We start from the raw sequence: 72,089 nt of genomic DNA on the forward strand, positions 1-72,089 counted from the left end.
AAAAATAAAAGTTCCAACACACAAAATTTGAATAATATTGAAAAGAAATATATCGATTTTAATGAACTATATTTTATTTAGTGAGAGATTAAACTTGTAACAATAGAAAATAACATTACTTTTTTTATTAAATTAAGTAAAATCATATAGAAATAAATGTTATTAAATTCAATTATTAAACTTTTTAATAGGAATTCATTATTAAACTTTCTTTTATATTTCCTTGTCTAATTAGATAAACTAAATTATTTCTTTTCTTTATATATTTCCTTGCCTAATTCGGTTTCCTTTTATTAAAAAAACTCTTAATAAATAGGTGATTTGTGTTAGAATTTTAAAGAGATAAAAACATTAATTATTAATTAAACTTTTTAATAGGAGTTCAATTATTAAACTTTTTAATATGAATTCATTATTAAACTTTTTATATATTTCCTTGTCTAATTAGAGAAACTAAATTATCTATTTTATAAATATATTTTCTTGTTTAATTAGGTTTCCTTTTATTAAAAAACTTCTAATAATTTTTTTTTTAATTATGAAAATTGAAATTTCTTTAACTTTGTGCCTCACTGTATATAATGTTTTGAAACTATGTTTTAAAAAGAAAAAGTAAAGAAAAAAATTAACAATCCAACCTTCTCAATACAACAAATTAAGAATAATAAATTTTGAACCATCCAAAATAAACTTACAAAGAGTAAACTAAAAATAAAAACTAAAGAAAAAAGAAGAATGATACTTCTGAAAAATAAAAAGTAAAGAAAAAAAATAACAATAATGACTCCAAATAATAATAAATTAAGAATGAACCAAAAATATTAAAATGAAGAAAAAAAAATCACAATCCAAAGTAAACTTACCAAATTAACCACTTCTAAACATTAATTAGAAAGAGAAAATAAAAATAAAACAAATCAACTATACTTCTAAACATCAATCAGAAAGCGAAAAATAAAAATAAAACAAAAGAAAAAGTAAATAAATAAACGAGAAGTTAATAGTATTTGTTAATAGTGTAATAAATAAATGAGAAATAATTTGAATTTTGTTAGGTATTTTCTTATATTTTGTGTTAGAGTTTTATAGAGACTCTTTTAATAATATGATAGATTTTTTTTAGAAATAGGTAACATTTTTAAATATTTTGTGTTAAAGTTTTATAGATACTGTTTTAATAATGTTATATATTTTTTTAGAAACAAATTGATAAATAGGTAATTTAATTTTTATTAGGTAATTTGAAAGTGGTGATTTGAATTTTATTAAGTAATTTGTAATTCAAATTTTATTAGGTAATTTGAAAGTGGTGATTGAATTTGAGTTGAATTTTATTAGGTAATTTTAATTTGAATTAAATTATTTTTATATTAATTAATAAATATTTTTTTTAGAAACAAATAAATAAATAGGTAATTTGTGTTAGACCTTTATAAATACTTTTTTTTATAAAATTTTTTTTTATATCAATTAATAAATATATTTTTATATTTTGTGTTAGAGTTTTATAAAAATTCTTTTAATAGTAGTGGTAACTTTTTGTCTTTTTATTTCAATTATATTTAATGATAATAAAAAAATTTAAGAGTTTAATATATTATTACAAATAAAAATATTTATTGAATTAAATTAAAGACTACAAAACAGCCTTCAGATGCCCCATAGCTCGAATGGAGGAAGGTAAACCCAATTCTCGAACTTATCCTTGTGAACTCTCAATCTCAATGGACGACTACAATTAAAAAGTGAATATACTATTTCCTGTTCATCACGGAGCAATAGAACGTAGGAGTGTATATATATAACTAGTTTTTTGGTCAATTGGTACCTGAAGTACCAATAGTTTATTGATTCTACAAAGAAAGCACGTTTTTGTTGTCAAATGATAAACAAAAAGGAGACAAGTGGCAGTCACATTTTTTTATTATTATAAAAAATTAATTTTTTGTGTTACATCAAGACCGGCCAAATCAAGTACAGTTTAAGATAAGAATTCAAAACTCATTCGAAATTCTGTTAGAGATAAAAAAGAAAGAGGTCCATTCCAATCAAAAGCTCACAGCGCGCAAAACTCAAGCCTCGGATACCAAAAAAAGCCAATCTTCGACAAATCTTGCCACCTGGCAGAATAAGAGAAAGTCATTAATGACGTAATCGAGTCATGAAGTAAGCCCTGACGTCAGCCCTAGATCCCATTATATCTCTCTACATATATAGACGTGTGTATATCTGTTTTAACTTAAATTTAACCCAGGGCGAATTCAAGCATACAGACTATACGGTAGAAGCAGGAAAATGGCTGGAGTGCAAAAGGTTGAGATCCCAAGGGTGAAATTGGGTAGTCAGGGACTTGAGGTAAATACCCCCTTTTTTTATTCTTTTTTTTTTTATTTCAATAAAAAACAACTTCATTTTGTGTGATTTTGTGTTTTTGGGTTTTGTTAATTGTTTTTTTTAATTATTATTTTATTTTTATAAATATGTTCACGGTATGGATCCACCAATTATTATATTTCTGAAATGATAATGTTAAAGTATGATCTCTGTCAGTATTGTTTTGGTAAAGTAGTTGATTTGGGAGTCTTACTATTATTTTATATTAGTATTTATCAATCCATCATTATTTTCATTTTGATGGGTTGATCAAACGGAAAGGAAAGAAAAATCTAGGAGGCTATGAGGTTTTTCTCTGTTTCCGAAGTTTAGGTTCTATCTAGCTCGGAAATGATGATTTGGAGCAAAAAAAAAAAAAAAAAAAAAAAAAACCTATTAGAGATCAGTCAAATCCAAATATAAATGGAGAAAAAGATAAAAAGAAAACTCAAACCATGAAAGAATTTGATTTCTCTTCTAAATGGCAAATTTGGGTTTTTAATTTTTTCAAATTTAGGAAAAAAAAAAACATTAAATTGTTTTGGCTTTATTATATTAAAAATCAACAAAAAAAAAAAAACGGATACTTGTCTACTCACATGGGAGTCAATATAAGAGCGGAAAATTAGGATTTTTTTAATACATATTTTAAGTTTCAAAATTTACAAGATTAATGAGTACATGATTTCATTGACTTTGCAAAACAATGGCAGAAATATTGAAATGTTTCTGCTACCAATATACACAGGTAAGTAGGAGAAATTATTATATGGTGCCAATCACTAGTTGGTAAAAAGTTGAATAAAGTTTGCACATTTGCTTGTGTGTCAACTAGTGATTGGGCCAGGAGTAATAATCTCTCGCGATGCTTCAAACCATAATGCTGGTGGCTGGATTGGTGGTGCGGAATGGTAGTTCTTGTGGTGGATGAGGTTAAGGGTACTGGGTGGGATTTATGGTGATGGATGTAGGTAGCATCAGTCGTGTTGGGTGGAGAGGGGGAGGGGACACAAGAGGGACTGATCTAGAGGTGTAAAGTTATTTTTATTCAATTCTCTGAAAACAATTCACTATGCTACTTACCAATTTTTTTCATTTTCAGTATCTGAAAACATAAAGAACCAAACATAAGTGTACTGTTTGCTCTTTTTTTAAAAAAAAAAAAAAAAAAAAAAAACTCTTAAAATGATTGTATGAGAGTAAAAGATCCATTTTGCTCATTTAGCAGAAACACTTTCATTGAGTCCTCAGTTTCGACCAAACCACCTTTATGTTTTTCTCTTTCACGTTTTTGGAAAGCTTCACTGTGTGGGTGTGATGCTCATTTATTTATAGGGTATAGTTTTTCTATTATATTAGGTATTATTATATTCAGTTGTCAATTGATCCTAAATTTTTTCTCCTATTTGCAGGTCTCAAGATTGGGGCTTGGATGTATGGGGCTTACTGGAGTGCTCAATGCTCCATTGCCTGAAGAGCATGGCATTTCCATGATCAAGGATGCATTTAACTTGGGAATCACATTCTTTGATTCATCCGATGTTTATGGCGTCGACAATGCTAATGAAAAGTTGATTGGAAAGGTATTGTATTATGTATAACAACCTATGAATACTTAAATTTAATAAAATTCATCTATGCCCGTTTGGGTTGAACTTGACAGCTTAAAACCTTTTCTTGGCAACAACATTATCATATATATATATATATATATGAAAGAAAATGAAACGCTTTTTTTATTTATTTTTATTTATTTTATCTTGTATTGGGGAATGAATGGTCTTTCATATATTAATCTGAATATTGCAGGCACTAAAGCAATTACCTCGAGAAAAGATCCAAATAGCCACAAAATTTGGAGTTGTTAAGGTTGAAGCTGATAATGTTATCATAAAAGGTAATCCGGAATATGTCCGCTCTTGTTGTGAAGGTAGTCTGAAGCGCCTAGGTGTGGACTACATAGATCTCTACTATCAACACCGGGTAGACCAGTCGGTACCTATTGAGGACACTGTAAGCTTTCTAGCCAGGTTTTTTATTTTCATTTTCCGTCAACAGACATAAAAATTCTTGATGTCTTTTTCTTGTTCTTTTAATAATGTTACCATAATTTAAGCATTTTGAAGTCATGAATTTTTTTTTTTTTTTGAATCGCAGATGGAAGAACTCAAGAAATTGGTTCAAGAGGGTAAAATAAAGTACATAGGACTATCCCTGACACGATAAGGAGGGCACATAAAGTTCATCCCATCACTGCCATACAAACGGAGTATTCCCTTTGGACTCGTGATATTGAGGATGAATTAATTCCGCTTTGCAGGTTAATTTTTTCATATTCCATACAAAATTAATTCCTATGAAAAATTTCGATCATGTTAACTTACATTTGTTGCAAAAATAAATAAAAAACTGAATTTATGTTACATGCATGTAGGGAACTTGGAATTGGGATTGTTCCATTCAGCCCTCTTGGTCATGGATTTTTTGGCGGGAAGGGAATTAAGGAGACTATCAATGAAAATAGTCTTCTGGTATGAAACTATACTCATGATTTTTTATTTTTGTGTGCATGTTATTTTAATTCCATTAAATCTTTTTTGATACTTTACAATTCTAATTTGTAATTCGCTAATTTGAAAGGGATTTGGTGAATGAATGAATGATCAAATTTCCTTACTTTTTATCAGAAAAATCATCCAAGGTTCGAAGAACAGAACCTTAAGCGGAACAAGATCATTTATGAAAGAATTGAAGGGCTGGCTAAGAAGCATGGATGCACAGTTTCTCAAGTCGCACTTGCTTGGGTTCTTCATCAGGGGAATGATGTAGTACCTATCCCTGGTGAGTAATTAGTGTCCGTCAACATATTGCTCCATTGTCATTCGAATATTGTGTATAAAGTTTGTTAGAATTACAAAAGTGATTGGTCGGGAGGTGGGTGCATCCATATATCCTAATAATTATAAGCTATGTTTGGGAGCACCAAATTGACACTTTACGATTAGAATTAGAATAACTTCGAACTAAATTTCCTTTGATTTCACTTTCAGTGCTCGGTTTTGGTGCTCCCAATCACAAGAATAGAATTGTAGACTATAGTTTGCACCCTTGGTTATCTTACATACAAGAGAGCATGGTTATCTAAAAAAACTTTCCATTATGTAGCTGAGAATTGTGTTCAAGATGCTCATGATTTGTGGCGACAAAAATAAATAAATAAATAAATAATGATTGTCTAAGAATATTTTTTGTTGGTTATCTTGCATACAAGAGAGCATGGTTATCTAAAAAAAAAACTTTCCTTTAGGTAGCTGAGAATTGTTCAAGATGCTCATGATTTGTGTTGACAAAAAAAATTATTAAATAAATAAATACTGATTGTCTAAGAATATTTTTTGTAGTTGATAACTGTTCAACTAGAACCATTTTATATAGTTGAGTTGTCATATCAGGCTTTTAGATGTCCTAGGTTCAACCCTTGGGGCCCCTGTGCTTACAAGAGGCTCTTGATTTGTGGTGTAGTTGAGTTGTCATATAAGGATTTATCTTTCACTAACTAATGATCTCTTGTTCATCGTTCAGCAAAAAAAACTTTCTCCGGTACCATTGGATATGATTTAAGCGTAAACAAGATTAAAAAAAATATCATTTCTCACAGTTATCATGTTTGGGTGTTGATAAATTTCTTGCTCATCGGTAGCAAGACATGTTGATACTGGGTAGCAAGAGATCATTTATGATCTTTTACTATAACGGTTATGATACGACAAGGAGCTCTTTTTATTGGATAACCATATCTTCGAGCTCGGAGGTTTTAATTTCTTAATGATAGTAACGGAAGGCTACCGTGCTGGTTGATAAAGTACTGAAAATTTTAAGAGCTCAATTCTAAGAGTTGAATTGAGTTATCTTGTTTCTTGAAATATATATAATGTCCTCTCCTTGTGTATTTTACAGGAACAACGAAGATCAAGAATCTAGAGGCAAATATCGGTGCCTTGAAAGTGAAGCTCACAAAAGAAGAATTAAAAGAGATATCTGATGCAGTGCCAGCCAATGAGGTGGCAGGGAACAAAATACATGGCCCTCTCTATCGTGTGTCATGGATGTTTGCCAACACCCCACCCAAAGGGCACAAGTAGATACCAAATAGTAGTTGATATATACAAAAATATATATATATATATGTGCATGTGTTCTCTATGCTGTGCGTGCATTTGTTTATGGAACTCTATGCAGTGAAAAATTATATAATAAAGTGATCATGTGAAGCCAAATTTGATTTGCCAGTTTTCTATTTATCTGGTGTGTCAGAGCCAGTTCAGTGGAGCATTGTGTATACGAAAACTTTTGTTTGTGCTTGTGTAAAGTAATACTTGTTTGGTACGACAAGGATGACTATATTTCAAGCTAGCATTAAGTCAAACATCTCTCTCTCTCTCTCTCTCTCTCTCTCTCTCTCGTTCTCGTTTTTAGTGTGTTTTCGCTATCGCTAAAATTTTCCTTATGTATGATTTAATTTTGCCTTTTTTTGATTCCCTTTCACTCCCACTATTATTTTATGTGACCTAGAACACAGGTGTAAATATATTTATTACTGAAAATGATATAATGAATTATTATATTTAACCACCCAACTCTAAAACCGACTTAGGTGTAAAATTGACTTTTACTAAACTCATGTTATTCCATTTTTTTAATTGCCGTGTTAAATGGTAGTCATTTATAAATAGTATGGTTTCAATGCTAGTATATATTAAATATATAATTTATATACTAAGCATTATTTTATAAATATAATAAAATAAAACAATAATAAAGAACTTGATTATGTACGCTTCTGTATTGAACGAATTTTTCTAACATTTGTCTTCCGTTACTCCACACCAATGGAGCAGTGAACCAACGCTACGAATCTCTCTATTGACCTTACTAGATTAGACTAAACTTTTAAATTCAGAACGGACTACAATGGCTAAGAATGCTTAAGACTTACTAAAGGTTATGTGTTGCAAGTGGGATTTGAGTCATATCGGATCCGGATAATAAAATAAAATAATAATAAAGAACTTATTTATGGACTAACTCTAATATAAAATACAATATCCTTAACATAAATAGCATCCCGCAATTATTCTCTTTAATAAAATAGAATAATCACTCTAAGAAACAAGCCCAAGCCCTAACGGGCGGGGTGGGGCCGGGGGTGGTGGTGGGTTATCCATACTTGCCTAGGTCCTTCCCTCTAAAAAAAAAAAAAATACTTGAGTGACTCAAAAGCCCAAACCCAAATACTCCGTATCAAACTAGGAGTATATTAACTCTATATTTTTTCATCCTCCTTCCAATGTGGGACACACATTTCCCAAACATTTCCATTTCATATCTTTACTTGGAGCTAATATCTTTAATCATCCGGAAATGAAATCGAGAAAATAATTATACCGTGTTCATTTATTCTTGGAGAGGAATGCGTTCAACTATAGACCCGTCAAAAATGATTAATGGGTCCCCTTTTAGTTTTGGTTCAAAGTTGGCCTATATTAAGCTTCATTTCCAATAGTTTTTCCATGATTAAATAGCATTATAAAATTTATTTTTTCAATAAATAGACTATTTATATATATTTGTTATCTCTTTTATACAAGGTTTTCAATTTTTAGCTTCAGCTAAAAGTTATACTTCACCGAAAGACTAAAGAGCCTTTTTTTGTTTTTATTTTGTTACCAGTGCATCTAAAAGAGAATTTCAATTTAAAAGTGTTTTTAGTTTCTCCGAAAGTAACCTGGTGTCGTTTGATATATCTTTTACTCATACTTTTAAGTAAAAGAAAACGATAAGTATAAGCTATCACTTCTATTTGGTTTATTTGTTGGCGTTTGAAAATTGTATTTTTGAAGATCTTTTAATGTCAGATGAATTTTTTTTGTTTATTTGGCAAAGATTTGTTGAAACTCTTCTATTATGTTGGAATGCTCATTCCAACTATTCCTTTATTTGGTATGCAATTTAAAGTGGAATGGCCATTCTATTGGAATGAAAAATGAATCCATTCCACAACTAAACCTATGGAATGATCATTCCATTCCCAACTAAATTTTTTAAAAAAATCAACTCCCAAAAAACTCTCATATTCCAAGTCTAAAAACCACTACTTTCCACCACAACCACCTCCACCTTTCACCACTACTACCACCTTCCACGTACCACTACCACCGCCACTGACTTTCATTACTGCCCATCACTTTCTACCACCACCACCGACACCGCCTTTCACCACCGCCACCGCCTTCCTTTACCGCTACCGCCACCACCTTCCACCACCACCGCTACCGCCTTCAACCACCACCACCTTCTACCACCACTACCGTCATCAACTTTCGCCACCGCCACCCGCCACCGCCTTTCACCACCACTGCCCCCGCCACCATCTTTCACCACCACGACGACCACTGCCATCACTTTCCATTACCACCATCGTCACCACCTTCTACCACCACCACAGTCACCTCCATTGGCTTACACCACCACCACCTACACCACTATCTCATTACACCACCACCACCACACTACTGTCACCACCTTCCACCAACACCACTGTCGCCTTCCACCACCACCATTGCCTCTGCCTTCTATCATTGCCACCACCACCTACAACACTACTGCTTTCCACCTACACCACCATCCACCACCACCACCGCCACCATTTATTTTTAAAAAATTATAGAAGAATGTTTTTTTGTTACTTTAATTTATTTGTTACCAAGAAGGATATTTTTGAGAACTCAATTTGAAATTTATTCCATTCTAAATTCAAATTGGTCCAACCAAATACTAAAATGGTTATTATCATTCTATTCCTACACATTTCATATTTACAACCAAACAATAAAATGAGAATGGTTGTTCCATTTCATTCTCACTTGCACTCCATTCCATTCCTACACACCAAATACAACATTACTGAAATAACTATTTTACCCAAGAGTGTTTTTGGGGATTGTTTGGCAATATAAAGTAGTTAACTTGTTTTTTATACAACCATTCAACATAATTAAATTTAATTCAACATGTCATATATAAAAAATATATATTATGGTTAAAAAAGAGTCATCAATTTCATCTCATCATTAATAATACAACAAAACAAAATATTTATTTAAAAATATAATCTTTAGTAATTCTATCCCAACTAACTCCCATCTCAGTAATATCATCACTTGTTTGGAAATATCGGATTAGCCAATTTTCTTTAGAGTGTAATCGTCATTTCACCATATGCTTGACATTCTAGGTGAACAATAGACTCCCTCCTCATGAATATCGGAAGCACTAGTAATTGCTACTTATTTATTACACCCAAAATTAGGCAAGACATGATGATACTGGGTAGCAAGAGATCATTTATGATCTTTTACTATAACGGTTATGATACGACAAGGAGCTCTTTTTATTGGATAACCATATCTTCGAGCTCGGAGGTTTTAATTTCTTAATGATAGTAACGGAAGGCTACGGTGCTGATTGATGAAGTACTGAAAATTTTAAGAGCTCAATTCTAAGAGTTGAATTGAGTTATCTTGTTTCTGGAAATATATATAATGTCCTCTCCTTGTGTATTTTTACAGGAACAACGAAGATCAAGAATCTAGAGGCAAATATTGGTGCCTTGAAAGTGAAGCTCACAAAAGGAGAATTGAAAGAGATATCTGATGCAGTGCCAGCCAATGAGGTGGCAGGGAACAAAATACATGGCCCTCTCTATCGTGTGTCATGGATGTTTGCCAACACGCCACCCAAAGGGCACAAGTAGATATCAAATAGTAGTTGATATATACAAAAATATGTGAGCTAATATATATATATATATATATATATATATGCATGTGTTCTCTATGCTGTGCGGGCATTTGTTTATGGAACTCTATGCAGTGAAAAATTATATAATAAAGTGATCATGTGAAGCCAAATTTGATTTGCCAGTTTTCTATTTATCTGGTGTGTCAGAGCCAGTTCAGTGGAGCATTGTGTATCCGAAAACTTATGTTTGTGTGCTTGTGTAAAAGTAATACTAGTTTGGTACGAGAAGGATGACTATATATTTCAAGTTAGCATTAAGTCACAGAATTTTTCTGAACATTTGTCTCTCTTACATTCCGAGAGAGCGAATTTCCGCTGTCGCTCAAAATTTTTTTTTTTGTGATTTAATTTTGTCATTTTTTAATTCTCTTTTACTTCCACTATTATTTTATGTGACCTAGAACACGCGCATAAATATATTTATTGCTGAAAATGATGTAATGAATTATTATATTTACCCACCAAACTCTACAACCGACCGAGGTGTAAAATTGACTTTTACTAAACTCATGTTATTCCATTTTTTTAATTGCCGTGTTAAATAGTAGTCATTTATAAATAGTATGGTTTCAATGCTAGTATATATTAAATATATAATTTATATACTAAGCATTATTTTATAAATATAATAAAATAAAAAAATAATAAAGAACTTGTTTATGTACGAGTCCAGTACAAAATTCAAATTCAATATCCTTCAAGACAAATATCGTCACGCTTCTGTATTGAACGGATCTTGATGATAAAATAAAATAATAATAAAGAACTTGTTTATGGACCAAGTCTAAGTATAAAATACAATATCCTTAAGATAAATAGGGTCCCGCTTTTGTGTGTTGAATGGTCTTCTCTGACAAAATAGAGGCCTAGTGCATTTCAATTATTCGCTTTAATAAAATAGAATAATCACTCTAAGAAACAAGCCCAAGCCTTAATAGGCGGGACGGGACGGGGCGGGGCCGCGGGTGGTGGTGGGTTACCCATGCTTGCCTAGGTCCTTCCCTCTAAAAAAAATAATTGAGTGACTCAGAAGCCCAAACTCAAATCCGACAGTTATATTGGGATGGGTAAAAATGAAAAGGTCAACACTTATTTTGGGACGGATAGAGAAAAGTTAGAGTATTAAACGCTGAATGATAAATATCCATTTTATAATTTTTTTCAAACATTTTCCTTACTTTGATGGGAAGTGGAATTAAGCTTACTAAAAAGGAAAACTAGTCCTCTCTCTGCCTTTATAAAAGTGCATATATCTCATCAATTATATACGCCAATGAAAACAAAATATATAATGTTTATGTGTGCAAAAGGCCAAGAAAGAGAAATCGGTTTCCATGTTTTAGCTATTGCAATTTATCACGTGTTCGTTCCGCAGAAAGGATCTTGACGTTGAACTTAATCTCTACGATATTTGCAATCATAGATCAAGGCATTTATATCTAACTATATTTATTTATGCATTATAGGTATGTGAAAATAATGAAGCTCTAAGATTTGGAATTCATGTTTATTTGTGATAAATAATTTGCATGAATAAATTATAATTTACACGTGGTATCAGAGCTTATGGTTTATAAACTCATTATTTTTCTTTAATGTTACATCAATAATATTTAAATTTATATCTCAAAAGTGAAAGTGATTTGGTTTGAGATAGGTTAGTGTAATTTATCCCCTCAACTTTTCAACAAACAAAGTTCCCTTTCTGTCTAAATGGCAAAGAAAACATTCTTAATCTTCAACTTGCATGAAAATGCATTTCACATAAGGACACCCTTGGACTTTAGTCATTGATATTTCTTTCAACTCCTTTTCCATTTTGCTAATGGAGTTCTCAGAGTATGTCCTTATCTCCCACTTAGTCAATTAAGAAAATATGGCCGGCCTTGAAGTCCAATACATTTAATAAAAATCACACCACTAGCTGTTGGGAAACGTGCAATATTTAAAAACTTTTCGAGGGATTTTTATTCATAGATCTTGATTCATCACATAGAGACAAGTTTTATGTAAAAATAAAAATATGATGTATCATTCAATTAATGGATTGAATACTTACATCAAAGGTTTGAGTAAACCTTTAAATCTATCATCTAAAGTGAATGTTCTCACTTATTGTAGATCCCTTAGTAAGATGCCTTCTCCTTGTATCTCCATCTTCTTGGTAATTATTTTGCCTTTAGGAATCACTCATGTGCCTCCATGAATGACCTTGGAAAACTAGGCTTGTGGGAGCCTCTATTAGATTAGAACATAAACCCTAATTTTCTTGAGAGAGAAAATATATTCCTTTTTCCTTCTTCCAAAAAATCACCCCTAAAATATACATAGACCATGTATATTTATAGGCAACATAAAGGTAAAGAAAAGGAAACAACTAATCCTTCTCAATCTCTAATTCACATGTCTCAAATCTAATATGATTCCAATATCAAGTTGGGCTATGAATGAGAATCCATTGGGCCTATTATTTTATTGGTTACAATGAATTAATAATTGGCCCGGTCCATGGACCCAATTCAATTAATTCATAAATTAATTTCTACTCCACTAAAAGAAATTAATTGAACTCCAATTAAATAATAAATAACCTCTAAGTCAATATTGCACTTTGACCCCTCTATGCATAATTAGTTATCGGATAAATAAAGCCATCAATCCGACTACTTAATTAATATATTTATTTTGGTACCTTTGATTATTTCTGACTCGATCACAATAAAACATTTGTTTGACAAAAATAATAATTTAAATAAATAAATATATAATAAATCATTTTGTCTAAAAACACACGAAGGCCTTCGAATTTACTTTGTGATCAATCATAATCAATACAAAATAAATATAAGTAGTAATGATGCAAATATTGAAAATATAACCCCCTAACTATTAATTACATAACTACCCAAAGTGTCGGTCTAAGGATCCCGAAGAATCCGCCGAACAAATCAAAGTAATTATTAATTAATAAAAGAGTTTATACTTTCTCATGCTTAAGAGTCAAATGCCATAACGGTGATAGGGAGCAATTGCATACGACGGCTCTCGCAAAATATCTCAACCTAACGCGGATCCAGTTCAAGTCTTAATTAATTATGAGTCCATCCATAATTACTGACTATGAACAATTTATGATTACTATTTATATATCATGGATTGATTGCCATCACATACATATATATAAATATCTCTTGTAATCAAATGGACGCTATCAATTTTATAATGAATTGAAATATAATACATTGAATTCACCAATTGTATAAAACATAAATATTTCAGAAACGTCAGGAACATATGTCACTTAATCCAAACAGGAATTTGCTATGCCAGGGCATATAAATCCCAACACTAGCTACTTCATTCCATTCCATAATTCCCACCTTCACTTGACATCGAACACCAAAAATGGAGCTTCCGTCGAACCTCCTCCCGGACGAGGTAAGCCCCGAGTGGATGAACAAGGGCAACAACGCGTGGCAGCTCACTGCTGCCATGCTCGTTAGCCTACAGAGCGTCCCGGGGCTGGTCATCCTCTACGGAAACATGGTCAAGAAGAAATGGGCCGTCAACTCTGCACTCATGGCTTTCTACGCCTTTGCAGCCGTTCTCGTCTGTTGGGTGGGATGGGGTTATAACATGGCATTCGGAAACAGGCTCGTCGCCTTCTGGGGCAAACCGGACGTTGCGTCGGACCAAAAGTTTCTTCTGGATCGGGCATTTCAAGGGTATTTTCCGACCGCGACCATGGTGCTGTTCCAGTTTATGTTTGCAGGGCTTACGTTGATTTTGGTTGTTGGAGCACTTTTGGGGAGGATGAACTTTCGTGCATGGATGTTGTTTGTGCCCTTGTGGCTTACATTTTCGTATACGATTGGAGCTTATAGTATTTGGAATCCAGATGGGTGGTTGGCCAAGCTTGGAGTGATTGATTTTGCAGGTGGTTATGTCATTCATCTTTCTTCTGGAGTTGCTGGATTCACTGCTGCTTATTGGGTAAGTAATTAACCATCAATATATATATATATATATGCATGCATGGTGTTGCCACAAAGCATGAATACAGTAGTAACTGCAAAATGATAATAATGACACATCGCCCAAAACCTAAATTCTTAATAAAGAACCGCAAACTTTCAATATTTTACTTTTCCTTGTCTATTTAGTTAAATAATTTTTAGAAAATTATAAAATACAGTTTTCTGTTCTATAAACATAAAATTGTTTTTGAGGGACAAACTATAAAAATGAGTAAGCCCTTACATTCAGCTTACTGGTAACAATAAATTTTTTATACTACTGCAAACTTTCATTGATCTGATCTTATTTGGTGTTGACTACACAAAACCTAAATTCTTAAAAATAGACCACAAACGCCCTACTTGCTTTATCACTAGAAAACATCTCTCAAAAAACTAAAAAATAATACTTCCTCTGTTCCAATCTAACTCACACAATCCTTCTCAACGTACGGGTGTCGTTCTCACGCTCCGAACACATTTCCGCTCTCATGCTCCCCGTGCTCTCCCTTAAATTTTCACTATTTATGATTTAATTCTGTCACTCTCACGCTCCCGCTCTCAAATTTGCTCTCACTCCCACTTTATGTGACTTAGGTCCCAACAAAATGTCACTTTTGAGAAACTGTCAAGTCACAGTTTCCTAAAAATGATATTTTTTTGGGACAGAGGTAGTGGTTCTCAAAAATTAAAAAACAAAAAACAATAATTTTATTTGAAAACAGATGTTTTCATAGTTGGATTTTTAAAAAACAGCTTTTGAAAAATTAAATCAAACAGAATTTTTTTACAATTTTCTAGTTTTCTATTCTCTTTAAATATAAACCAATCCAGCCCTACCCCAAACTTTTCATCTTTATTTTGTTTGGTGCTGCCATGCAAGATCATTTGCAACATTCCATATTTTCAGTAATTTGCTAAATTCCATATTCTCAGTCATAAATTTATTTATTTACTTATTTTGTAAATGCTATATGTCCATTTTCGAATCTCTATTTAATATGTTGATTCTCAAAATAAATTACTAACCAATCTCAGAAAAACATAAACAATTTATTTATGAAAATTTATATAAAATTAAATTTAAAGAACACACGCATACAGCCAAACTGATGTCCACTAGTGGTGGTAGCACATTCGTTTATGTACTCACAGAATCTTACATGTATACATATATATACTAGGAAAAGGCACGAGCGATGTACGTGTTGAATATTTTGTAGATAATACGATAGAATTTTATAGAAAATAAAACAGTCAATTTGTAGTAGATTTTATAAAAATTATTTTATTTTCATTAAATATATTATTATTTAATTATATTTTCTTTTATTAAAAAAACTCATAATAAATAGATAAATAGGTAATATGTGTTAGAATTTTATAGAAACTCTTTTATAAACTCTTTTTATATCAATTAATAAATATTTTTTTATATTAATAATTCTTGTCTAATTAGATTTCAATAAATAAATAAATAAATAATTTGTGTTAAAGTTTTATAGAAACTCTTTTAAAACCTCTTTTTATATCAATTAATAAATAATTTTTTATATTAAAAATACTTGTCTAATTAGATTTTCTTTTATTAAAAAACTCAAAATAAATAGATAAATAGGTAATTTGTATTAGAGTTTTTATATAAAATCTTAAAATGTATCTTTGTCTAATGTATTATAATTTTATTGAAAATAAAATAGGTAATTTATGGTAGATTTTTTCTAGTCTAATTAAATTTTCTTTTATTAAAAAACTTATAATAAATAAATAAATAAGTAATTTGTATTAGAGTTTAATAGAAACTCTTTTAAAAACTCGTTTTATATCAATTAATAAATATTTTTAAATTTTAATAATTCTTTTCAAATTAGATTAGTTTTTATTTTTTTTAAAAAAAACTCATAATAAAAAGTAGTTTGTTATAGAGTTTTAGAAAAATTATTTTATTTTTTTATATCAATTTATAAAAAAATAATTTTATATTAATAATTCTTATCTAATTAGATTTTCTTTTATTAAAAAATTTATAATAAATAAATAAATAGGTAATTTGTATTAGAGTTTAATATAAACTCTTTTAAAAAATTCTTTTTATATCAATTAATAAATATTTTTATTTTAATAAATTGGTAATTTGTGTTAGAGTGTTTTTTATAGAAACTGTTTTGAACCTCTTTTTATATCAATTAATAAATAATTTTTTATATTAGTAATACTTGTCTAATTAGATTTTCTTTTATTAAAGAACTCACAATAAATAGATAAATAGGTAATTTGTGTAAGACTTTTATAGAAACTCTTTATTATGTAGATTTTAGTATTTATATTTTTTTTATATAAATAAAAAAATACTGAAACTCTTTGCACATCCAATAATAGTATAGATAAAAACTCTTTTTAATAAATACTGAAACTCTTTAGCAGAGTTTCTGTATTTTACTTTGTACTTCTAGATTTCTAGAATTTTTAATTTCTGTACCCCTTTCTCCATGCCTCTATTTATAGGCTTCTTGGATTAATAGAATTATGACATGTGTCCTTTTATGATAATGACATAATCATAACAGGGCAGGTCGGTTATATTGTGATAATTATCTATAAAAAATAACTATTTTTTTTATATTAAACTAAAAATAAGAGTTTTATATGGAATGTGATTGATATTATTAGGTAACTTTGTAATTAACAAATATTTTTTATTTTAATAATTATTGTCTAATTAGATTTACTTTTATTAAAAAAAAAAAACTCATAATAAATAGATAAATAGGTAATTTGTGTTAGACTTTTATAGAAACTCTTCTAAAACCTCTTTTTATATCCATTAATAAATAATTTTTAATATTAATAATACTTATCTAATTAGATTTCCTTTTATTAAAAAACTCATAATAAATAGATAAATAGGTAATTTGTGTTAGAGTTTTATAGAAACTCTTTAAATATTTCTTTATCTAGTGTGATAGAGATTTATTGAAAATATAATAGGTAATTTGTGAAAGAGTTTTATAGAAATTATTTTATTTTATTTAAATATATCCTTGTCTAATTAGATTTAATTTTATTAAAAAAACTCATAATAAAAGCTAATTTGTAGTAGAGTTTTAGAAAAATTATTTTGTTTTATATATCAATTAATAAATATTTTTTTATATTAATAATTATTGTCTAATTAGATTTTTTTTATTAAAAAATTCATAATAATAAATAGATAAATAGGTTAGTTTAAATTTTATTATTTAAATTTTAGTTTTTTAAATATTTTTTTTATATAAATAAATAAATACTTAAATACTGAAACTCTTTGCACATCTAATAATAGTAGAGATAAAAACTCTTTTTATATCAATTAATAAATATTTTTTTATATAAATAAATATATACTGAAATTCTTTGGCAGAGTTCCTGTATTTTACTCTAAAATTTTATTAGGTAATTTTTAGAGTTTTATAGAAACTATTTTTGTATCAATTAATAATGAGTAGTCATTGTTAAAATCCTCAAAGTTTTTTTTATTTTATTTTTATTTTTAAAATCCTCAATGATTTTTTTTAATTTTTTATTCACTTGACTTTTGTGAAACAGCAAGAATTATCTATATTTCAGAACTAAAACAAAAGAATTACGCTATTTTCAGGGTCACAGACTCACGGTCATTCCAATAAGCATACTGAATGATTTGGTAGCCATTTAATGCATTAGGGAGGGACACCAAATGAGTCCTACATAAATGCCTCAAATGACTATTAGCTATTTGGTCTCTTATTTTGGTTGATTGTTTTTCACTACAACAATCATTTTCCGAAACTAAAGCATGAGAAATAGAAATACAGAAACACTTTGCATGATTTATTAGGTAATTTTTAATTAATAAATATTTTTTATTTTAGTAATTGTTGTCTAATTAAATTTACTTTTATTAAAAAAAAACTCATAATAAATAGATAAATAGGTAATTTGTACTTAAATACTGAAACTCTTTGCACATCTAATAATAATATTATATCAATTAATAAATATTTTTTTATATAAATAAATAAATACTGAAACTCTTTGGCAGAGTTTCTGTATTTTACTCTAGAATTCTGGATTTCTAGAATTCTCAATTTCTGTACCCCTTCCTCTGTCCTCCATGCCTTTATTTATAGGCTTCTTGGATTAATATGATGATGACATGTGTCCTTTTCTGATAATTACATAATCATAACTGGGCCGGACCGGTTATATTGTGATAATTATCCATAAAAAATAACTATTCTTTTTCTATTGAACTAAAAATTAGAGTTTTATATAGAATGTGATTGATTTTATTAGGTAATTTTTAGAGTTTTATAGAAACTACATTTACAAAAGCTATTTTTATATCAATTAATAAATATTTTTTTTATATAAATAAATAAATACTGAAATATTTATTTTAATAATTCTTGACTAATTAAATTTACTTTTATTAAAAAAAAAACTCATAATAAATAGATAAATAGGTAATTTGTGTTAGAGTTTTATAGAAACTCTTTTGAAATCTCTTTTTATATCAATTAACAAATAATTTTTTATATTAACAATACTTGTCTAATTAGATTTTATTTTATTAAAAAACTCATAATAAATAGATAAATAGGTAATTTGTGTTAGAGTTTTACAGAAACTCTTTAAATATATCTTTGTCTAGTGTGATGTAGTTTTACTGAAAATAAAATAGGTAATTTGTGATTGAATTTTATAGAAATTATTTTATTTTCTTTAAATATATCCTCGTCTAATTAAATTTAATTTTACTAAGAAACTCATTATAAAAGCTAATTTATGGTAGAGTTTTAGAAAAATTATTTTGTTTTATATATCAATTAATAAATATTTTTATATTCATAATTCTTGTCTAATTAGATTTTCTTTTATTAAAAAAATCATAATAATAAATAGATAAATAGGTTAATTTATGGACCATTTGGTTAAGCACAATTGATTATATAGATTGAATTTTAATTTTATTAGGTAATTTTGAGTTTTATAGAATTTATATCGTGGGATGTAATAATTAACGAGAGCTCTTTATTGTGAATTAAACTCTTTTTATATTTTTTTAATTTGAATTTTATTAGGTAATTTTGAGTTTTATAGAATTAGTACTACACTTGATCTTAGCCAAAAGACTAAGAAAGATTAGTCAAAAGGCCGACCCAAAAATATTTAGTACTACACTTGATCTTAGCCAAAAGGCCGAGAAGGTGTGATTATTATTTTTTTAACTCTATAGTTTTATAAGAGAATTAGGTATGATTATTATTTCTTTAGCTCTATAGTTTTATAAGAGGCTTTCATGTAATCCTTTTTATTTAAAACCAATGTGGGACTTTGTAATTTGAATTAAACTCTTTTTATATTTTGTTAATTTGAATTAATTTTAATTTTATTAGGTAATTTTGAGTGTTATAGAATTTATATCAATTAATAAATAAATACTGAAACACTGAAACACTGAAACACTTTACACGTTTAATAATAGTATAGATATAGATATATGTATGTATAGGTGGGACCTAGAGCAGACAAGGACAGGGAGATGTTCCCTTCTAACAACATCCTAATGATGTTAGCCGGTGTAGGGCTGTTGTGGATCGGGTGGACCGGGTTCAACGGCGGAGTTCCTTCTGCGGCTAGCATGGACGCGTCCCTAGCCGCGCTTAACACCCACCTGTGTGCGGCTACCAGCTTGCTCACCTGGCTTGTACTTGACACCTTCAGCTATGGTAAGCCCTCCGCCATTGGAGCCGTGCAGGGCATGATCACTGGCTTAGTTTGCATCATTCCCGGCGCAGGTACAGTTCACAAATCACAATCATTTTTGGCTCAATTTGTACAAACGAGCAAGAGATCATTTTTATGTATATAAATAAATAATACATATCATGGAACATATATAATAAAAAGTATACATAAACAATCATGTTACCCTTCGTATAAATTCCTATGATTTAAAATATTGTACCAAATGTACACATAAACAATCATTTGTTTTTTATAAAAGGGTAAAGTACAGTCACACTCCTTGAGGTTTAGTAAAAGAACACTTAGAGTAAACTTACTTATTTTTTGGACAAAAACACCCCCTGAAGATTTAAAAGTGAACAAAGACACCCCTTTACATGAAAATCTGACCAAATTACCCTTTGACCATTTAAGAGACTTTTTTAACTGTACAATTTAATAAATTTGACCAATGTACCCTCATGAATAATTTATGCATAAAAAAAAGTAAAAAAAAAAAAACTTTATATTGTTCACTTTTTTTTTTAGTTATTTACTTTATAAATGCCCCAACTTCTTAAAAATGTAAACGTCTAAAATAATTTTTTGATTCAATACATATATTTCAAATAAATTATATTTTGTTATTAGTTCTTTTCTTTTCTTTTTTCTTTTTAAATTAAGATGCTTAATTATTTCATCTAAAAAAATTAAACCAATCTCTTTTCCTTAAAAATAAAAAATAGGGTACTAGTATAACTTTATGCATCTTAAATTATATATTAAATATTATGCATTTCCTAACATAAAAGAAAATAAGTACCAGTATAACTTTATGCATCTTAACTTTATGCATGCTTCTGTTTCTTTTTTTCTTTTTCTTTTTTTCCCTTTGTTTTATTATTTTTTTTCCCTTTGTTTTTTTTTTATTATTATTCCCTTTTATGTTGGGAAATGCATAATCTTTGATATATAATTTAAGATGCATAAAGTTATACTGATACCATATTTTTATTTTTAAGGAAAAGAGATTGGTTTAATTTTTTTTAGATAAAAGAATTAAGTATCTTATTTTAAAAATAAAAAAGAAAAAGAAAAGAAGTAATAACAAAATATAATTTATTTGAAATATATGTATTGGATCAAAAAATCTTAGACGTCTACATTTTTAAGAAGTTGGGACATTTATAAAGTAAATAACAAAATATAATTTTTTTTTTTTTTTTTTTTTTTTTTGTTAGTTACTTTTTTTTATGCATAAATTGTTCATGAAGGTAGATTGGTCCGATTTATTAAATTGTAAAGTTAAAAAAGTCTCCTAAATGGTTAAAGGGTAATTGGTCAATTTCTCATGTAAAGGGGTATCTTTGTCCATTTTTGAACATTTAGGGGTGTCTTTATTCAAAAAACAGATAAATTTCATCTGAGTGTCCTTTTGCCAAACCTCAGGGGGTGTGGCTGTATTTTACCCTTTATAAAAACTCCAAAGTATTACAAGGCTCGGTGGAACTGAGTAGGCCTGTGAGAGGCAATGATCTGGTACGAGCTACGTGTACTCACAACTCCCACATCGCATGAGTGTGAAGTGATATATGTAAGTTCAACATTATTTTATAACACAACTCGTTTTAAAGCCGTGATAGAGATTAACTCATCAGAATTCCGTAGTTGGTGGGCTTGACCTAACCGGAAGTGTGCCGACAAGGACGTCGGGCTCCCAAGGTGGTGGAATTATGAGGCTCGGTGGGCGAAAGTAGGCCTATGAGAGGCAAGACTCTGGTATGAGTTATGTGTGCTCACAAGTCTCACATCGCCCAAATATATATAGCATGTAGTTCTGTATTATTACAATATATATATATATATATATATATATATATATGAATGATGATGTAGCTCGTTCAATGATGATGTAGCTCGTTCTCTTATAATATATATATAAGAGAACGAGCTACATCATTATTCATATTACACATCTAGAATTTTTTTTCACGGTAAATGTAAGGGAGTTTTTTTTAACACCAAAAGAATATTTGTAGATAGCACAAACTTTTTTTAAGGAAAATGATTTTTAGGCCGATGGTTCGACAAGTTTTGATTGGTCATGTGTGGGCCCACTAACTTATATTTGCATAGATAGCCTATCAAAAATAGGAGGTCAAACAATTCACTTGGACAATTCAGAGTTTGTATATGTATGTTTGTTCAAATAAGTCATTCTTAAAGTCTCCATTTTTGTTACTTTAAAAATGTGCAGGAGTGGTCCAATGCTGGGCTGCCATTCTGATGGGCATAATCTCAGGAAGTGTCCCATGGTACACAATGATGGTGCTCCACCACAAGATCAAGCTACTACGATACGTAACACCATGGCCGTCTTCCCCACCCACGCCATTGCCGGAAGCTTGGGCGGCATTCTCACCGGCTTTTTTGGCATTCTCACCGGCTTTTTTTCAGTGCCTAAGCTCAGCCGCCTCTTCTACACGGTACAAGACTGGGAAAGATTCATTGGCCTAGCATATGGCCTCCAAAGTGGCCGAACTGGTGCTGGATTTCGACAGATGAGAATTCAACTCCTGGGGATCGTTTTCATCGTCTCTCTCAACTTTGTTACCACGAGTTTGATCTGTTTGTTCATTAAGTTGATAGTCCCACTGAGATTGAACGACCAAGATCTTCAAATTGGCGATGAAGCGGTGCATGGAGAGGAAGCATATGCCCCGTGGGGTGATGGAGATAGGTTTGAGAAGTCCAGGAATAATTCAGTTTATGATGGTGATTGGGTTCCATCAGTTGTATCAAGGACAGCAAGTGAATTCCAAATGGTATGACTCGGGGTTTTGTTGAAAATAGGGTGAAATAGATGTGGGAGGGAAGTTCATGGTCTTTGGATCAAGCTTTGTAATTTTTCTTTTTTCATCTTGTTAAATTCTGGTTCTATTTGTTTTTGACTTATTGGTTTCATCAGTTGTATCAAGGACAGAAAGTGAACTCCAAATGGTATGACCGAGGGGGCCTTGCATGGGTCCTGTGGATTAGTCGGGACAAAGCGCCAGACACCCCAGTTACCAAAAACCATTGCCATTATTCAAATATTGTCACTACACTTCTATAATTTTGTCACTTTGCTTCACTTGTGAAGCTTCCCTACTCAGTACCTAAGTCAAACGTAGTGGGAACATGAAAGCAGTAAAATTTAAGTCAGACAAAGTGGGAGCCGAAGTGGAAGCGCATATGGAGCGTGAGAACGGGACCCATTAAGAAGAATTGTGTGACTTGGCTCACTACAAGCGCAACCCTATTACAACAACATGGATCCCAAAATAGACTAATCTCCAAACACTGCTTCAAAAGTAGATGCACATCTTCAATGATCCCTATTACTGCATCTTCAATAGCCTTAAAATTTATGATCGACTGGTAGTACCCTTCAACTAAGACATTTGAATAACCCCTTTTAATCAGAAGCTTCAAAGCTCTCCTGAGCATCAAAACCTTCAGCCACAATAGCACTACTGGTTCACTTTAAATACCCAGAAGCAACTTTGACTGGTATACCAGAATGATCTCACGCTCCACTCTCTGTATGCACAACACTAACAGAAACATTGAAACGAAGTTTAAACTCAGAAGTCCTGGGTGTTCGACTCTCACATAACGCAATAATTCCTAAGTTTGAATGATATATGGTTTGCGGGTGATTGCACATGTCTGAAATTTACCTTGTAATCTCGTGTACCAAAGATGCAGAGCAGAAAAGGACAAAGGATTAGCACTTACAGCTCCGATAGTCATTGCACACAACCCCTCTTGTCTCATCACTTCAATTAATTCACGATAATCCTAAAGACCCTTGCTCAAAATTAAGTGTGGATCCGAATATCTCTCATTAAAACCCCAATAATTAATGCACTTCCATAGGTTCCAACAAATGAAAGAAGCAGAGCTCAAGCACTTTATTGGACAAAACTGGCCTTCCAGATTCTAGATAAAGCTAATCGTCTCCTGTGTCACAACATCGAACATGTTCTCTAAACTCGATCCTCAAAGGACAAAGCTTCCACACATTCTGAGAAACTGGACACTGACATAAAAGATGATCAATAGACTCCTCTTTCAACCCACAAACTCTGCACATAACTCGATTCTACAATATTGCCCTTGAGCTTCAATGATGAAGATTGAAAGCCTATAACAGAAACACTGCCAGGGAAAAAACTGCACCTTCCTATATATTTTGATTCTCCGTATGTCTGTCCATATGTTCCTTGCCATTCGAATTTTATTAACCAAGGGGAGAAAATTGGTCTCGATTAAAAGTAATAACCAACCAAGGAACACATTAGAAAACAAATTCAATTTGCACTACTTTCATACTGCAGTTCACATCTCTCCAAACATGGTAGGAATGTTTATTGAATATAACTCACTATTATCCCTAAAAGCTTTGTTTCGAAAAGTAATGAACATATATCATCTTCCAACTTAACAAAATCAGTCAACCTTGAACAAATCCCACAAGGATCTCAAATCAAATTTCAGATGAAACTCAACCATGAAAGGACACAATTTTTCTTTGTTTTCTACACTATGCTTGGCTCATTTAGAGATAGCAACTAAGATTTTTGGGAAAAGTATATATATATATATATATATATATATATATATATATATATATATATATATATATATCAACTTGCTTTTCTTATATGCAGGTAACAATTCAATTAAAGGCGAGCAAAGAGCACTTGCCATGAGATGACATGACCTTTAAAAAGATGTTAAAAAAACTTCTCAAGGTGAATCAATCTATCAATGCATTAGACCACAAATAGATTTCATAAGGTACTATACTATCCAAGAGCAGATTTGTTACAAAATATATATAGTAGACATATCACTAATAGAAATATATAATAAAAGAAACACCTTTACTAACTGCAACTAGAAGATCTGACTGGCTTCCAACCAATTCATTCCTTGCCATCAGCAGCACGAAGGGATCTGAGTTGGACAGGGGCTTGGGTTCCCACAACCTTGGAAGAGCCATAAACTGACAAATCCACACCCTGAGTTTTCTCCTTTTCAATCTGGTCTTTGATCCAGAAGTAAGTAATTCTCAACCATCCTACAAAAGTAGGAAGTAGTAAATTTAATTGTGGCAGGGCTACGAACTCTGGTGATTTGCATAACTTCAACAAACAAATTTGACTTGGAATAATAACTAAAATTACATCCAAACTTATATTTTCAAGCTTCCAAACAGGGAACTATGAACTCTTTATTGATACCTTCAGTTTCATAGTTGGAGCCCAACCAAGTTTCTCTTTGATCAGTGTGTTGTCTGAGTTACGACCACGGACATCTCATTCATGCTAACATCTCATCGCTTCCACTGTTCACTGGCTCCCGGAAGTCTGACTTTGTCAATCTAGGTTTAATCCAAAATGGTAATGCAATTAAGGAAAGGAAATGAGGTATACAACCATGTGCGTGCTATCATGCGCACATCATATGAAAAATTGCTCATACACATTGACTTTTGCCTGCGCCCACAAACAGCTTTATTTCAATGAAAGAAAGGTGAGATTGACATTCATGGAATGGGCTTTGACACCTATCTTCCATCTACAGAAACATAATAACCACGAACATATTTTTCTTAAAAAAGGAAATGTATCGGAGGCTTCCCTAAAAGTTCAATATTATTGTTGCTTAAAGTAAGAAAATTGATACAGCCCCTAAAGGTGGAATGTTAAAATGTGCTTCAAATATTCTTAAATAAATTGCATGATTGGAGAGAGTTTCGAACATAACTGAAACTTCATCATATATATTTCAATTCATTTTCTGTTCTCTGTCTTCTTAATGTTAAGGAAAAGGAAATGAGAGAACATTTTAGACTACAACCTTAGTGTTCTAAGAAAATTGTGCAACACGGTCCGTAGCTTGCAATCTCAGATGTAACTTGCTAGGATACTAACACTTTTTCGTAAATCTGGAGAAGATAAATCCATGAAAAAGCACTTCTAACCAAGTACCTTGAGATAATTTTAAAAATTACAAAATAAGTTGCCTTGAGCGACCACGAGACTTTTGCTCAAGTGGTATCTCCTCGTTCTCCCACGCGAGAGATTGAAGGTTCAACTATCCACTGGTTGTGTTGAGTTGTCGAGGAAAGAAAACGGAAAATGTTGCCTTGACCTACATGAAAAGTGGAAATTGAAGCGCTTACCTCAGCACACCTTCAACACACTCATCAATGAAAGTGAAAGATCAAGTTTGAAGTCCATCTCCCCACATCTCAAACTTATCCATAGATGTATTAGCTTTTCTTCAAAAAGCATCAGGTGCCTTTTCTCTCCCACCTATACCACATAGAGCAAAGTAAAAAAAAATAGAATCTACAAAAATAAAATAAAGACAAGCATATGCATAACACCATAAGTGATCACTGAAAGCTTACCTTTCCATGTCCCGAAGGGACCATAAATGTTATGGAACATCCCAATCCGACATTCTATTCCAAAATCTTTGTTGTAATGCTTGCATAACTTTTCTGTTGCCAGTTTCTCCAAGCCATATGCATCTTGAGGCTAAACATAAAATGAAATTTATCTAATATTAATAATATATTACAAAACAAAATACAATTAGATTATATTGTCATTGACTCAAAAGAGTATCAAACCTCCCCAGGCCATGCATCAGATTCCTTCAAGCTCACATTAGTTTCCAGTTGCTTAAATTCAGAGTAGATGCAAGCACTGGAGGCATAGAACAACCTGCCTGTAGCCAGCTGCGAGTTACTAAGGCTCCGTTTGTTTAGAGGAATTTTTTTTTTTTTTTGGTTTTTACGAAGAAAGGAGATATTTAAACCTAACAAAAAAACTTATCCATCCATCCGATCGACTTGACCTCAACCTCGACCTAGACCGTTGCCAAACACCAGAAAATAAAAATAAAAAATATATATTCTAGCTGAAAAAAAAAAATATTTTTCGATGAATTCGGAGCCTAACTACTTGTAATACCCCTACTTTAAAAAGGGGATAAAATTGGAATTTAAATGTCATTTTATGTGCATTTTTATTTTATTTATTAATTTTATGAATAAATGTTTATTTGTGTGTATTAATTGATTTATTTGTTAATTATTTATTTGCGTTTATTATTTTTGTTTAATTGTCTTAGTTGAATTATTTAACATTATTTGCATTAATTGACTTAATTGGATAAGTTGATTTAATTGATTTATTATTGTTTATTTTAATTAAGGGTGTAATTCTTTATTTGTTGGTTTATTTTAATTACTTGTTTTATTTATTTTATGTGTTTTAAGTGATTCGTTGCTTCCTTATTTGATTTAATTAATGGGTTTTATTAAATTAATTATTTATTAAGTATTTAATTTTTGAACAGGGTAATTATGTAATTAAACTGGGTTACTTTGGGGGCCAACTCGGATTAAGTTTAGGGCTTTATCTCAATGTGACAAGGATTAGGGTTTTAGTATTTAGTTTATAAATACTCCATTATGCGTTAAGCTAGGGTTTTACGATATATCACATAGCATATACACGTAGAGGGTTCTGCAAAACACAGAGAGATGCAGAGTAAGGGTTGAGATAACAGAGCAAATTGTGAGTTCTCGACTGAGGTTTCAAAGCCAAACCTAGGAGAAGGGAAACACAGAAGTAATAGGAGGCTAAGCAGTATTTTCAGTGTGGCCAGAACAGAGGAAAGCAGACCAACTGTTACAAAGGCAAGTTCTATCTTCCTCTTTCCCTTTAATCCGTGTTCTGTGCACCTAGATAATCTCTAGGGTTTAATCAAGCAGAAACTGGAATTAATATGTTTATTACGTGTTATATTGTTGGTCTGTATGTGTTCAATATCTGTTACAGTGTATGCAAGTGGTGTTTCAGTTTTCTGTATTTTAAGCATATGGTTTCCATCGTAGCCTTAGTTTCTGTATTTGACTGCAACTCTTGTAGACACAATATAGGAACTCTACTGGGGTTATACAGAACTCATAGGGATGTTATCATTCTGTTTTAAATACGTGTGCAATCTGTTCCGATTCTGTTTCTGCATATAGTTTCAGTTTTGACACTAAAAGCTTGGTAAGTTCAATAGCAACCTTAAGCTTTGTAAGTGGTTTAAATTACTGTAATCAAACCTTGGAGATGTTAATAGAGTGATAATAAACCCTTAAGATCAGTTTAAGAAATAAACAGAAGGGTAGGGACTGACCAGAGAAGGAGCAGATTGACGGAAACGGAGCAGGGATGAACTGGAGGCTCTCAAGAGGGAGAGAGCCGGCTCTAGGAAGTTAAGAGCCGGCTCCCCTTCAGCAAGAGCCGGCTCCTAGGGGATTGGAGCCGGCTCCAATAGGGGAAGAGCCGGCTCCTCCATTCCAAGAGCCGGCTCCAATTGGTTTTTACGTCCAGAAAGTGGTTTTAGGGCTCTGTTTGGTGTTTGGAGCACTGTTTGGGCTTCTGAGTGATTCTAATGAATTGTAGGGACTTAACAGAGGATCTAAGTAGTTAATTTTAAGTGTTATTAAAATTAATGTTGCATGGTTTAAGCCTTTAAGACAAAGGATGAAGCAGTGTAAAAATATACAACGGTGTATGCTACTAACAGAGAAAGGAACTAAATGGTTTGATTAAATTTTAGAAATTTAATGAGACTTCACGGAGGGATTAAATAGTTAATTTTTGGGTGTTATTAAGACCCTAAATTAATTTAAGGTTAATTCTAAATTAACGGATCAAACTGTATAACACTTATGTACAAATTGTATACGGTTGGTGGATGAATGAAGTTTTAAATGCTTAAGCTTATTTTTTAGCATTCCAGTGGGATATAATATAGTTATTAAATGGTCTTAAATATATTATAGGGTCATTGATGTGTTAGATGTAATCTATGTAGGCTCTGGAAGTTATTTGTTGATTTATTAATTCATCCCCTACAAATATATGGTTAATTTGGTTGGATTTAAATTGCGGAAACATTTAAAAATCTTCTGTAATTAATTGGATATTGGTTTTGGATTTTAAATTACTGTACTATCATTCGTAGTCTGTAATTTACATGGTTTTGGTTTTAAGTTGTTGAAATACTATTCTACAATAATGTGGATGGTTGGTTTTGGACTATAAATTACATGCTTATTAATTATGCCTTGTAATTTACCTGGAATTATGTATTGGAACATAATTGCTGAATTCTTATACTTAATTCGGTCAATTATTTGGAATCATATATTGGATTATAATTGCTTAATTCTTATATTAAACTTGACCAATTATTTGGAATTATGTATTGGATTTTAATTGCTGAATTCTCACATTAAAATTCTGTCAATTATCTGGGTTTGGTTTTGCATTGTGAATTACTTGCTTATCATCTGAATGTTGTAATTTACATGGATATGGAGGATGGTATGCACCGGTATGGGACGGTGGCATACTAGGTATGGTTTAGCTCAAAATGCTAATTCCTACCTTATGGATTTTAATTGGTGAACAGTAGGACTGGTTCTATCAATTATATGGACTTTGTGGATTGTATGCACCGGTATGGGACGGTGGCATACTAGGGACAGACTGATTTAAAATACCCAGTCCTACCTATTTTGGAATAAGGGAACGGGTTGTTAAATAAATCCTCCTTATATATATATAAGTCGGTACGGTTGAATACGCCGAATGACTTATTGGATTTCTTGTGAATGGTTAGGAACGGAGTTTAGATATATATGTTTATGGTACCACGGGTTGAGCTTGAGTCTCAAACTTGTTGGTTAGGGTGCGTATATGCAGTGGACGTGTAGCTGGTTATAGTAGGTTGGGTGTACCCTGTTAGGTCTAGGTACTCATGCCCACCTTTGGGTGCGTATTCGCATGTTGCCTTCTATTCAGGTTGAGACCCCTACTGTAGTTCAGTGAATGTCCTATAGTGTGGATATATATATGTATGGACTAGATAGATATTGTGAGGTATCTATGGTGTATCTGCGTATCGGGTCACTGTATGGATTGCAGTTAGATTAGAACTTGCTAGTGGGCCTGACCCACCCTTTTATTATTTTTTTCAGGTGTTCGTCAGTTCTGGGCTGTAGAGCTTGATCGTGCTGAGCAGATACAGTTATTCACTCTACTGATGGGGTAGGATTTTATTTCATGTTAAGACTTGGGTTTTGTTCCAGTCTTTTGAGTACCATTGGATATTTTTAGGGGTCCACTAGATGGATTCCCGAGTTGTATAAATTGGAGAACGATTTCCATTCGTGGTGGATCAGTTGTATCAAAAATAGTTTTAATTATCAATGAATTTATTTATTCTGAGGTTTTCAATTATTTGATTATCATTCTAGATTCTTTTCAGCAAAATTTTATTCATTCTTGTTTTCTATATTGTATTCTGTGTTCATTAAATTGCTAATTGTTTTGATATCCTCGGGTAATCGGGCGTGGGCCTGGCCAACCCGCATCCGGAAATCCGGGGGTATCACACTACTTTAGTAAAAATATATTGTACTTATTGTAAATGCAACAATAATAAGATCATGAAATAAAGCAATTAATGCAGATAAAATTCAGACTTGAGAACTCAAATTTTAACAAAAATGTAAATTCCAAGAACAACAAAGTACCAATATAGATTAAGTCTAAGCCGACAGACCTCTTGACCCTGTTGATCCTAGCAGCCTCAAGCATGTTGAAACTAATCATTGTGTTATTATACATGATAACAGAGTGGTTGGTCTGAATGAAGCCCATCCCACCCATATCCGTGGCAAACTAACGTAACGCTTTGTTTAGAAAAGTAATGGACATATATCATCTTCCAACTTAACAAAATCAGCCAACCTTAAACAAATCCCACGAGGATCTCAGTCAAATTTCAGATGAAACTCAACCAGGAAAGGACACAATTTTCCTTTGTTTTCTACACTATGATAGCCCCATTTAGAGATAACAACTACGATTTTTGGGAAACAATTCATTAGCAACTTACTTTTCTTATATGCAGGTAACAATTCAATTAAAACCATGTAAATAAACTATCGAGTCAAGGTGCAACAATCTATCAATGCATTAAACCACATATAGATTTCATAAGGTACTACACTATCCAAGAGCAGATTTGTTCCGAAATATAGTATACATATCACTAATAGAAATATATAATAATAGAAAAACCTTCTTTGACTGCAACTAGAAGAGCTGACTGGCTTCCAACCAATTCATTCCTTGCCATCAGCAGCACGAAGGGATCCAAGTTGGACAGGGGCTTGGGTTCCCACCACCTTAGAAGAGCCATAAACTGACAAATCCATGCCCTCAGCTTTCTCCTTTTCAATCTGGTCTTTGATCCAGAAGTAAGTAATTCTCAGCCCATCCTACAAAACTAGGAAGTAGTAAATTTAAATTTTCCGTAACTATGAACTCTGGAGATTTGCATAACTTCTTCAACAAACAAATTTGACTCAGAATAGTAACTGAAATTACATCCAAATATAGATTTCAAGCTTTATCGGTACCTTCAGTTTCATAGTTGGAGCCCAACCAAGTTTCTCTTTGATCAGTGTGTTGTCTGAGTTACGACCACAGACACCTTCTGGGCCAGGAATGTGGTTGATAGGGAGGTTCTTCTTCTCAAAGCTAAGAACAATCTCAGCCATCTCATTCATGCTAACCATCTCATTGCTTCCAATGTTCACTGGCTCCCGAAAGTCTGATTTTGTCAATCTGGGTTGAATCGAAAATGGTAACGCAATTAAGGAAAGGAAATGAGGAATGTAACTATGTGCATGCCTATAACGTGCACAGCATAATAAAAATTGCTCATACACATTGGTGTGCACACACTCCTACGAACAGATTTACAACAATGAAAGAAATGAGAGATTGACAATTATGGATTAGGCTTGTTCACCTATCTTCCATCTTCAGCCACATAATAACCAAGGCTTCCCTAGAAGTTCAATATTGTTGCTGCTTAAAGTGAAATTAAATTGATACAGTACCTAAAACTGGAACGTCCAAAATGTACTCCAAATACTCCTAAATTATTGCATGATTGGAGATAGTTTTGATCATAACAGGAATATCTAAAAGTAATTCTAAATGCAAGATTCATCTTATTTCCTTCAAGGAGTAGATTAATGAAATACAAAAGTATTAAAAGAAGAAGCTGATATTGATACAATCTTCATCTAAAGAAACTTTACCAAATTATATTTCAATTCAATTTCTATTTTATGTTTCCATTTAATGTTAAGGAAAAGGAAACAAGAGAACATTTTAGATAATAAACTTAGTGATTTAAGAAAACTGTGCACTATGGTCTGTAGTTTGCAATCCATAATCTAAATTGCTAGGGTATTAACATTTATTTTTGGTAAATCTGGAGAAGATATATCCATGAACTTGAACTTCTAACCAAGTACCTAGAGAAAATTTCAAAAATTACAAAATAGGTTGCCTTGAGCTACCACAAGCCTTTAGCTCAAGTCGTATCTCCTAATCCTCCTGTTGGGAAACGTGCTAGTTTTAAAAACTTTTCGAGAGATTTTAATTCATAGATCTTGATTCATCACATAGAGACAAGTTTTATGCAAAAATAAAACATGATGTATCATTCAATTAAAAGGTTGAATACTTACATCAAGGTTTGAATAAACCTTAGATCTCTCATCTAAAGTGAATGTTCTCACTTATTGTAGATCCCTTTTGCTAGACACCTTTTCCATGGATCCCCATCTTCTTGGTAATGGTCTTACCTTTAGGAATCACTCATAAGCCTCCATGAATGACCTTGGAAAACTAGACTTGTGGGAGCCTCCATTAGATGAGAACACTAACCCTAATTTTCTAGAGAGAGAAAATTTATTCCTTTTTCCTTCTCATAAAAATCACCCCTAAAATATACATAGACCATATATATATATAGGCAACATAAAGATAAGGAAAAGGAAACTGTTAAACCTTCTCAATCTCTAATTTACATATCTCAAATCTAATATGATTCCAATATCAAGTTGGGCTATGAATGAGAATCCTTTGGGCTTATTATTTTTATTGGCTATAATGAATTAATAATTGGCCCGGTCCATTGACCCAATTAAATTAATTTCTACTCCACTAAAAGAAATTAATTGAACTCCAATTAAATAATAAATAACCTCTAAGTCAATGTTGCACTTTGACCCCTCTATGCATAATTAGTTATCGGATAAATAATGCCATCAATCCGACTACTTAATTAATATATTTATTTTGGTACCTTTGATTATTTCTAACTTGATCACAATAAAACATTTGTTTGACAAAAAATAATAATTTAAATAAATAAATATATAATAAATCATTTTGTCTAAAAACATACGAAGGCCTTCGAATTTACTTTGTGATCAACCAGAATCAATACAATATAAATACAAGTAGCAATGATGCAAATATTGAAAATATAACCCTCTAACTATTAATTACATAACTACCCAAAGTGTCGGTCTAAGGATCCCGAAGAATCCGCCGAACAAATCAAAGTAATTATTAATTAACAAAAAAGTCTATACTTTTCTCATGCTTAAGAGTCAAATGTCATGACGGTAATAGGGAGCAATTGCATACGACGGCTCTCGCAATATATCTCAACCTAAAGCGGATTCAGTCCAAGTCTTAATTAATTATGATTCCATCCATAATTACCGACTATGAACAATTTATGATTACTATTTATATTAATGTATTGATCGTCATCTCATACATATATAAATATTTCTTGTAATCAAGAGGACACTATCAATTCTATAATAAATCGAAACACAATACATTGAATTCACCAATTATATAAATTATAAATATTTCAGATATGTCAGGAATATATGTCACTTTAATCCAAATAGGAATTTGCTATGCCAGGGCATATAAATCCCAACACCTCCCATGTGGGAAAGATTGAAGGTTCAACTCTGCACTGGTTGTGTTGAGTTGTGTGTGTGTTGCCTTCACCTACAAGAAAATTGGAAATTGAAGTGCTTACCTCAGCACACCTTCAACACACTCATCAATGAAAGTGAAAGATAGAGTTTGAAGTCCATCTCCCCACGTCTCAAACTTATCCGTAGATGTAATGGCTTTTCTGCAAAAAGCAGCAGGTGCCTTTTCTCTCCCACCTATACCACATAGAGCAAAGTAACAAAGAATAGAATCTACAAAAAGAAAATAAAGATGAGCATATGCATAACACCATAAGTGATCACTGAAAGCTTACCTTTCCATGTCCCGAAGGGACCATAAATTTTATGGAATCTCCCAATCCGACATTCTATTCCAAAATCTTTGGTGTAATGCTTGCATAACTCTTCTGTTGCCAGTTTATCCAAGCCATATGCATCTTGAGGCTAAACATAAAATGAAATTTATCTAATATTAATAAAATATTACAAAACAAAATACAATTAGATTATATTATTATTGACTCAAAAGAGTATCAAACCTCTGCAGGCCATGCATCAGATTCCTTCAAGCTCACATTAGTTTCCAGTTGCTTAAATTCAGGGTAGATGCAAGCACTAGAGGCAATGAAGAACCTGCATGTAGCCATCTGCAAGTTACTAAGGCTCCATTTGTTTAGATGTAAAATATTTTTTCAAAAATACTTTTTTAATTTTTGGTGTTTGGTTGTCGTAAAATATTTACGAAGAAAAAAGATATCAAAACCTAACAAGAAAAACTTGTCCATTGCCTCGACCTAAAACTTTGCCAAATACCGAAAAATAAAAATAAAAATTATATATTTTAGCTGAAAAAGGAATATATTTTCAGAGGAAGATATTTTATGTGAAAGCAAACCAAGCCTAAATACTTGGTAAAAACATATTGTACTTATTGTAAATGCAACAATAAGAGCATGAACTAAAGCAATTAATGCAGATAAAATTCAGACTTGAGAACTCAAATTTCAATAAAAATGTACATTCCAAGAACTACAAAGTATCAATATAGATTAAGTCTAAGCCGACAGACCTCTTGACCCCATTGATCCTAGCAGCCTCAAGCATGTTGAAACTAATCATTGTGTTGTTATACATAATAATAGAGTGGTTGGACTGAATGGAGCCCATCCCACCCATATCCGCGGCAAGATTGAAGACATGGTCGACTCCTTCAGTGACCTTGAGGCAATTATCCATCACCCTGAGATCCACCGGATGAAATTCATGACAGAACATGTCTTCTGTCATGTGCTCATTCTTCTTCCAGTCAGAAGCTATAATGTAGTGGCCCTCACTCTTCAAACGGCGAGCAATGAGCGAGGCTATAAAGCCTCCTGCCCCATTAATAGAAATTCGGAGCTTCATAGATGGCCAGTAAGGTTCTCTTTCGAGGTTCTCGTAGGTGTATGCACCATTATTGGTCTCATTGGTACTTCCCATTCTACAGGAACAAGAGAAGATATTGCAATTACAGACCCATTACAATAATTGATCCATTGATTGAGCACTAACTGTTGGGAAACGTGCAAGTTTTAAAAACTTTTCGAGGGATTTAAATTCATAGATCTTGATTCATTACATAGAGACAAGTTTCATGCAAAAATAAAACAAAATATGATGTATTATTCAACTAAAAGATTGAATACTTACATCAAGGTTTGAGTAAACCTCAGATCTCTCCTCTAAAGTGAATGTTCTCACTTATTGTAGATCCCTTTTGCTAGATGCATTCTCCTTGGATCTTCATCTTCTTGGTAATTGTTTTGCCTTTAGGAATCACTCATATGCCTCCATGAATGACCTTGGAAAACTAGGCTTGTGGGAGCCTCTATTAGATGAGACCATAAACCCTAATTTTCTAGAGAGAGAAAATTTATTCCTATTTCCTTCTCATAAAAATCACCCCCTAAAATATACATAGACCATGTATATTTATAGGCAACATAAAAATAAAGAAAAGGAAACAACAAATCCTTCTCCATCTCTAATTCATATATCTCAAATCTAATATGATTCCAATATCAAGTTGGGCTATGAGTGAGAATCCATTGGGCCTATTATTTTATTGGCTACAATGAATTAATAATTGGCCCGGTCCATGGACCCAATTCAATTAATTCATAAATTAATTTCTACTCCACTAAAAGAAATTAATTGAACTCCAATTAAATAATAAATAACCTCTAAGTCAATATTGCACTTTGACCCCTCTATGCATAATTAGTTATCGGATAAATATAGCCATCAATCCGACTACTTAATTAATATATTTATTTTGGTACCTTTGATTATTTCTGGCTCGATCACAATAAAACATTTGTTTGACAAAAATAATAATTTAAATAAATAAATATATAATAAATCATTTTGTCTAAAAACACACGAAGGCCTTCGAATTTACTTTGTGATCAACCATAATCAATACAAAATAAATACAAGTAGCAATGATGCAAATATTGAAAATATAACCCTCTAACTATTAATTACATAACTACCCAAAGTGTCGGTCTAAGGATCCCGAAGAATTCGCCGAACAAATCAAAGTAATTATTAATTAATAAAAGAGTCTATACTTTTCTCATGCTTAAGAGTCAAATGCTATGACGGTGATAGGGAGTAATTGCATACGACGACTCTCGCAATATATCTCAACCTAACGCGGATCCAGTTCAAGTCTTAATTAATTATGAGTCCATCCATAATTACCGACTATGAACAATTTATAATTACTATTTATATATCATGCATTGATTGTCATCACATACATATATATAAATATTTCTTGTAATTAACTGGACACTATCAATTTCATAGTGAATCGAAACATAATACATTGAATTCACCAATTATATAAATCATAAATATTTCAGATATGTCAGGAACATATGTCAATACAATCCAGACAGGAATTTGCTATGCCAGGGCATATAAATCCCAACAGCTCCCACTTGCCCTCATAGCCAATTCAAATTGCACCTAACTCCAATGTTATCCAGATGATGATCAAAATTATTGATCAATGACACCTTTAATAATGGATCAACAAAGTTGTGTTCCAATGCAATGTTCTAGCTACAAGTACATTTTCTTGCCGGACAATATCATGTAGAACATGATACTTCCTATCAGTGTATTTTGTTCATCTATGGAACCTTGGGTCATTGGTTTGGACTACTTCTGCACTATTGTCACAATATAGCTCGATAGGCAGGCTAGTATGCTCCACAACCTCTAAATCAGTGAGATCAAACCAATAGGCTTATATTGCCACCTTTAAGGCTGCAATATGTTCCACCTGCAGGTTTGAGTCAACAGTTGAAATCTGCTTGACAATCTACCAACTGATTTCCCTTCCATTAAGTGAACATACACTAAGTCATGAACCTCATAGTATCTACTTCTGATTGAAAATCAGAACTAGCATACCTGACTAGAACCATATCATCACATCCATAAATGAGTATGATATCATTGATTCTCCTTAGGTACTTAATGATATTTTTCACAATAGACCAGTTGTCAAGTCCAGTATTGGACTGATCTCTACTGACTATCCCTACTATGTAGCGGATGTCTTGTTTGGTATAGACCATGGCATATATGAGACTCTCATATGCCGAAACATATTGTTCCAGTCTCATTTGCTCAATCTCCTCTGCTAGTCTTGAAAAACTACTTACTAGAGAGAGCGATCCATATCAATAAAGCAAGAACTCATTCTTTGAGTTATGCATACCAAACCTGGTCAAAACTTTATCAATGTAGGATTATTAAGATAAGCCTATTTTCCTTTTAACCTGATCTTGCAAAAGCTTGATCCTAGGAATATAGCTTACATCTTGAAAATCCTTCATTTAAAAGTAATTGAACAACTACCTTTTAATTGATGACAAAACTTCCACGTCATTATAAATGAGTAGGATGTCATCAATATATAGAATTAAGAAAAATAATGACATTCCCTTGTACACTCATGATTTATTCACTAAGAAATCTTCTGGTATCTTTTTGTAGATTAACTTGCCTTCCATAGGAATCACCCTACTAGAAAGTTCTACAAGATCCCAGAATTTATTAGAATACATAGATTCCAACTCTGATTTCATAGTAACTCACCAAAACGATCTGTATCCCCATCGGTTCACGCTTCCGTGTAGCTTACTGGGTCCAACTCATGTTTAACAGGGATGTCCATAATGGTCTCACCTAAAAACATGATTCTGTCGAATTGGATGATAATCCTCCCACTACATCAATGTACCGATGCATGAATCTGTGTAGTAGATGATGCTAACGCATCAATAGGGAATTCATATATTATTCTCAATCTCTATAATAAGTGTGTTCACATGTGGTACATCTGGTACTCATACCAAATTCTCTAACATTATGCTACTAGGTATGTGATTCATAATATGATTCTCCTATAGATAAACAGTAAGTGAAAACAATTAACTTTTATCTTTGAGATCATAAAATAATCCATCCTAGTGACATTTAGAGTAGCTATCAAATCTAGCATGCCTATGATCTGCTTCCAACTTACTTGTCCATATCAAGCGCACATGTGCAAGACTACCCCATATGTGCATATGATTCAAACTAATATTTAGTAAAAAAACACAGCTCAACGGTATCCTTGAGACAGACTAAGATGGAATGCAGTTCATAATGCGCATCGATGTCATTAACGCTAAACTCTTAAATGAAAGAGATAATGTAGCATAACTGATCATAGATCTACCCATGTTAAGTGGAATTCTGTTATTCCTATTTGACACCTAAATACATTTAGCGTCAATTGCGGAAAACTGGTACATAATACCCTCATTGACCATATAGTCTTTGCACTATCCCAAGAAATACTCATATCCTCGATCAGATCGAAGTGTCTTGACAAGTTTACCTAATATGTGTTCCACATCAGTCTTAACCTTCTCAGAAAATACCAAGAGTTTAAGACTTGTGTTGCATCAGATAAACTTATCCAAAACGTGAGTAATATTGCTTGGATGTTCATAAGACCACACGTGTCAGTGTGTACCGACTCCAATTGTCCTTTATGTCTATTTCATCTGGCTGATTAAGCCCTAAGAGTTATCTATCCTTCAAAACAGGGTTCACAAGTTTGGTTTAGGCTCCCCTGCTTCACTAGGTAATTAACCTTCTTTGACCAATCTTTGAATCTTATTTTGATTGATAACAACCCAAAAATAGACACTAAAAATACAATGAGTCAGGAATAACAATTTTTTTTTTCTTAACATTCAATCTAGAAGATGCAACATTAGTTTCTACATCCTGCAAATCTTAAGAGTTTGTGATTATAGTATATTAACCATCTTTCAATGCACCAGAAGCAATCGCATATCTCTTCAATTTTATAAAACCAGTTTTACAAAATAACAACATAGTTTTTATAAACCAAAAGTGAAATAAGAATGAGATTGTGTTTCACTTCTGTGCATAAAGATAGTTCTCTAATACTAATATCCTCATACTCTCTAATTTCAGATGTAATACTCCCACTGACTTAACTACAACCTTGGCATCAGGTCAAAAGATAAATATATATCCATATCATCAAGGCTTCTGGATTCCTGAAATCCTTACAATAAATTGCAAACATGTTTAGTGGCTCCAGAATCTATCCATCAGGAATTAATAGACGCAACCACATAACATGGCTCAATGATTAAATATATATTTTCCTATGCCACGTCATTGCTTAAACAGTTCGTCCTTTAGTGTTTTAGTTAGCGACAAAAGAAACAGGTTTATTCGCCCTCAACCTACACTGCCTTATTCCCTTTAACCTTTTTGAATACCCATGTTTTGTGCTAGTCTAGTCCTATTATCATCTTTCTTCTTTGCTTTGCCCGTCCACTTGGGCCTAGAAGAAGATGGTATAGACTAGGTTAGATTGATAGGAACGCCCATACTCTTGATTATCCCTTCATCTGTTACCAATTCTATAAGAATATCAGCGAGTGTGAACTCAAACTGATTCTTTATTTAATTCACTCTAACAGAGTCGAACGAGTTTGGTAACAAGGCAATAATCATGTTAACTTGAAACTTACCACCCAAGTCAGCCCTATTGATCTCCAGCTAATTTTAAATAATAAACAATCATTTTCCAAAATTCGATTTCATACTGGAGTTCCTTAGGTTATCTTGATGCTATTCAAGTCTGATATAGTACTTCAGCATACTCTCTATCTAATCTCACCAAAACATCTTATTGATATTTAACATGATGCTTAAAGAAAATAAAATAATGTAAATGTTAGCTTTGGAGCGTATTCGAGGTAAACTCTAGAATATTGCACCAAGTCATCTCATTTGCGTTATTTCACTTATTCAAAGCATTAATGTTCTCTTGGGTATCTTAAAGTAAAAGGATTAGGTTTAGGAGTAGTAAATACATTTGTACCCTTACGTTGTGAATAAAATATCTAAGCTCATTTTCCAGTCATTATAAATAAGGTCCAATATCATAGAATATGTAAGCAAGCACATAAACTAGATTAGACATAATTTATCTGAATATAAATGCATTCATACAACATGCAAGGTGAATTATTAATTCTGTCATGCATATTTAAAATTAAAATGAGTTTGTTAACCACATAATATAATAAATCTCAATCGAACAAGAGATCATTATCATTATTGGTGAACAATCCCTTTTAATTAATGCGGGTCCCTCAACTCTGTAGCATAATAAATCAACCAATCAATACGTCAATAACTTATCTTGTTGGAGGAGTTCATTATTACTATTGTTGAGATTCATTTACTATTAGGTGAGCACTTCCATTAAAATAGTATGTGGGTCCCTTAACCACTGCATGAAAAATCGGATAACCAATACACCAATAACTTATTCGGTTGGCGAAGTTCATTATTGCTATTGGCGGGCAAATCCCATCATCTCCATATCTCTTAAGACAATGCCTTGTCTATCTATATGAAATGACTCCCGATTATGTTTAGCCTTTCTAAAATCACCTAGTGTAGACCACTCCGTTGGGGAGCTAACACTATTGATTTTAGATTGAGTGTATAACATTATTAATGCTCTAATGAAAAATAAAACATTAAATATGTTGTCATTATAATCTAGACTCTTTAAATCATGCGTAGGGCCTTATTTTTAAAGATCTAATTACAATGAACATTTAATATTTTTATTTTCATGAGACAACCATTCTTGTAATATTAAGACTCTTCAAATCATGCGTGGGGCCTTATTTTTGAAGATCTAATTACAATGGTTTTAATAACGAAGGCCATGGGGTAATGTATAAAAATCCCCGCTCCCACTCAATTTTTAGTCATTAATAATTAGTGTTTTCAATTTACATGATATAATGCATGCAAAACGTCTTGATTTTAATCTCATTAAATTTAGAAAATATTTGGACTTTAAACGATTCACTAATATTTAATTTGAAGCACACTTTAAAAATAATTTACAAAAATAATTTTTCGTTTCCCAATAAGTGCCCTCAAATTAATTAGTAATCTAATCCAATTAATTTTCATAATTTAATTAATATAAATCAAGCCATTTAAATAAATATCATGGATCCAATGCATGAACAATAATAATTAGCAATTAATTATTTCATGCATCACATACAACAATAAATGATAGATAAAGCAAATTAAATGGCCAATGGATTCAGCTTTTAACATTTAATTACTCTAAGTATTGCGCGAGGATCTTCCATCAGCTTGCAAACACCCGCAGGAGGTTGATACGCGCTAGGAGAAGCAAAACATTGCTTGGAACGCGACTGGAGGGCCCCACACGCGCTCACACGCGCCTGGGGCATGCTGCAGGTGAAGCCACGCGCCCCCACGTGCTGGCACGCGCCTGGGGCGCATGGGATGCGCCTCCACGCGCCTGCACGCGCGTGGAGGCCATACACACTTGGCTGGCGCGTGCAATGCACGCGCCAGCATATGTCATCTCCTGGCGCGTGTTCCTCACGCGCCAGGCTCACCCCACATGCACTACACTTGATTCTAGCCTCCTCCGACGTCTCTTCTCGCCGCCGGTGATGCTCCGGCCACCGGAAAAACGCCGAAAAATCCAGAAAAATTAATAAAAATTTCCAGAAATTAAATTAGGCCTTAAAAAATTCCAGAAAAATTCTGAAAAATTGCTAAAAAATCCCAGAAAATTTCTGAAGCCTAATTTAACCCTCTTGGACCTTCTTGAAGCTTCATAGCATCCTTTGATGAAGATTACATGGCTTTAAATAAATTTACAATTTGATATACAATGGAAAAAATTAAATTACATCATTGAACTTTCAAACGGCTAAATCAAAGCCTTAATTACATTCATCCAAAGATAAAATTACATTCATTTAACCTATAAGCTTCATCCATGGCCCAACCATACATCATCATTCATTCACAATCATTCATACATCATTATGTATCAATATATATCAACATATTAAATCATACATCAACATACATCAATAAAAATATATATAAATATAATTTTGGATCCATGAATGATGATTTTCATAAAATCATGATCTCTAGTAATGAATCAAACCATGCTCTGATACCACTGTTGGGAAACGTGCAAGTTTTAAAAACTTTTCGAGGGATTTAAATTCATAGATCTTGATTTATTACATAGAGACAAGTTTCATGCAAAAATAAAACAAAATATGATGTATTATTCAACTAAAAGATTGAATACTTACATCAAGGTTTGAGTAAACCTCAGATCTCTCCTCTAAAGTGAATGTTCTCACTTATTGTAGATCCCTTTTGCTAGATGCATTCTCCTTGGATCTCCATCTTCTTGGTAATTGTTTTGCCTTTAGGAATCACTCATATGCCTCCATGAATGACCTTGGAAAACTAGGCTTGTGGGAGCCTCTATTAGATGAGACCATAAACCCTAATTTTCTAGAGAGAGAAAATTTATTCCTATTTCCTTCTCATAAAAATCACCCCCTAAAATATACATAGACCATGTATATTTATAGGCAACATAAAAATAAAGAAAAGGAAATAACAAATCCTTCTCCATCTCTAATTCATATATCTCAAATCTAATATGATTCCAATATCAAGTTGGGCTATGAGTGAGAATCCATTGGGCCTATTATTTTATTGGCTACAATGAATTAATAATTGGCCCGGTCCATGGACCCAATTCAATTAATTCATAAATTAATTTCTACTCCACTAAAAGAAATTAATTGAACTCCAATTAAATAATAAATAACCTCTAAGTCAATATTGCACTTTGACCCCTCTATGCATAATTAGTTATCGGATAAATATAGCCATCAATCCGACTACTTAATTAATATATTTATTTTGGTACCTTTGATTATTTCTGGCTCGATCACAATAAAACATTTGTTTGACAAAAATAATAATTTAAATAAATAAATATATAATAAATCATTTTGTCTAAAAACACACGAAGGCCTTCGAATTTACTTTGTGATCAACCATAATCAATACAAAATAAATACAAGTAGCAATGATGCAAATATTGAAAATATAACCCTCTAACTATTAATTACATAACTACCCAAAGTGTCGGTCTAAGGATCCCGAAGAATTCGCCGAACAAATCAAAGTAATTATTAATTAATAAAAGAGTCTATACTTTTCTCATGCTTAAGAGTCAAATGCCATGACGGTGATAGGGAGTAATTGCATACGACGGCTCTCGCAATATATCTCAACCTAACGCGGATCCAGTTCAAGTCTTAATTATGAGTCCATCCATAATTACCGACTATGAACAATTTATAATTACTATTTATATATCATGCATTGATTGTCATCACATACATATATATAAATATTTCTTGTAATTAACTGGACACTATCAATTTCATAGTGAATCGAAACATAATACATTGAATTCACCAATTATATAAATCATAAATATTTCAGATATGTCAGGAACATATGTCAATACAATCCAGACAGGAATTTGCTATGCCAGGGCATATAAATCCCAACACTAACATCAAAAAGGAACATTAAACAAGAAAATTTGAATTATGTTTATATGTAAAATATATATATATATATTTTTTTGGTGTTTGGTTATAGTACGAAGAAAAAAAATTTAAAACCTAACAAAAATAACTTATTCATCATTTTTCAACCAGCCTGTTGGAACTCAACCTTGACCTAAACTTTTGCCAATCACCTAAAAATAAAAAAATAAATATATTTTACCTAGAAAAGGAAAATCTTTTCGAAGAAAATATTTACATATCAAGAATAATAATTTATCCACAGGACCACAAGCATCAAATCCAGCAGAGCCAAAAAAAACATGTAAATTAAAAATAAAAAAAAATAAAAAAATAAAAAAAAACAAACCACCTCAATTACGTTGACATATTCCAAACTTTACATAGAAAGTATATTGTATATTTTAGTTTGAACAACATTGACACATTCCAAACATTTACATAGAAAGTACAGTGTATATTTTAGTTTGAACAAATTATAAGAGCAAATCATTTAAATACAAGGTAAGAAAAAAGAGGCAATGATGAGTCATTATCACCATAACAATCATATCAAAGAAAATAGTTATAAAAATTGTAACAAGCAGAAGAAAAGAGGACTTACAATGTGACCCCATATAGGAATTAAAAGAACAAAAGAAAGCAAATTTTCATTTAACCCAAAATTGGACTTCCATTGAACCCAAAAGACAAATTTTCATAAAACCAAACCCAACCATGTTTCCGAATCACATGAACATAGCATTGAGATGACAAAGTATTTGAAAAATAAAAATAAAAAAACCCATAAAAATCCAGTTAAGATGTTTACCTCTAAAACCTTGAATTAACACTTCGAAGCTTGAAAAGAGGAGGAGATACTGTACAGGAAGCAATATTGCTCACAGAGACTTGAACGGTTCTCAGTAATTAGCATAATGAACTGATGGCCACTCACTCGTTTCTCCATCAAAAAGGTCAATTTAGTTTTGGAAAATGACAGTGGTAAAGAGAACGGGGATATATACAGGCCCGGCTTTTGAGTTGTTGCCAAACGCTGGTATGAGAGTTGGAACCCATCTTTAATTCGGGCTCCAATGTTGCACTATCCAATAACTTTTTGATCAATGGGTCTGAAAGAATGATAAATTCGAATTTTATTTAGTGCCAGCATTATTTTTAAATTTCAATAAAATTATTTTGAGCCTTGAAATAATTTCTTTTAACGGTAAATTTCACTTGCCTCTCTTATATCAATATTTTATATAAATTTTTTGTTGACCTTGGATAATTATTTTTACAATTAGGGTTATGCTTGGGTTGAAAAATCTCAACCCGAATTAAATTAGAATTAGGCTTGGGTTGAAATCCTAACAACTCGAGCCAACTCGAACCCGAATTATAATATTATTTTTATATATATTTTTACTTTAAAATACATTATATATAATATTTAAACTATGATTACCTTTTTTCTTTTCAACTTCTTTTGTTAAATCTTAACTTATTGTATATTAATATTTAGGAGACTTAATTTTCTAAGAATTTGTTTGTAATTATTAAAAATTTACAAAAAGTCTTTGAACTTTTTTTTGTTTAAGAGTAATTTAATCTAAAACTAATTAAGATCATATTAAATTTTTGATGTGAAGATTAGCCATATGAGTCACCCAAATTAATTCGAAATTTTAACACGAAATCTAAACCCGAATTTAAAAGTAGAAGAATTGATTGGGTTCGGATTGAGTAGTTAGGGTTGAGAATAGTTTAGGGTTGGGATTGGGTTTAGCATTTCATATAGTGGGTTGGGCTCATATTATACCTCAAACCAGGCCAACCCGCCTGAGTTGCAGCCCTACATAAATCCCTTTATGTTTCATAATTTCACTTATTTCCTCAGTGTTGTCCAACTTGATAATAGTAATATATTATTTTACCGTTTTGCCTATAAATTATATATTGTCATTTAAGGCGCGCATTAAAAGGACAAAATTGACCTTTATTAATTTTCTCATGTTGACATCAACAGAATCTATCATATGCTAACGACACGGGGGAATCAGTTACATAAATTATAACCTTACGGGAAGTAAGTGGAATTATAAACGTAAAGAGGGTTTATGTGGGATATCGATGAACCTCCGGGAAATTTTATATAGTTTTCACATAAAGAATGTATTATATATTAGGCAAAAGAGTAAAAAACAATCCCAAAGTCTCACCAAGTGATCACAATAGCCCCATGCAGTATAAAAGTGAGCAAGTCAATCCCTATAGTTTCAAAAGTGAATAATTTGTCTCCTTGCATTTTATCTCCAACTACTTTCTTTCTATATTTTTCCATATTGTAATGCACATGATTGATAATTTTTTATTAATCCCGAAAGCACCTTCCAATATGACTGGTATACCCCATCTTCCTAGAAAAATGATTTTCCATTCCTTTGTTCCAATCAAAATTATTTTTGATCTCTCCTTTCCATTTACATCTGCTTTATATGCTTTCCCTCCAAGTTCAGTTCATTAAAACATTTATATGTGTGTGTATTTGATATATAGTAAGTTATAATATATATAAATTATTGTTGGACCATATATATATATATATATGTTCATGTGAATTTCTTCCACTTTTGTCTTCTCTAGCTACTAGAAGAGTTTTGGGAACTAGACTATATTAAATGGTTTGTAATGTAATACAATATGTACAATATAGCCGATGATATAACACAAACATGAAAGATATGTAGTCAAAACCCCTCTTACATATGATTTGAAATGTGTGATTGTAAATTCTTTTTTGGCCTTAAAGCCTTCCTTATTCCTCACCTTAAAATAGCCTTCAAGGATTTTATTTACTTAAAACTTTAATAAGTTGCTAGTTAGTTTTGTACTCTGAATGATTTTTCATCTTTTTCCAAGCCATGAAAATCATGGTCCAATGGAGCTTCAGACTATCAGTGGCAGTTTGGTCGCTAGCCCAGGTCGTCGTGGTTGCTCTGTTGTGAAGGCTTCACCGTTCTGGGCTTGGTTGGCACATTCACTTCTTCCTAATTCTCGGTGGCCGGTGAATTTGGAGTCTCCTCGAATCCTCCGTCTTATAGTTGACGGTCAAAATGAGCATCAAAAGTCAAACATAATGATGGTTTTGTGGCTTCAGCGTAGTGCGCATGTTAAATTTGTGGCTTCACCTTTGGGGTGGTTTATCTTGTATCCATTACACCACGTAGGAAATGCACAGCCGGTAGTTTTTCTGATGCCTATGGAATTTGTGGTTGTGGGCTTTGTTTGTCCTCAGTCTCACTTTGATGTCACTGTTATGGGCAGCCCATTAGTCTTGTCATATAACGTCCTGTTTGTTAGGCTCCCTTTGTGGGTAGCTATAATTTGCAATTTTAGTTTGGGTTTCCGTGATGATCCTCATGGCTGTTGGAGTGTGCAGAACCCAATGGGCCTATTTGGCGGTGGCTTAGCCTAATCATTGGTGGGTATGTTCAATGGACCCGATGTCCAGTTCAGTGGTGTTTTAAAACCTTATTTGTAGCTTGCACATAAGCATTGCCAGTTGATTTTGGGTATTTTCTTCAGTTGGGGTCGTCGCATCTTTATGACCATTTCTTGTGGTGGACTTGTGTGTTGTCTATCCTTTGCCTTTGGGTGTTGGGATGTTTTGTTGGTTTGTGCTATGTAGATGCCGTATGGCTTTTTTCTTATTGCCAGGGGAAAAAAAAAACTCTTGAGTCAATAAATATAAGCATTCACCAAAAATGGATATAAGCATTTAAACTATAAAATCATAAATTCATTAATAAAATATATCAGAATACATTCAGTGATGGGACTTCATGTTAGTTTACATTGGGTTGGACTGAGTGCAGGGGTGTCTGTACTGGTTCAAGTGCCTATGTGTGTTTGGCAGGGTTGATTTGGAGGGATAGGGAGAGAAAAAAAAAGAGAGGATAGCGTGAGAATGTGTTTGGGTGGGTTAAATGGAGAGAAAAAAGAGGATAGGGAGAGAAAGGGTAGTGGAGTAAGTTATAAATTATTAATACCAAAAATGCCCTCTACAAATCAACATACAGAAAAGTAATTCCATTTATGTCCTAATATGCTTAGTGGAATACAAGGATGTATGACAATGCTAAAAGTTATTAAAAATTTTAGGATGGAAAGGAATTGAGTCGGATAGGTATAACAGATACAACAAAAATAAATTTTTCATATGCTCGTAACAAAGGTTAAATACTGTTGTTACCTTCAACCATGTTGAATGTTTCATCTTAGCCTTGTGATTCTTTTTCTTTTTATTTTTGTTTTTACCCATGGCATTAAATTATCAAAAAGAAACAATATTTTGAAAATGGATAATGTATAAAGTGGTTATGAAAATGTATGACTGTAATTTGGTCACTATCCTTTCTTTTCTTTTCTCTCCTCTATCTTATCCAAACAAGAATAATTATCCTTTTTTTTTTTTTTTTCTCCCATATCTATCCAAACACGAATAGAAATTATTAATATCATTTATTTTCTTTTCTCTCTTAACTAATACTATCATTTCTTTTATTTTCTCCTCTGTTTATCCAAACACACCCTAAGGGCTTCATAGAGTTGTTTTTAATTGTTTGGTGGGGCGGGGGCGGTGATGATCAGAATAATCATGGACAGCAAGGATGTTAAGAACCCTCTCGGCTTCTTTGAGTTTGTTGGCAAAAGCGGCAAGAATTGTAAAATCTTTGGACCGAGAGAAATTTTGCTTAGCATCAAGAATTTCTTGAACTTCAGCAACAACTTCAAAGAGCTGAGTTTGAAGGGATGTGAAGCCTGCAGTAGGTGGAGTAGTAATTAACATTAGGGTTTGTGTGGTCTGTGAAGATAGAAAGGATGGATTGGGCGAAACTTCCAAGAGTCTCGATGATGCCAGTTGAAGGAGAAGAGTGAGAAGCGGTTGTGGCAATTGACGACGGACTATTGATCGATGAGATTGTGGGAATAAAATTTAGGGTTTTGAAGGGATTAGAAGACAGGAGGCCTTCTTCTACAGGAGTACGTACGGAGTCCTTGTTCTGGTTGGAGAAGGAAGGATTCAGGAATACTAGTTTAAGCGGGATTCTTGCCCAACATTTCAACCTAAAAAAAACAATATATATATATATATATATATATATATATATATATATATATAATATTAAGGCTCCGTTTGTTTGAGAGTAAAATAATTTATATGTAACACTTTTTCATGTAGAATGTTTTCTTTATTTTTATTTTTCAATTTGGCAAAGGTTTTGGAAATATTTTTCAGAAAATGTTTTTGGTGTCGGGCTTTTAAATGTATTTTTGAATTAAAATTATAATTCTTATTTGACTCATTGATTATTCAGTTTTTCTCTTACTATCAATTGGTCAAATTGTTTTTATACCAACAATAATAATTATTTAACAAGAAATATAAAAAAATAATCAATTGATTTTTGAAAAAATGATAAAAAAAACCAAAACAAGTCTCTCTATCATCGAATGTAACAAGTAAGGTTTTTTTTTTTTTTTTTCTTCACTTTATGTATCACGTTTTAAGATTTTAGAAAGTAATACTATAGGTTAATCACTAAGCCAATAATGATGACCAATAATAATAATAATAATAAAAGAAAATTGAAGAAATTAAAAATAGGAAATTATATGATTGTTGTTTAAGAAGAAATTGGCCTCGTGCCTCTCGCCCAACAATAGGTATTGGGCTTATTGGTTCTTCTCTTAACAATTATTTTATTTCTAGTCATTATAGCACATGTAAAATGACTTATCTCTTTCTCTTTCTTATAACTCTTAAAGGGCTCATTTCTTTCTCTCTAGACTCTTTTTGGGCCACTATGTAACTCTTTTAAGTACTTGATTGATGTTTTCGATGCCATATGTTTTTGTTGAGGAGATCGAGAGTAAAATTAATAGGCTCAAAAAATCAATTTGGGAGAATTAATTTGTAACGACCCAGTTAGATACCAAAAGAATAATAATAAAATAGATAAAATTTTGGCATGACCTGTGCAGAAAAAGTCCCTCTACAACCTCTAGAAATATCAAAAAAAAATACAATGGACTCATTGGGCCCTAAAAATAAACCGTTCTGTCCCAACGCACAATACAAGTATTACATCACATTCCCAAAATAATTACATACATATCAAAAATATTTCCTTCCTCCATCTCTTCCAAACAAGGAACAATCATGTTACAACAAGTTACAGACCATAAATATAGTTAAAGTTTTAAAGTTCATAACTTACAACATTATACTGATTAAACTAAAATTTCTCAAAATAGTTAAGATTACATTTACAAAATATTAGAGTCTAATACAAAACATAATAAAATAAAAATGAGTTTTCAAACGTGTTTAAAATTGTGGTGGATCGTCGTTCGCCACCTCTTTTTCATGTCCTGAAAAATGTTAAAAAAATAATGGGGTGAACATAAGCTCAGTAGGAAGTGTCTAAGATACACTTCTTATGACCCCGTGAATCCACACAAAGAATGGATAAAAAGGGACGGGGTCATACCATGGGAAATACATATTCTCAACCACAACAACAAATATGTAGCAAATGTCAATCAATCACTGATTTACTAAAATGCCATGAAGTGCAATGTTATGCAAATGTCGCTCCCCATTTCCGAAATAATTCCGTTTCAACAACCAAACCGTTAGTGTAATCCGACCCAAGGCACTTCCAAGGCGTCACGAATAGAGGGTTGACTAACGATCCACGGCCACAAGGCACCTCCAAGGCGTCGCATCCGGCCTAGTTAGATCAACCATACTCCCTTCTAGATTATACTAACAACACGGACCACTAGGCGCCTCCTAGACGTCCGGTTTTCGTAAACACCTCTGAAAATATTTTCCCAAAAATAATTTCATTTATTTTAAAACATTTTTCCCTTTTTCTTTCCGAATGAATGGATGAATGTTTCATGCTTCTAATCATCAATTCAATTATAGGCTTTCACACATTCCATTTACATCATCATCACAATTTAATAAGAATTTCTAAACATTTATTTATTTTATTTATTCATTTATTTATAACCATAACATCAATTTTTCAAAGCAATAAATAAATAAATAAATAATCATAAATCATACAACATATCAACACTAAGCATGCTCATTTATCGCAATGAAAATAGACATATACATAAACTCAAATAACACATAGAATACATTTATCATTTTGATTACATATAACTACAATAACAACAAACTAGATAATAAAAAATTAGCATGCTTAGGATCAAATTTAAGGAGAAAAATTCACAAAAGACCCAAGAAGTTGTAGATTAGAACACCCCTACCTCAAATTGATGAAAACCCCCAATTTGAGCCTAAGAACCCTAGAATTTCGAACTCCCTAGAGTGCACCAAAACTAAAATTGTTGGTACTCACACGTAGAGCTCGCCGTGCTCTTCGATTTGCCGCAAACGGCACCCAAAAATTCCAAGTATGGAAGGAGGAATCAAAGCTTTAAATTGGAAAAGAAAAAAGAAAAGAAAAGGGAAGCTTCTGGATAGAGATACGCAGAGAGAGAGAAATGGATCTGGTTAATAGTCATTAGGCCTTATGTGGTGTTTAAAATGTTAGTGGGGCCCACTACCTTTTTTTTGTTTTATTAAAAAAAACTAAATAACTTTAACATATATATATATATATATATATATATATATATATATATATATATATCCGTAAAACATTACATTCTCCCTAACTTTAAAAGATTTCGTTCTTGAAATCAAGCCATATCTGAGGGAGAAAACAACTCTGGATACTTGGAGCGAACCTCTTGTTCGAGCTCCCAAGTTGCCTCCAAAGAACTTTTACTAACGGTAGCGTTTTTTTTTCTCAACACCTTCTGCTGTGTGTCAAGGATCTGAACTGTTCCCTCCTCGTAGGAAACATCCTCATCAAACCGCAGGACTAGGAACTCGACAACCTTATTGCCTTTGACCCGACACCAATAGGCAATCACACACTGCCGCCAGAAGGACCCAATGCTCACCACCCTATCAGGGTACTCACCGTTCACAACATCATACGAAAAACCCGCTGGATTCAACACTCGACTTAAAACCAACACTGGTCCCCTCTACACTGCTACACAAGGCTTTGGAGCCCGAAAGAAGAATGGTCACAAGTCCCCTGAACTTGACAACATCCTAACTCAACTCATCCTTTAAAGGATACACAAAATCCCAGACAAGGAACCCTATCTATCTCACAATCAAGCTCAAACTCAAATCTACATGTCACTGTCAAACCAATACTCACCATCAAACACACATCTACACCATCTCATAATCTTACCAACGACTACTACCCCTATTATACGACAATCATTACACCAATAACCTCAAGATTACTAAATAATGAATCCCTAACGGCTACATAGACATTAGTCACCAAAATAGTACAGCGCACTATCACATACCCAAGACACAATCCTCAAAACAGATCCTCAATAATTAAGTGGTCGAACCACAAACCTTTATCGGATACTTGGTTCCACCTAACACACCTCATCACCCGAGACTAACCACCTGAATCCATACCGTCACGCCAATATAACACACGATACCATGCTCTCACAGCCCCTGGCAAATCGAAACAATCATTGACCTTTGACCCGACATCGTGCTACAGAGGGACTGATTCAGGAGAAATGGTTGGTCAGGCCATTCTCGTCATCAATCTGGTCTTAACATAGACGTCGTTCTTGTCCTCAGGTCCAACCTCAAACATAATCTTACACAGTCCACAAGACAACCATGAGATCCACTCACTATCAATCCATCGTCCTACGTAACCTCAACAACTATACAGTCATATACCTGCTCTAAAAATCCCAATCATACTTTAATCATACAACCATAAAAAAACTAAAATCAATACGACACCAAATACCATAGTCATCAACTAGCATAAAAGATCTCTAATCTCCTCTTAACACCCATACCAGGTAAATAACTCCATAGCATTACTCGATTCAATTCTTACCTCGTCAAAACACACAATGTAATTATTTCATGCCTGAAATCTCAAAACCAAAGTCAATCATTCCTATTATTCCTCAATAGAATCACACATTCACTTTCTCTAATAACGAAATTATACGACAATATCGACACTTGTCATCAAGGCACTGCTCGAATCAAACGCCTATAAAAACTTCTAAGTACATGACTCACATCACATCACGTAATCGTCCTCAAACCGCTGTTCAATACACATTCCTAACCATCTCTGCTAGTACCAAACACCAGAAACACAATTTGTATTCGGCAACTCGTGCCTCACATTCCACCGATCAAGACCACTTACAAAACAAATGCTACTAAAAACCAACGACTTTATCTCCCTCCGTGGGAGTAAGTCGACCAAACTAACCAAACCTTTACCGATGAACTCTAACAACATAACAACCACACACAGGTCCGTCCACCCACGGACGTGCACAACTCGTAAACGGAGAGCAAGACTCATTACAAACGATGTGCTTGCCAGGATTAGAGTAAATGGAAAGGGTAACGACCCTACTCTCACAAGAGACTGACCACTCGTACCTGAATCACCTGACACCCTATCACACGTTACTCGCCAATCATCCAACCATGGACACCCAATCCTACCTGAGACGAAATGAACTCCCTACACACAAGGAGAAGAACCAACTGGAAACACACATGGGGCTACGACCTCGATTCCAGGCAACCTCACCACCAACGGACCGTCACGCTCTATCAACACAGAAACCTCACATACGCTACTCTGTAACGCCTACGCTAATCAAAACCAACTAGATAAAAGCACCAATGCTCACGGCACACTATCATTAGAAACAATCACAACCTTTCAGACACCACGTCCCGTTCTACCTAGAATCAGTCACTTCCAACCGACAACCTCTACGCCATAAAATGACACTTTACCATCCATTCATTTCTACCTACCCAAGCGACACTACCTCGATCACCGTGCACACAAGACCCATGAACTCAGTCACAACAACCCACTGATGCTTCAAAAGAAAAAGATGCCTACATAGCAACACCTCTTCATCTTGCTCTAAAGACTAAGCTGACCATAATTGCCTCAACTGGCGCACAACCCCATTACCTACCCGACAACATACAACAAACAATTCATAGTCCCCAAACTACATTCAGATCATACCTTAAACCGTTCTACTTATCATCTCTAAACATCATACCATAACACCTTCACTGCCACTCATTCAAATCAACAGTTCAAACCTATCATCGTACCGGACCATCAAGCTATTACCAAGCAATTCTTCTTCCAACATCCTTAAGATAACACCATTGTAACAAGAAAATAAGCATTACTTTCGATACTTCCCATAATGACCACTATTTACCATTAGAAAAGAACCTCCATACAACAATGTCATGCCGACAAACCCTCAAAACAAAATGAGTACAAATCTCAAAATGCCCAACACCCAACAGTCTCCTGAAAACCACCAACTATGTAATCAATCATTAATACTTAACCAACTACTTAAATCACTCTTTCTAAGGCGATCTACATGCCTAAATAAGAAAACTTAATACCCTATGTTCAACACCATTACCTCCCATTTTCGCCGTTCCTCAGAACACCCTTGGCCCCAACAAAGGTCAAATGGGGTTAACAACTAAACCCACAAAATCAACCTCGTCCCAATCATTCTAATCATCTGTCTACCTTTTCGAATCCTTAAACACCAAGCACAATCTCCTGATACCTCAGACATAACATAAAATCCAACTCTAGTCCACAACTTTCAAATCCTAGAACACAGTCTATTTGGTAACACCGTACCTACCATCAATCACTTCATCCGTAAATGACCAAGTACTTCAATGACCTCATACAACCTGCCTTATAGTGCAATCCTGCTCTATACAACTAAAACTAACCACTATACACTACCTCGAGACTCTCTCGACAACTGTGACAACCTATAACCCCACTCATCCACCGAACCATGTAATCAACTCACAGAGAGTTAATTACCCGTAACACGCTCCTACAACTATCCAAAATGAGAATCACTCCTTAACAATCCAGTCTCCAAAATAGACTCTTACAAGACACAAAATGCTCCTCACCCTGCAACCGGTCCTATATTACCCCAGACCTACAAAATCCAACAAGTACCTACGACAGTCAGAACCAACACGCCTCCTCAGATCGTACCAGATGATACATATCTACATCCCATAGACTACATTCGTGACTCAAACAACTTCTATCACACCTACCACGACTGGTTCGAAAAGAACCTCCGCACCAAACTGTGACCAAAGTCACAAACACTAACTTTCTAAGGTCATACCTTTCTCCCTCGAAACCCTCACTCACACATTCGACCTCCACGCAGGAACCCATCCACCGATGCATGAAACTCACACTCTCTACGGACACCGTGCCATAAAATTTTAACTCGTTCTAAAGTCGTGCTCTAAGCACCGCACAAAATGCATCAAGAAAATCAAAATAACTACACACCAAATAACTCAATCCATGAGCTAGAAGCCCACGCCATTCGTTCGATAAGAACCGGCACCTAAAAACCCTGGAGCAACCGAGCTCTTCACTTACTCAGGTCAAAACACACACAACCAACTCTGTTTCATCCAGTACTCTGCTGTTCTAACAACCATGCCAATGCTTAATCGCATATACATATAATTACATTGAGTCATATATATACACACAAAATGACCATAATCCACAATACCATATGAAACATACTTGCACATACCGTGCTCACAATTTGCCATATTATCACAAAAATGAAACTCCACACACCGTGTCTATCACTTGCCGTCACCACATCCCTCATACTTGTCATCTTATCACAATTAACATGCTTTCAAATAACATATACACTTCATTTATATATACTGGCATTTAAACACATAAGCATGTAAACACTTAGCAAATAAGTATGTCTTTTAAAACCATAAACACATAAGCAATTAAGCAGTTGGACATACTTTTCAAACAACTAAACACCTTAACACACAAACATATAAACATGTAATTCAACTTCCCATGCAACCTTAGGTAGGCCTCTACCCGTCGTCCTAATGGTATTCGAACCATCGCTCTGATACCAATTTTGTAACGACCCAACTAGATATCAAAAGAATAATAATAAAATAGACAAAATTTCGGCATGACCTCCGTAAAAAAAGTCCCTCTACAACCTGTTGAAATACCAAAAAAGAATACAATGGCCTCACTGGGCCCTAAAAATAACCCGTTCTGTCCCAACGCACAATACAAGTATTACATCACATTTCCAAAATAATTACATACATATCAAAAATTCACTTCCTCCATCTCTTCCAAACAAGGAACAGTCCTGTTACAACAAGTTACAGACCATAAATGTAGCTAAATTTTTAAAGTCCATAACTTACAACATTATACTGATTAAACTAAAATTTCTCAAAATAGTTAAGATTACATTTACAAAATATTAGAGTCTAATACAAAATAGAACAAAATAAAAATGAGTCTTCAAACTCGTTTAAAATTGTGGTGGATCGTCGTCCGCCACCTCTTTTTCATGTCCTGAAAAGTGTTAAAAAAAAATAATGGGGTGAGAATAAACTCAGTAGGAAGTGTCTAAGACACACTTCTTATAACCCCGTGAATCCACACAAAGAATGGATAAAAAGGGACGGGGTCATACCATGGGAAATACATATTCTCAACCACAACAACAAATATGTAGCAAATGTCAACCAATCACAGATTTACTAAAATGCCATGAAGTGCAATGTTATGCAAATGTCGCTTCCCATTTTCGAAACAATTCCGTTTCAACAACCAAACCATTAGTGTAATCCGACCCAAGGCACCTCCAAGGCGTCACGAATGGAGGGTTGACTAACTATCCACGACCACAAGGCACCTCTAAGGCGTCGCATCCGGCCTAGTTAGATCAACCATACTCCCTTCTAGACTACACTAACAACACGGACCACTAGGCGCCTCCTAGGCGTCCGGTTTTCGCAAACACCTTTGAAAATATTTTCCCAAAAATAATTTCATTTATTTTAAAATATTTTTCCCTTTTTTCTTTCCCAATGAATGGATGAATGCTTCAAACTTCTAATCATCAATTCAACTATAGGCTTTTACACATTCCATTTACATCATCGTCACAATTTAATAAAAATTTCTAAACATTCATTTATTTTATTTATTTATTTATAACCATAGCATCAATTTTTCAAAACAATAAATAAATAAATAAATAATCATAAATCATACAACATATCAACACTAACCATGCTCATTTACCGCAATGAAAATAGACATATACATGAACTCAAATAACACATAAAATACATTTATCATTTTGATTACACATAACTACAACAACAACAAACTAGATAAGCAAAAATTAGCATGCTTAGGATCAAATTTAAGGAGAAAAATTAACAAAAGACCCAATAAGTTGTAGATTAGAACACCCCTACCTCAAATTGATGAAAACTCTCAATTTGAGCCTAACCCTAGAATTTTGAACTCCCTAGAGTGCACCAAAACTGAAATTGTTGGTATTCACACGTAGAGCTCACCGTGCTCTTCGATTTGCCGCAAACGGCACCCAAAAATTCCAAGTATGGAAGGAGGAATCAAAGCTTGAAATTGGAAAAGAAAAAAGAAAAGAAAAAGGAAGCTTCTGGACAGAGATACGTAGAGAGAGAGAGAATTGGATTTGGTTAATAGTCATTAGGCCTTATGTGGTGTTTAAAATGTTAGTGGGCCCACTACCTTTTTTTTTTGTTTTATTAAAAAAACTAAATAACTTTAACACACATATATATATATATATATATATATATATATATATATATATATATATAAATCCGTAAAACATTACATAATTGGTAAGTTATTTTAGTTAAGTTTTAATAAATTATTTTTCTTCATAAAAGATTTTCTTTGAATTTGGAACTACCAAACACCGAAAAATATATATTTTAAAACAAAATAGTTTACACTCAAACAAACAGAGCGTAAGAATTAACAGAAAGAAATTCAAAGGGCGGAACACCATTGAGGGGAATGACGTGGTTTTTGACCCATAACAGAATCTGAATCCAATCCTCAATCCCTCATTAAGGTCCATAAAGAGACTAAGCCCACTGTTCGGCCCTAACCTAACCTTATAGGAGGATTTTTAGAGCTTGGGCACACAACCCTTGGCTCGGCCTTCCAGCCCACATGCATTTTTTGTTTCAATAGCTCAGCCACCCCCCCCCCCCCATGTTACTCAAATATTAATGAAATCAAATGTATTGATTTTCAAATATTAATGAAATCAAATGTATTGATTTTTTTTTTTTTCATGAATTATGAACAAATAGTATTATAAGAGTAAAGATTAAAATTTAAAGAGTTACAAAATTTTACTTAAATAATTATTAATCATGATATAAATGCTAATATTAGATAAATATTAATATTCATAATTGTAAATCATAATAGGTCAACAACATAAAATATTTTTTAATATTAATTAATAAATATCTCTTTTTATAAAAACTCTTTTAATATCAATTAATAAATATTTTTTATATTAATAAATAAATACCGAAATAGAAAATCTTTTTATATCAATTAATAAATATTTTTTAATATTAATAAATAAATACTGAAATACTAATATTTTTTTATTTTAATAAATAAATACTGAAATATTAAAACTCTTTACACTTTTAATAAAAACTCTTTTTATATTAATTAAAAAATATCTCTTTTTATAAAAACTCTTATTAATATTTTTATATTAATAAATAAATAAATACTAAAATATTAAAATACTAAAATATTGAAACTCTTTACATTTTTAATAATTAATATATATAAAAGTAGTTTTTTAGTCAATTGGTAACTGAAGTTGCAATTGGTTATTGATTTTACAAACAAAGCACGTTTTGTTGTCAAACCGTGGACAGTTTATTGATTTTACAAGCAAAGCACGTCGTTGTTGTCAAATGATAAACAAAAGTAGACAAGTGTCTGTCACATTTTTTTTTTATTATTATAAAAAATTTAATTTTTTATGTTACATCAAGACCGGCCAAATAAAGTTCAGTTTAAGATAAGAATCAAAAGCTGATTCGAAATTCTGTTACAGATAAAAAAGAAAAAGGTCCATTCCAATCAAAAGCTCACAGCGCGCCAAACTCAACCAAAAAACACAGGAGCCAATCTTCGACAAATCTTGCCACCTGGCAGAATAAGAAAAAGTCATTAATGACGTAATCGAGACATGACGTCATCCCTGACGTCAGCCCTAGATCGCATTATCTCTCTCTCTCTAGACATGTGTGTGTATATATATATATGTATATCTGTTTTAACTCAAAATTAACCCAGGTCGAATTCAAGCATACAGACTAGTAGAAGCAGGAAAATGGCTGGAGTGCAGAAGGTTGAGATCCCAAGGGTGAAATTGGGATGCCAGGGACTTGAGGTAAATACCTTTTTTTAAATAAAAAAAAAATTCAATAAAAAAACAACTTCATTTCGTGTGATTTTGTGTTTTTTGGGTTTTGTTGATTGTTTTTTTTTTTTTTTTTTTTTTTTATTTATAAATATGTTCACGGTATGGATCCACCAATTATTTTATTTCTGAAGCCATACTGTTAAAGTATGGTCATGCTCATGACCTTTGTCAGTATTGTTTTGGTAAAGTAGTTGATTTGGGAGCCTTACCGTCTTTATTATTTGTATTATTTAATATTAGTATTTATCAATCCATCATTATTTTCATTTTGATGGGTGATCAAACGGAAAGGAAAGAAAAATCTAGGAGGGTTTGAGGTTTTTCTCTGTTTCCAAAGTTTAGGTTCTTTCTAGCTCGGAAATGATGATTTGGAGCAAGAAAAAAAAAAAAAAAAAAAAAAACCTATTAGAGATCAATCAAATCCAAATATAAATGGAGAAAAAGATAAAAAGAAAACTCAAACCATGAAAGAATTTGACTTCTCTTCTAAATGGCAAATTTGGGTTTTTAATTTTTTCAAATTTAGGAAAAAAAAAAACATTAAATTGTTTTGGCTTTATTTTATTAAAAATCAACAAAAAAAAAACGGATACTTGTCTACTCACATGGGAGTCAATATGAGAGCCGAAAATTAGGATTTTTTTAATACATATTTTAAGTTCCAAAATTTACAAGATTAATGAGTACATGATTTCATTGACTTTGCAAAACAATGGCAGAAATATTGAAATGTTTCTGCTGCCAATATACATAGGTAAGTAGGAGAAATTATTACATGGTGCCAATAACTAGTTGGTAAAAAGTTGAATAAAGTTTGCACATTTGCTTGTGTGTCAACTAGTGATTGGGTGAGGAGTAATAATTTCTCGCGATGCTTCAAACCATAATGCTGGTGGCTGGAATGGTGGTGCGGAATGGTAGTTCTTGTGGCGGATGAGGTTAGGGTACTGACATAAGTGTACTGTTTGCTCATTTTTTTTTGTTAGAACTCTTAAAATGATTGTATGAGAGTAAAAGATCCATTTTGCTCATTTAGCAGACAAACACTTTCATTGAGTCCTCAGTTTTGACCAAACCACCTTTATGTTTTTCTCTTTCAAGTTTTTGTAAAGCTTCACTGTGTGGGTGTGATACTCATTTATTTATAGGGTATAGTTTTTCTATTATATTAGGTATTATTATATTCAGTTGATCCTAAATTTTTTCTCCTATTTGCAGGTCTCAAGATTGGGGCTTGGATGTATGGGGCTTACTGGAGTGCTCAATGCTCCATTGCCTGAAGAGCATGGCATTTCCATGATCAAGGATGCATTTAACTTGGGAATCACATTCTTTGATTCATCCGATGTTTATGGCGTCGACAATGCTAATGAAAAGTTGATTGGAAAGGTATTGTATTATGTATAACAACCTATGAATACTTAAATTTAATAAAATTCATCTATGCCCGTTTGGGTTGAACTTGACAGCTTAAAACCTTTTCTTGGCAACAACATTATCATATATATATATATATATATGAAAGAAAATGAAACGCTTTTTTTATTTATTTTATCTTGTATTGGGGAATGAATGGTCTTTCATATATTAATCTGAATATTGCAGGCACTAAAGCAATTACCTCGAGAAAAGATCCAAATAGCCACAAAATTTGGAGTTGTTAAGGTTGAAGCTGATAATGTTATCATAAAAGGTAATCCGGAATATGTCCGCTCTTGTTGTGAAGGTAGTCTGAAGCGCCTAGGTGTGGACTACATAGATCTCTACTATCAACACCGGGTAGACCAGTCGGTACCTATTGAGGACACTGTAAGCTTTCTAGCCAGGTTTTTTATTTTCATTTTCCGTCAACAGACATAAAAATTCTTGATGTCTTTTTCTTGTTCTTTTAATAATGTTACCATAATTTAAGCATTTTGAAGTCATGAATTTTTTTTTTTTTTTTTTGAATCGCAGATGGAAGAACTCAAGAAATTGGTTCAAGAGGGTAAAATAAAGTACATAGGACTATCAGAAGCTAGCCTTGACACGATAAGGAGGGCACATAAAGTTCATCCCATCACTGCCATACAAACGGAGTATTCCCTTTGGACTCGTGATATTGAGGATGAATTAATTCCGCTTTGCAGGTTAATTTTTTCATATTCCATACAAAATTAATTCCTATGAAAAATTTCGATCATGTTAACTTACATTTGTTGCAAAAATAAATAAAAACTGAAATTTATGTTACATGCATGTAGGGAACTTGGAATTGGGATTGTTCCATTCAGCCCTCTTGGTCATGGATTTTTTGGCGGGAAGGGAATTAAGGAGACTATCAATGAAAATAGTCTTCTGGTATGAAACTATACTCATGATTTTTTATTTTTTTGTGCATGTTATTTTAATTCCATTAAATCTTTTTTGATACTTTACAATTCTAATTTGTAATTCGCTAATTTGAAAGGGATTTGGTGAATGAATGAATGATCAAATTTCCTTACTTTTTATCAGAAAAATCATCCAAGGTTCGAAGAACAGAACCTTAAGCGGAACAAGATCATTTATGAAAGAATTGAAGGGCTGGCTAAGAAGCATGGATGCACAGTTTCTCAAGTCGCACTTGCTTGGGTTCTTCATCAGGGGAATGATGTAGTACCTATCCCTGGTGAGTAATTAGTGTCCGTCAACATATTGCTCCATTGTCATTCGAATATTGTGTATAAAGTTTGTTAGAATTACAAAAGTGATTGGTCGGGAGGTGGGTGCATCCATATATCCTAATAATTATAAGCTATGTTTGGGAGCACCGAATTGACACTTTACGATTAGAATTAGAATAACTTCGAACTAAATTTCCTTTGATTTCACTTTCAGTGCTCGGTTTTGGTGCTCCCAATCACAAGACTAGAATTGTAGACTATAGTTTGCACCCTTGGTTATCTTACATACAAGAGAGCATGGTTATCTAAAAAAACTTTCCATTATGTAGCTGAGAATTGTGTTCAAGATGCTCATGATTTGTGGCGACAAAAATAAATAAATAAATAAATAAATAATGATTGTCTAAGAATATTTTTTGTTGGTTATCTTGCATACAAGAGAGCATGGTTATCTAAAAAAAAAACTTTCCTTTAGGTAGCTGAGAATTGTTCAAGATGCTCATGATTTGTGTTGACAAAAAAAATTATTAAATAAATAAATACTGATTGTCTAAGAATATTTTTTGTAGTTGATAACTGTTCAACTAGAACCATTTTATATAGTTGAGTTGTCATATCAGGCTTTTAGATGTCCTAGGTTCAACCCTTGGGGCCCTGTGCTTACAAGAGGCTCTTGATTTGTGGTGTAGCTGAGTTGTCATATAAGGATTTATCTTTCACTAACTAATGATCTCTTGTTCACCGTTCAGTAAAAAAAAACTCTCTCCGGTACCATTGGATATGATTTAAGCGTAAATAAGATTAAAAAATAATCGTATCTCATAGTTATCATGTTTAAATTTCTTGGTCACCAGTAGCAAGACATGTTGATACTGGGTAGCAAGAGATCATTTATGATCTTTTACTATAACAGTTATGATACGACAACGAGCTCTTTTTATTGGATAACCATATCTTCGAGGTCGGAGGTTTTAATTTCTTAATGATAGTAACGGAAGGCTACGGTGCTGATTGAAAAAGTACTGAAAATTTTAAGAGCTCAATTCTAAGAGTTGGATTGAGTTTTCTTGTTTCTGGAAATATATATAATGTCCTCTCCTTGTGTATTTTACAGGAACAACGAAGATCAAGAATCTAGAGGAAAATATTGGTGCCCTGAAAGTGAAGCTCACAAAAGAAGAATTAAAAGAGATATCTGATGTAGTGCCAGCCAATGAGGTGGCAGGGAACAAAATACATGGCCTTCTCTATCGTGTGTCATGGATGTTTGCCAACACCCCACCCAAAGGGCACAAGTAGATATCAAATAGTAGTTGATATATACAAAAATATGTGAGCTAATATATATATATATATATATATATATATATATATATATATATATATATATATATATGCATGTGTTCTCTATGCTGTGCATTTGTTTATGGAACTCTATGAAGTGAAAAATTATACAAATAAAGTGATCATGTGAAGCCAAATTTGATTTGCCAGTTTTCTATTTATCTGGTGTGTCAGAGCCAGTTCAGTGGAGCTTTGTGTATCCGAAAACTTTTGGTTGTGTGTGTAGATACCTGTTTCTCGTGGGTCCTGAAAGTAGCTGTGTAAGAATCTGGGAATATATCACTAAGATAATATGAGGAATGCAGAGAGATAGAAGAAGGGTGAGAAAACTAGTCCAGTCAGAGGATTGGAACAGTGGTAGGGAAGAAGCTGCCGTCATTTCTCTTTTTTTCTTTTGTCCTTGCCCCCCTTTTTATAACCCTAGGTCATCCAGGTGGTGTCTTGTTGGGCTTCCATCCTCCGAACGGGTCAGGACCATGCCCTTTTAGGGTCATGTTGCCATAATCCCTACTTCTTGGGATCGGCTGCCAAGTGTACTTTTTCTGTTGAATAATCCAAAAAATAGCAGGTTGTAAAGACAATTGTACTATTCTAGCTGTCTTTTGTTCTTATCCTCAAACTAGGTCTTGCCTTAGTAGGCAAGATATTACTAATTTTCCATCCTCCATTACAAAATCCCTTCTGCATCCTCAAGTTACTCGAAGAGTCCTACCACAACTCCTCGTTGATCAAGGTTAGGTCAGGGTTCAAAACCCGTCGCTCGGTAAGTTTTGAAGGGGTCAGGTTGAGGCTTAAGGTCCGTCAACTGACAGATTTTTGCGAAGGTCGAATCGAGGCTCAAGGCCTGTCGATTGATGAATTTTTTGCGGAGGTCGGATCGAGGTTCAAGGCCCATCGATTCATGAATTTTTGCGGAGGTCGGATCGAGGTTCAAGGCCCATCGATTAACAAATTTTGTAGGTTAGATCGAGGTTCGAGGCCCATCGATAGACAAGCTTCGTAGAGGTCAGATCGAGGTTCAAGGCTCATCGATCGACAAGCTTTGTAGAGGTCAGATCGAGGTTCAAGACCCGTCTATCGACAAACTTCGTAGGGGTCAGATCGAGGTTCAAGGCCCGTCGATTGACAAATTTTGTAGAGGTCAGATTGAGGTTCAAGGCCCATCGATTGACAAACTTCGTAGGGGTCAGATCGAGGTTCAAGGCCTGTTGATTGACAATCTTCGTAGGGGTCAGATCAAAGTTCAAAGCTCGTCGATGGACAAATTTTGTAGAGATCAGATCGAGATTCAAGGCCCGTCGATGGACAAATTTCGTAGGGGTCAGATCGAGGTTCAAGGCCCGTCGATCGACAAACTTCGTAGGGGTCAGATCGAGGTTCAAGGCCCGTCGATTGACAAACTTCGTGGGGGTCAGATCGAGGTTTAAGGCCCGTCGATTGACAAATTTTGTATAGGTCAGATCGAGGTTCTATTACTCAAGGCCCAAGGTCCATCGACAAAATGTTGGCCCAAAGTTAGATACCCAGTGATCGATTATTGTTGAGGTGGACTTTGTCAGGATGTTGACTGTTTGACTTGACCTTTGGTGACGTGACTGCACCACATCCACAGTGTGCTTGTGTAAAAATAATACTTGTTTGGTACGAGAAGGATGACTATATATTTCAAGTTAGCATTAAGTTACACAATTCTTCCGAACATTTGTCTCTCTTACATTCCGAGAGAGCGAATTTCCGCTATCACTCAAATTTTCCTTATTTGTGATTTAATTTTACCGTTTTTTAATTCTCTTTCACTCCCACTATTATTTTATGTGACCTAGAACACGCGCATAAATATATTTATTACTGAAAATGATATAATAAATTATTATATTTAACCACCCAACTCTAAAACCGACTGAGGTGTAAAATTGACTTTTACTAAACTCATGTTATTCCATTTTTTTAATTGCCGTGTTAAATAGTAGTCATTTATAAATAGTATGGTTTCAATGCTAGTATATATTAAATATATAATTTATATACTAAGCATTATTTTATAAATATAATAAAATAAAACAATAATAAAGAACTTGTTTATGTACGAGTCCAGTACAAAATTCAAATTCAATATCCTTAAGACAAATATCGTCACGCTTCTGTATTGAACGGATCTGGATGATAAAATAAAATAATAATAAAGAACTTGTTTATGGACTAAGTCTAATATAAAATACAATATCCTTAAGATAAAATAAAATAGAATAATCACTCTAAGAAGCAAGCCCAAGCCCTAATAGGCGGGGCGGGGCCGCGGGTGGTGGTGGGTTACCCATGCTTACCTAGGTCCTTCCCTCTAAAGAAATACTTTTTGACTCAAAAGCCCAAACCCAAATACTTCGTATCAAACTAGGAATATATTAACTCCACATTTTTTCATCCTCCTTCCAACGCGGGACACACATTTCCCAAACATATCCATTTCATATCTTTACTTGGAGCTAATATCTTATTCATCCGGAAATAAAATCGAGAAAATAATTATACCATGTTCATTTATTCTTGGAGAGGAACACGTTCAACTATAGACCCGTCAAAAATGATTAATGGGTTCCCCTTTAGTTTTGGTTCAAAGTTGGCCTATATTAAGCTTCATTTCCAACAGTTTTTACATGATTAAATAGCCTTATAAAATTTATTTTTTCAATAAATAGACTATTTATATATATTTGTTATCTCTTTTATAAAAAGTTTTCAATTTTTAGCTTCAGCTAAAAGTTATGCTTCACCGAAAGACTAAAGAGCCTTTTTTATTTTTATTTTGTTACCAGTACATCTAAAAGAGAATTTCAATTTAAAAGTGTCTTCAGTTTCTCTAAAAGTAACCCCAGGGAGCACTAAGGTGCCGTTTGATATATCTTTTGCTCATACTTTTAAGTAAAAGAAAATGAGAAGTATAAGCTATCATTTTCATTTGATTTATTTGTTAGCGTTTGAAAATTGTATTTTTGAAGATCTTTTAATGTTAGAAGAATTTTTTTTGTTACGGAACTTCATTCACCAAACTCAGAAAAACATAAATAATTTATTTATGAAAATTTATATAAAATTAAATTTAAAATAATATATTAACTCTCGAAATAAATGACCAACCTCTCATTCTTTAGGGAACTTATACGGATCAAGTAAATGACTCAAGAGAAAGAACACACACATACAGCCAAACTGATGTCCACTAGCGGTGGTAGCACATTCGTTTATGTACTCCCAGAATCTTACATATATATATATATATATGTATGTATGTATAGGTGGGACCTAGAGCAGACAAGGACAGGGAGATGTTCCATCCGAACAACATCCTAATGATGTTAGCCGGCGCAGGGCTGCTGTGGATCGGGTGGACCGGGTTCAACGGCGGAGCTCCTTACGCGGCTAGCATGGACGCGTCCCTAGCCGCGCTTAACACCCATGTGTGTGCGGCTACCAGCTTGCTCATGGCTTGTACTTGACACCTTCATCTATGGTAAGCCCTCCGCCGTTGGAGCCGTGCAGGGCATGATCACCGGCTTGGTTTGCATCACTCCCGGCGCAGGTACAATTCACAAATCACTATCATTTTTCGCTCAATTTCTACAAACGAGCAAGAGATCATTTTTATGTATATATAAAAATAATACATATCATGGAACTTATATAATAAAAAGTACACATAAACAATCATGCTATCCTTTGTATAAATTCCTATGATTTAAAATATTGTACCAAATGTACACATAAACAATCATTTGTTTTTTTTATAAAAACTTCAAAGTATTATGAGGCTCGGTGGACGGGAGTAGGCCTGTGAGAGGCAATGATCTGGTACAAGCTATGTGTACTCACAACTCCCACATCACATGAGTGTGAAGTGATATATGTAAGTTCAACATTCTTTTATAACACAACTCGTTTTAAAGCCGTGATAGAGATTAACTCATCAGAATTTTGTAGTTGGTAGGCTTGACATAGCCGGAAGTGTGCCGACGAGGACGTCGGGCTCCCAAGGTGGTGCAATTGTGAGGCTCGGTGGGCAGAAGCAGGCCTACGAGAGGCAAGACTCTGGTGTGAGTTACGTGTGTTTACAAGTCTCACATAGCCCAAATATATATAGCATGTAATTCTGTATTATTACTATATATATATATATATATATATATATATATATATATATATTATAAGAGAACAAGCTACATCATCATTCATATTACACATCTAGAATTTTTTTTCAAGGTAAATGTAAGGGAGTTTTTTTTTAACACCAAAAGAATATCTGTACATAGCACGAACTTTTTTTAAGGAAAATGATTTTTAGGCCGATGGTTTGACAAGTTTTGATTGGTCATGTGTGGGCCCCACTAACTTATATTTGCATAGATGGCTTATCAAAAATAGGAGGTCAAATAATTCACTTGGACAATTCAGAGTTTGTATATGTATGTTTGTTCAAATAAGTTATACTTAAAGTCTCCATTTTTGTTACTTTAAAAATGTGCAGGAGTGGTACAATGCTGGGCTGCCATTCTAATGGGCATAATCTCAGGAAGTGTCCCATGGTACACAATGATGGTGCTCCACCACAAGATCAAGCTACTACGATACGTAGACGACACCATGGCTGTCTTCCACACCCATGCCATTGCCGGAAGCTTGGGCGGCATTCTCACTGGCTTTTTCGTAGTGCCTAAGCTCAGCCGCCTCTTCTACATGGTATTTATGATACTCCCTAATTTCGGAACACGGGTTGCACAAAATTAAGGGATATCAAAACAATTAAAGTATTTAAACAAGCACAGAGTACAAAGATGAATAATAAAGAATAAATAACTCGCTGAAGGAAATCTATTAAATAAAAGTTTCATTAATATATCTCCCAAAATTTACAACACAGGAATCCTGTAAGTCAAGGACCCCTTAACCAAAAATCCATTATCCAGAAATTCATTATTAAATACTAATAACAAATGAAATAATAAAAATATCCTACTTTTAAATAAACCGAAAGAGTGGATAAGTCCTCCAGCTGCGGATCCTCAACCTTTAGACTTGAACTTCTAACAACCTGAAAAATAAATCGTGGGTTAAACCCTACGAGTAAGTTCTCTCTACCAGACCTCTGAAAACCAATAAATAGATCATCTCTGATCAAAACCAAACCTAATAAAGATTTAATCTTAACATACCATAATATATATATATATATATATATATATATATATATATATATAACAACTATAACTAGGTGCATTAACTCCAAAACCATTATCAATGATTAACTAATACTCATACCTAGTCTAATCCACAATTTCTTTTTAAAGAAACTCCTCTAAGCTTAATACCATCCTGGACAGCAATTTAATAATCTAAACAATATAATATAATTAAAAGAATATTATATTTAATTTCCAAAACCAATAATGATTTTAAGTATTTAAATCACTCAGCTAATATCTAGGCTTTGACAAATCATCCATGTCACCACCAGTATTATTTTATTAATATGTATAAAATAATATCATAACCTGTAAGTACTAGACTATTCTAATTTAAGAATATCTAATCTTAATCCAACTTATACATACAATAATCATAGATGATATATTTTAATCATCAAACACATAGAAATATAATTACACTTTGGCAAATCAACCATGCCATTATAAATATATTTATTTATATATTGGCAATTCAACCATGCCTCCTGAAAGTATATTTATTTATACCTTGGCAATTCAACCATACCTCCTTAAGTATATATATTTATACTTTTAATTTAGCAACTCATCCATGCTTTCTATTTATATTTTATTCATCCTTATACTTAGGCAATATATTTACACATTTGGCAACTTATCTATGCCTACAATTCAACCATGTACCAAACCTTAGAAGCTAATTTATCAACTAAACAATTCATACCTAGGCATTCCATGCATATCATATGTATATAATTAATTTAAAAACTAGTCTATCTATATATACCAAATAAGACTAATAATTTAATCATCTTAAATGATATAAACATATACCAATATATTATACAATATATATATGTGCAACACCTTCCAAAATACTCCCTGATTATCTAAAATCATCTATATATATATATATATATATACATATATATATACCTCCTTCCATACTAATCATATTATTTAATTCATATATATAAATATATAGAAAATATATACATATATATATATACACCCTTCCTCCCATAACCAATTTATTAATTTAATTATATTTACGCAATTTAAATGCTACTAAACATGTCAGAAATAGTTTCCCCTAAATACTCCACATCGGTTAAAATAGTTTTCCAACACTATCTCACTAAAATGTAAATATCTCCTGGTAGGATGGGAATCTGATAATGAAATTGGTACCATCGGAAAGAGGACGAAAAATCCTTGAATTTGAGCTTAAGAATGACCCAATTTCGATTTAAAATGACTAAGTTATTACCGTTTCAATTTTGTATCACAAAAGGGGTCAGCACGCGCGCCCATGCGCTATCCACGCACTTGCACGCACCGGATCCAAGTCTCCATGTGTACTGCGCGTTCTGATTGGCTAGAGTTTTCAGTTGGTGTGAGCTCGCCCACACCAGATTATTCATATGTTGACTAGACCACATCTACAGTCCAGATGCCCATGTGTATCCTTTTCCATACGCCGCAATGCACCGAATCATTCTACTTTTATTAAATTAATCCAATGGCCTAGATTAGCGTGTGTAACATCTTATCATGTGCCGCAATGCACCGGATTAATCCACTTAAGACTAAATAATCTTGTGGTCCAGATTAGCATGTGTACCATTATTCTATGTACCGCAATGCACCCTATAAATCCACTTATTGTTAATGGCTCTGATTCATATGCACACCAAGCTATGTTATGTCGCGCTACACTGAATCAAAAGCCCCTTTCTACTGCGCCGAAATATAGCGTCCAGTATGTGTATATACTATATTACCAAATATATATATATATATAATTTTCTAAACAAATACCAAGAAAAGAAATTCTAATAAATTCTTACAAATATCAGAAAAATTACAGAAAATTCCAGAAAAATACCATAAATTCAAGAAACCCTAATTAACCTTCTTGGGTCATAGATCAACGTATAAATTGATTTTAAAATAAATATACAATACCTAATATATAACAATTTAAAACCCAAAATTCCGAAAGATTAATTATAATAATTTATGCTATTAATTAATCCGATCTAACAATGATTTTTCAACCAATAAATTTAAATCTTAATATTGATACTCAAGGTGATAAATTTATGGGTCCTAAGAGGAGAGTTGAAAAGAACTTGCCTGAAGGTTTCGAAACGAAACCGACGCTTCAACCCTTGATTGTCTCTTCCAAATCCCGACGTCCTCTTTATCATATTCTGTAATACCCCGATATTTTTAAAGGATTAATTAATTAGGACTAATTACTTTATTTTATTCTTCAATGATTTATTTTATTTTATTGAGTGCTAGATTAATTATCTTATTTTAATTAAGTTATATTTCGTGATTATGTATGATGATTGATTGTTTGTGTGATTGATTATTGATTGAATTATTAGTGTGTTAATTTTATTGGTATTGTATGACTTAGTTGTAAATTCTTGTTTGTTTATGTACTTCATGTAATTAGTTATTTTAATTTCAGTATTTAATTAATTATCTTATTTATTTAAATTAATTGGATTGGGTTTAAGGAAAGTTGGACCAAAAGACGTGGTATTGGGCTTGTATGAAACCTTATTAGGATAATTAATGAAGGCCCGTGGTTATTTAATTATTTAAATGATCACTTTTTGTATTAATTATAAATATATATATATATATATATATATATATATATATATAAATATACTTAATTAATAATTGTTATGGAATATATATATAGATATATATTTATTGATATATATATGTATATATGATTTAATTAACTAATGGGTTAATTATGGAAGGAATATATATTTATATATATATATATATGTGTAATATAATATATGTTTATAGATATAAATTATTTAAAGGTTATAATTTTAATTCATAATACAAGTTGGAATAGGATTTGGAATTTAATGTGTATAAAAATACACATAAAGCTTTAGGGTTAAAGGTTTTACACGTTAGAAAAATAAAATAGACAGAGAGAGAGGAAGAAGAAGGGCTGACAATGAGGAGGTCGGATCTGAAAAGGAGGACGTCGGAATTGGAAGAGATAATTAAAGCTTGAAGCGTCGGTTTCGTTTCGAAACCTTCAGGCGAGTTTTCTCTATTTTTCCTCTTAGAACCTATAAGGATTTCACCTTAAGTATTAAGGCTTTAATTAAATTATTAATTTGGATTAATTAAAAGCATCAAGTTAATTTATTTTATTAAATCGTGTTTAGATATGATTATTTAAAAGTATGAATTATTATATATTTTTA

The 72,089-nt window shown here is 32.8% G+C and overlaps 2 protein-coding genes, 1 long non-coding RNA gene and 4 pseudogenes across 6 annotated transcripts; 4 read left to right on the forward strand and 3 right to left on the reverse strand.

Annotated features, from left to right (window-relative positions):
• Positions 1-2,224: 2,224 nt before the first annotated feature.
• On the forward strand, positions 2,225-10,343 carry LOC132295198 (perakine reductase-like; annotated as a pseudogene).
• A 3,295-nt stretch (positions 10,344-13,638) lies between these two features.
• LOC132295202 (ammonium transporter 2 member 4-like) lies at positions 13,639-22,988 on the forward strand (annotated as a pseudogene).
• Positions 19,338-19,481, reverse strand: LOC132297661 (U2 spliceosomal RNA; annotated as a pseudogene).
• Positions 22,989-24,808: 1,820 nt separating the features above from the next.
• Positions 24,809-27,006, reverse strand: LOC132295200 (uncharacterized). Of its 2 annotated transcripts, none has more exons than XR_009478358.1 (4): positions 26,464-27,006; positions 26,233-26,365; positions 25,289-25,543; positions 24,809-25,125 (listed from the first exon to the last, which is right to left on the reverse strand). It is a non-coding gene; the product is annotated as an uncharacterized LOC132295200 (long non-coding RNA). The 2 variants fall into 2 exon arrangements; XR_009478359.1 differs by having other exon boundaries at positions 24,812-25,125; positions 25,289-25,428.
• A 4,178-nt stretch (positions 27,007-31,184) lies between these two features.
• On the reverse strand, positions 31,185-44,939 carry LOC132295199 (GDP-mannose 3,5-epimerase 2-like). Its single transcript, XM_059793362.1, has 7 exons — positions 44,866-44,939; positions 35,045-35,455; positions 34,515-34,608; positions 34,290-34,419; positions 34,059-34,191; positions 31,555-31,762; positions 31,185-31,413 (listed from the first exon to the last, which is right to left on the reverse strand). The coding sequence occupies exons 2-7, from the start codon at positions 35,452-35,454 to the stop codon at positions 31,258-31,260; spliced, it is 1,131 nt and encodes a 376-aa protein (XP_059649345.1). The 5' UTR covers position 35,455; positions 44,866-44,939; the 3' UTR covers positions 31,185-31,257.
• Positions 44,940-59,487: 14,548 nt separating this feature from the next.
• LOC132295201 (perakine reductase-like) lies at positions 59,488-63,753 on the forward strand. 3 transcript variants are annotated; one of them, XM_059793365.1, is made up of 8 exons: positions 59,488-59,594; positions 60,846-61,016; positions 61,233-61,436; positions 61,584-61,756; positions 61,871-61,967; positions 62,124-62,277; positions 63,387-63,612; positions 63,651-63,753. In XM_059793365.1, exons 1-7 carry the CDS (start codon positions 59,535-59,537, stop codon positions 63,569-63,571), a joined length of 1,044 nt encoding a protein of 347 aa, XP_059649348.1. In that variant the 5' UTR covers positions 59,488-59,534; the 3' UTR covers positions 63,572-63,612; positions 63,651-63,753. The 3 variants fall into 3 exon arrangements, with proteins under 3 accessions (XP_059649348.1, XP_059649347.1, XP_059649349.1); XM_059793364.1 differs by lacking the exon at positions 63,651-63,753 and having other exon boundaries at positions 63,387-63,629; XM_059793366.1 differs by lacking the exons at positions 59,488-59,594; positions 63,651-63,753 and adding an exon at positions 60,527-60,565 and having other exon boundaries at positions 63,387-63,629.
• A 2,954-nt stretch (positions 63,754-66,707) lies between these two features.
• The window catches only part of LOC132295203 (ammonium transporter 2 member 4-like), a 9,192-nt pseudogene continuing 3,810 nt past the window's right edge, over positions 66,708-72,089 (forward strand).

The sequence above is a fragment of the Cornus florida genome, unplaced genomic scaffold (genome assembly GCF_030987335.1).
Source record: "Cornus florida cultivar Cherokee Brave unplaced genomic scaffold, ASM3098733v1 CherokeeBrave_3.0.0_Hap2_Chr02, whole genome shotgun sequence".
In the NCBI taxonomy this organism is placed as follows: domain Eukaryota; kingdom Viridiplantae; phylum Streptophyta; class Magnoliopsida; order Cornales; family Cornaceae; genus Cornus; species Cornus florida.

Bases quoted from the DNA above. Each gene is read 5' to 3' on its own strand.
- LOC132295201 (XM_059793365.1), top strand. From the start codon at position 59,535: ATGGCTGGAGTGCAGAAGGTTGAGATCCCAAGGGTGAAATTGGGATGC. The intron at 61,757-61,870 runs GTTAATTTTTTC...ACATGCATGTAG, and splicing joins GAATTAATTCCGCTTTGCAG to GGAACTTGGAATTGGGATTG. The intron at 62,278-63,386 runs GTGAGTAATTAG...TGTATTTTACAG, and splicing joins TGATGTAGTACCTATCCCTG to GAACAACGAAGATCAAGAAT.
- LOC132295199 (XM_059793362.1), bottom strand. From the start codon at position 35,454: ATGGGAAGTACCAATGAGACCAATAATGGTGCATACACCTACGAGAAC. The intron at 34,609-35,044 runs GTCTGTCGGCTT...GGCTACATGCAG, and splicing joins AGGATCAATGGGGTCAAGAG to GTTCTTCATTGCCTCTAGTG. The intron at 31,414-31,554 runs GTACCGATAAAG...CTAGTTTTGTAG, and splicing joins CTCCAACTATGAAACTGAAG to GATGGGCTGAGAATTACTTA.